Here is a 72,089-nt window from a genome sequence, read left to right as displayed (position 1 = left end):
TTATAATATTCACATACATTTATATACTACATATAAATACTTATATAATGTATAAATACACACAGACACTAGAAAACACCCATGCTCATCACACAAATATTTTCCAGTTGTGGGAATCGAACCTACGACCGTGAATGCAGAAAGCAGGGTCACTACCCACTGCGCCACGCGGCCGTCAAGAATCGATATTAAATAATGACAATTTATCCATCTATTATCCATTCATCCATCCATTTTGTGACGTCACAATTTATTGTTGACTTATTGTTAACTAATACGAGTAGGTATTTTTGTTAAACGGTCTGTTTGTATAATATTTGTTAATGTGACGTCATGAAACAGTTGAAATATAAACCATCATGGTCGACAGGCGCTTTCAAAAAACTATTTAATTGTGCTGTCAAAAATATATTTAAAAATTAAATTACTCAAAAAATTATGATAATTTTCTTTCAATTTTAAAACGATAATGAATTATTTAAGACCATTAAAAAAGTGTCAACTAACCTATTAGAGGAATAAAGTAAAGAAGAATACGAATCGAAGTAAGTGTTATTTAACAGATCTCAATCTGTACTGAAGAGTACCTATAGTATAGTTGATGAAACTTTACTTGAAGTGTGCAAGCCTTGCAAAATGTAATAGCTATAGAGTATTAGGAATATGGAATATGGAGTATGGAGTTTTGAATATGGAATATGGAATATGGATCGTGGAACGTGGAACGTGGAACGTGGAACGTGGAACGTGGAATGAGGAATGTGGAAGGTGGAATATGGAGTATTAAATATGGAATAGTCTAGGCCATGGTAGGAAGAAGTCTGCTTCTACAGTGAACTTGTTACTACTATAATATTATTACTTAAAAAAATGTTAGTGGTTAACTAAACAGGTAATGAATTAAAAAAAAATGCTTGAAAATTAAAAAAAACTGTCTTCATTTCTTAGTTGATAAGGATTGATATTCTCACCACCTTTCACCTTCACCTTCTTTAACCATTAATCTAAACTTGACAAAATAAGTTAGTAGGTCTCGATTTGAGACCACTGCCATAATTTCGGACAAAACTTTGTAGACATATCCTTAGGGATAGCACCAGGGGTATGGTAACTTCTGTTCCACTAAGTTCTTCTCACTGAGGATTTGGTCTCTCGGACCGACATAATGATTCTAAATAACTTTAAATTCGTTGATATTTCATTTGGTTGGAATCGTGTTTAATACTAAATCCCTAGTTTCACCTGGGTAGATCTTGTGGAATTATTTAAATTAAATATACATATATGAGTAACTACATATAGTTGGGAGGTTTCGGCCGTGGCTAGTTACCACCCTTCCGGCAAAGGCGTACCTACCGTCTACCGATTTAGCGTTCCGGTACGATGTCGTGTAGAAACCGAAAGATGATTTTCATCCTCCTCCTAACAAGGTAACCCGCTTCCATCTTAGGGAAGGGCTAACTTATGTAAGGAATAAAAAAGCTATGGTAAGTAATTCTGTAAGACTATTTTCTATTTATGTGCTGATTTTGAAAATTCTTCTACCACAAGAAAGCCATGTTATTTGTGAGTGACATAGGCTATATTTTATCCCCGTATTCTCATAGAAACGGGAACTACGCGGGTTAAACCGCGGGGCATCGATTAGTTTTATAAAATGTATTAAAAAAAGTTTGGTTGATCCGTATAACACAAGTGAGGGTATGGCTTTAAATTTCGAGTTCATTGGGGTAATTAATTATTTATAATAGGATTTGCAAACGGGACTTCAGGCGATTATTGGCTTAGTTGCATAATCGATTACTGATTTGGGTATTCCCAACTTGTAGGAGTACATAAATTAAATACGTTGTTAAATAATTAAAAAGAGATAAAGGAAAGAAGCTATTACAAAAGCTTAAACCCACTAAAGACGATTTTTTTTTGTTGTAATTTTTTTAATTGACCACTTATACATACTTTTGACTGCGATCTATTCTAATGATAAGTAATTCAGACTGAAATGGAAGGTTGAGGAAAATTTAACAATTTCCCAAATTATTTTATACTTAGTAAAAAGAAATGTTAAATCGCTTAGTAGTACATATTAAATTAAATAAAAACTATACATGTAAAAAATACAATACATTTAAAAAACTTCCTCTCAATTAACTTTTTTAACATAGACTCTTTAGAAACTCAAAGGAAAAAGCTAGACCTTATATTTCTGTATAAAATATTAAATCATAAAATAGACTGTACCTCTCTCTTAAATTCTTTTAACTTGAGAATTTCTAAAAAACGAAGACGGAATGCTTTCCTGGCTTTTCCACATCGATTTACAGGGGGCTAACTCACCAATCCCAAGGTTGTGCAAATTATATAATCAGCTGAGTGTCACTGATATTTATATTGGCTCTTTAGCCAAATTCCGTAAATCAGTAAATTTAGAATTAAGTAATAAGTAATCTGATTTCTGTTGTATAGTTTAAATAATCTATATATTTTTTTTAACCGCTCTGTATTTTAGCTTAAGTATTATAATAGTTTAGTATAGTTGTTTAAGGTATAGAAATTATTATAGTAAATTGTGTATTCACATCACAGCACCAGTCATGATTGTAAATAAATTTTAAACTATAGTTTTAGACAGTTGCATGCGGTGTTTACCTATAAATAGATTTGCATTTTATCTTTCTGCTTCTTGCATTTATGTTTAATAATTGTATTATTTGTATGTCTGTTGGTAGACCAAATAAAGAGAAAGAGAAAAAAAAATTAGAAAGCAAGGCGTACCTGTCCGCGTCAAAGAGGTCAATTAATGATTTTTATAAAATTGTTGATATTTGTGAAATATAAGAGATTTATAAATGTATATACTTACATATACATTTAAATAAAAAATTTAAACATAAAAAAAAATATTTATTTAACATTAAATTTCACATTGCATTGGAAGAAGTTAGCCGTACGTAAACCGTACGAATTATATATAATTATTCATACGGATATAATGAGTGACATTTATTTTTTTAATATTTTTTAAATTTATTTTCATTTTGTTTTTACGTACGACTAGCTGTACGAATTAAAATAAGCAAAATCGTACGGTTTACATGTAATTAGTCACTTCTTAATGACAGCAATTTATTTTTAATGTGCAAAATTTGATTTTAATAAAAAAAATATGCAATAATATATCAATATAAGAATTCACATTATTCTTGGAGTAGGTTTATGGCACTAATCTAATTAATGATCATGATCAATGTAAGTAATATAAAAACTATTCCTAGGCTGGTAATAATAGGTAAGAACGGTACTGTGAGGCTATACGGCCTACCGTTTGGTTATTTTGGAAACACGCCAAAGCATTTTTATGTGCTCTTTTCTAGGAAATAAAAGAGGACATCAAACTAGGAAAGTATTTAGACTTTACTTCGAATAAAATTTGATTATACTTTTTTATGATTTGGTCGCCTAGCTCAGACACTCTTTTGTAATAGAGAACCGTAAAATGGTACGAGTATGAAATATTTTTTATATACATAGTTATTATTTGTTTACTAGTAATACGAGGATAATATATAGCCTATAGCCTTTCTCGATAAATGGGCTATCTAACACTGAAATAATTTTTCAAATCAGACCAGTAGTTCCAGAGATTAGCGCGTTCAATCATAAAAACAAACACTTCAGCTTTATAATATTAGTATAGATTTACTTACTTTAAGTCTTTTTAATAATGTTGATATAAAATCAGTAAAATTAAAAATAATCCGCTTTTCCGTTTGCGTAGCGTTTGAGCATTCGCATATTTCCCGTTTCGGTGGAAACACGGGAACAAAATATTGCCTATGTTCGTCATGCAATATAGGATTTTAAATATGAAAGATTTTTTAAATCGGTTTAGTAGTTTCAGAGCCTATTCAATATAAGCAAACAATCGAAATTTTCCTCTTTATTATATCAATGTAGATTGTGGCTGAGCTGCATTTACGCCGTATTCTATGACATTTATGAAATGACGTCATATACTGTAAGGTATATGACGAAAAGTACGAGTACGAGGTACAAGTACGAGGAAGGTAGGTAAGCACCTTCTATAATATGCTTATAGAAGGTGCTTACCTACCTTCATTGTATGTGTTGGAGAAATTGAAAGCTTTCCATTACTCTGTGCATCAAAGTTACGGTTCGTTTGCCTATGACTGGACAAAAGCCATTAAAGGAATATGCCGCGTATGCAGCTTATGTTAGTACATGAGCTGCATTACGCATATGAACGCTATAATAGCATGACAAAAGTCCCAACTTCTCCCTAATTATTGTATTTCACTGTATGCGTAGGTACCTACGTGTAATTTGTTGTACCTACGTGAAAGTTGTGAAAATCTTTTAATAGCTAAGCATTAACCTAATTTATCAATGTAATTAAATGTAAGCATGAATTTAATGTATTAGTGGTTGATTTTCCTTAATAAATAAATAAATAAATAATTTTTTTGAATAATTTCAGTTTTAGACTGGTTTTATTTATTGACTAGCGGACGCCCGCAACTTCGTCCGCCTGGAATTCAGTTTTTCACAAATCCCGCGGGTACCATGGTTTTTTCCGGGATGAATAGTAGCCTATGTGTTAATCCAGAGTAAAAACTGTTTCCTTTCCAAATTTCAGCTAAATCGCTTCAGTAGCCGCAACGTAAAAGAGGAACAAACATACTTACACAGAAAGTTTCGCCTTTATAATATTAGTGTGATTAGTGTGATGTGATAGTGTGATGTGATTGACAATTTTAAGTGAATTTGTCTTATTATAAAATAAATAATTTTTCGCCATTTACTTTTTAACCGATTTCGAAAAAAGGAAGAGCTTAACAATTTGACGCGTAAGTTTTTATTTTTATTTTTTAATGTTTGTTACCTCATAACTTTGTTATTTATTAACCAATTTTGAAAATTCTTCCTCTGTTTGAAAGAATATACAACCAGATGTCTTATTCCAGTTTATGGATTTGTTTATTATTCTTGAGTTCGCGTATACAAATTAAGGAGCGGCCCTACCGCCGTATCAGCCGTATGATGAATATGATATGATGCAGTATGACGTAACGAATCAACTTACGGAAAAAAGAAGCAAGTGCAAGTGTAGGTATATTGGAAAAAAGCAGGCGTTACTTTGCGGAAGTTCATCATGAATATATAATAACCGAAACCGGAGCATCCTCAGGAGATGTTGACACTACCAAGTGCAATTGCAAAGTATATACGCTGTAGAGTCAACATCTCCCGAGGAACCGGAGGCTCCGGTTTCGGGGTGAAACGTACGTAGAGAGTATTTTGTCAAACCTGGGTGACGTTGTGGCGTGGGTTCTTCGGCTTTTCGCGTATAATAGCAAAATAATTAAATTATTATATAAGTGTAGGTATATTTGATATTAATTTTGAGGCTAGCTCAATTTCTAGGAGGAAGTGATATTATATAGAGATATAGAGTGTATTTTTGGTACTGGGCCCCTCCTAGTCCTGCTATGCCACTGATACAAATACTTCGTTGATACATCGTACAGGCTGCGCGCAAATACACGTAGATTACGAATATTTGCTGTGAACTTTCAAATATGCGAGCATGCTCAACGGAGTACGGAACGCCGAAATGCTACTCATTTCCATACTAACTAAGCATGGCTCTGATGAACAAGGATTCAACGAAATAAGTGAATTGGTTAAAAACGCAGCTCAATAAAAGGATTATACAAGCTGAATCGCAGAAAAACGTTTATTTTATAACATATTGTAGACTAAATATTCTCTAAACAAAATATTTTAAAATAAATACCACAGAAAAATTGTACCTTTTGAAGTAATAAGTTTTAATTATTTACTATATAAATTAATACTTTTTTATAAAAAATAAAAAGTGCTGTTTTTATCACGTTTATTCGTATTGAAATGAAACTTACATTATAAATGGGTTACAATTTTTTTAAAAAGTTTTCTTTTAATTTTTGAATAAGTAAAATACTTAATTTAAAATATAGGTTAAAAATTGCGATACTCACAATTAACGAAGTCTGTCAAAATATATGGAAATTATCAAAGTCGTTGGCATTAGATGCAGCGTTAACAATTCCCTTCAACATACCTCGACCACAATAGAAAGGTTATTACGAAGCTTACAGATATTAGATAGTACATACTGCCCTATGGCAAGTTTTAATAGAAAATTAGCATATTGTCTTACGATCAAAGCCTACCTTTTGTTCTAACGTTCATATTAATTAATTCAGGCCCTGACAGGCTGGAATTACATTAAAATAATTAAAGTAACTTTATGCTTCATGTTCTAAATACAATCTATAAAAGTATTTTTAATTAAATTTAAATTGTATTAGACACCTGAGACGTTTAGAAGGTAAAATATTTTTGTAGGCTTAAATGGCAAAACCGCTTTGTATTTATAACATTATGTAACACAAATGGAAGTAATTTAAATATGAAATTTAAAAAAAATACTTTAAGTAAGTATGTCAGTAATTGACAGTGCTTTATGACGCTGAAAGACTAACCATTTTATTATGATGTCTCTTTTATTAAATAGACGTATTTTTAAAAGAGTCATTTTTGTTTTTTCGCATTATGATATTACTCTGCTTATGTTATGTTCGGACCGTTTCTACAAATTTCTTGTAAAAGAAACTCTACAATCCTTGGAGTTACTTAACGTTTGCTAACTTAGGTGATTTAATCATATAGCGTGATCAAAATCAAAGCTAAGCGCAAATTAGAAACTAAATAACTGACTATGTCGTTTTTTCCATGGAATATTGTTAAAAGAACGAATATCTTAGCAATCCATGGATTCATCGTGCGGGTGCCGAGTCCATCGCGTGGCAGAGAATAAAACTCCAAGCAAAGTCCAAGACTTGTGACCAATAGTAGGGTTAGGGAATTCCTTGACAATCGATTAACCCTTCCCTTCTCCGCTCATGCCTAGTTAAATTTTGTACGATCCCACTAGAGCAGTTTCGGATACTCATTCTTATATAGAACTTGCTGCAGTTCAGAGAGGCCAAGGTTTTTCTGCAAGGATCTATCCTAGGCAATTTTAAGTAAGTTAAATAATAGTTGTATTATTATTATTATGTTGTGCTAAAACACGTGTCACGATTCCCGGTCACGCACCTTCCGGTCCCAGTCCTATTGTCACAAAATTGTGACAAAAGTAGACATTCTAAGTTAGAGTTGTAACACCACACGAATTTTGATTGTGTATTTGGTAAAGTATTTTTCACTCTCTTAACCACTTACCTACCCCGCATTTATAATTCCGATTATAGTATTATATATAAAACTAGCGGACGCCCGCGACTTCGTCTGCGTGGATTTTAATTTTCACAAATCCCGCGAGCAACCATGGATTTTTCCGAAATGAAAAGTAGCCTATATGTTAATCCAGTGTAAAATCTATTTCCATTCCAAACAGCCAAATCGCTTCAGTAGCCGCAGCGTAAAAGAGAAACAAACATACTTACACACTTACACACAAACTTTCGCCTTTATAATATTAGTGTGATTAAATTTGAGAACAACGTCTGGCAAGTCAACTATTTGTATTACATGAAACACGGATAAACAAAATGAAATGCTTGTTGGATAAACAAATACAGAAATTGTAGTCATCCCTTAGATGTTTTATTTTCTGTCGTTGTGTGTAGAAACAAGTGTATAGAGCGGCTTACACAATTCATGTCCGTTCGCGACAATGGATTCTGTGTTTTTCGATCTGTGTTGGAATTGAACCTCATTTGTTCCAGATCTTTACACTCACTCTTTTCCTTGTATCAACGGATAAATTGAACATAATATTATAACGTGTTATGTTTACTACTGTTTTGTTAGTTTGAAACTTTGCACACCATTTTATACCTAGTATTAGTATATGTGAGCCGTGATAGCCCAGTGGATATGACCTCTGCTTTCGGGCGTAGGTTCGACTTCAAATCTGGCCCGGGGCATGCGACTCCAACGTTCCAATTATGTAAATTTTAAGAAATTAAATATCACGTGTCTCAAACGGTGAAGGAAAAACATCACGTGGAAACCTGTATATCTGACAATTTTCTTATTTCTCTACGTGTGTGAAGTCTGTCAATCCACATTGGGTCAGCGTGGTGGACTATTAGCCTAATCCCTCTCATTCTGAGAGGAGACTTGTGCTCATCAGTGAGCCGAATATGGGTTGAATTGATGATGAATGATGATTAGTAAATGAAGTGACATTAATTCATTTTAAAGTCTTTATTTAACGATATCGTTGTAAATCATCTTAATTATAAGTCTATTTCAACGACTCACTATACAAAGCCTGACCTTGATCTTATACGAGGAAATGGTAAAAGAAAGAAAAGCTCATTATCTCATAGCCCGAAGCAATCGAATCGTGATCGTGGCTTTTACTATATTTGACAACTAGCCGACGCCTCGCGATTTCACCCGCTTAGTTCCTGTTCCCGTGAGAATACGAGGAATATCTCATGACAATCACAAATAACAAAGCTTTCTAGTGTTAAAAGAATTTTCAAAATCGGTTTAGTAGATCCAGAGATTATCATCATCATCATCACGTGCCCTCTTCAAACTGAAGTTTGGCGATCAGACGGAGAAAACTTTTCCGATCACCTGAAATATTTGTCGCCCTGGTGCCCTTTTTCCGATTATCTTGCCTTCTAGGATCAACCTAGGAAACTCGTAGAGGACCCTATTTGCAGATGTCTGAAAAATGCAACCTTCCGTCTCATTATTGTCATCAGCTCTCTCCAGCACTTGAGCATTTGAGACAAAATTTCAAGCATTTTCCTTAATCCAGAGATTAATCTCTACAAAACCACAAACTTTACCTCTTTGTATTATTAGTAAGTACAGATAGATAGAAAATTTAGTGGTTCAAAAAAGAAAGGGAGATCAGTAAAGGAGTCCTCAAGAAGAAATTAAAGAAAGTTTTCACTGAATTTACTTGCTGTATATGATAGAAATTGTCTTTTCTTATAAATTTAAATTTCTTTCGTCTAATTTTTATAAGTTGCATCTTTTGTAAAATAAAAAAATATCTTAGTATAATATTTAGATTTAGCAATGTACAGTTTGGCGAGAGAACAGAATAAGATAAAAAATTGTTAACTTTTTTTCAATAAAAAAAAAGATAATTGAAGCAATTTAGACGATAGTGACAAGAAACAAATAACGTTACAATATTAGCTGTCACAGTTTTCTGTCACGTGTAGGCTTGAACTTGGTATGTTGTGAAATTACCCGCGGGTTGATGGATTACTCGCGTTACTCGTGACACGAATATAAGTTTTGTCGCTACTATATAATCATAATAATTAACAACGCAAGACGAACATGGGTATCTTTATTCTATACTAATATAATAAAGAGGTAAAGTTTGTGAGGTTGTAGGTAGCAATCTCTGGATCTACTGACCCGATTTTAACAATTCTTTTACCAATATACAGTCACGTTATTTGCAAATATCATAGGCTGTTACGCCCGTATTCTCACGAGAACAATGAAAGAAGGCAGGAGGTAATCCTGTAACCTTGAATTATCATTATTCTTAAATCAAATATAAGGTCTCATTATCATCCTTATCAATCCTTATTCGGCTCACTTCTGAGCTCGAGTATCCTCTTAGAAAGTGAGGGGTTAGGTCAATAATTCACCACGCTGGCCCTTTGCGGATTGGCAGACTTCACACACGCAGACAATTAAGAAAATTCTCTGGTATTCAGGTTTCCTCACGATGTTTTTCCTTGTATCTTTGTTCTACAGAATCTCAAGACTTTATCGTATTTACCACATCACTCTAATATGTATGTTTGTTCCACCTTTACGCTGCGGCTACAGAAGTGACTTGCCTGATATTTGGAATGGAAATAGAGTTTACCCAAGATTAATACATAGGCTACTTTCATCCCGGAAAATGTATGGTTCCCGCCTGATTTGTTAAAAACTGAATTCCACGCGGGCGAAGTCGCGGACGTCCGCTAGTTTTAATAAATATATGGAAGAGAATTTGTCTACATTTTTATAAAGGTGTTTTAATGATTAGACTAAAAACCACTTTACCCTCGTGTGCGTATATCACTAGCACACACACTACCTAAATGTGTACAGCTATATTAACTACTAATACGTATTGAACCAGTTATTTAAGGTGTTATCATCCCCAATTCAGAGAATAATTTACATCGGGGTTGTAGCTTCTGAGCAAAGTACGAATTCATCATATTGAAAATTCAATCGAAGCTGGCAGCTAACTTATCCCTAATCTACGCCATCTTAGTCACGAACAACGCTAAACCGATTACCTACAAATCCCCACTTGCCGTAATCGATCTAAATTTTCCACTGACTGGCGAAATTTCCAACTTTGACGGCCGATTGGCTTCACTAAAATTAGTTTTCACTGAAATTTTCATGAGTAAAAGAAACCATGGGCAAATTGTATTTGATTAGGTGTGTATTCTTAGACATTAACACTTCAGTAGGATTGTATTTATTCAAAACTAGCTGACGCCCCGCAGTTTCACCCGCGTGGTTATTCCCGTAGGAATACGGGGGTAATATATAGCCTATAGCCTTCTTCGATAAATGGGCTATCTAACACTGAAAGAATTTTTCAAATCGGACCAGTAGTTCCTGAGATTAGCGCGTTCAATCAAACAAACAAACAAACTCTTCAGCTTTATAATATTAGTATAGATTTATCATTAGCTTCTATAACCGGCCTGGATCCTTCTTATAGGAGAGGGAATTTAAAGCTTATAAACTCTACGCTAATCCAATGGGTTCAGTGGGCTAGTTAAGTATAGAAAGCTATTAAAAATATGTATCAATTACTACATTATCTTTTTTAGAATTATAAACTATCGTGAGTATTATTCATACCACAACGTCGGAGTATGCCCGACTAGTTTCGAACCCATACTGGGCCCTTAATCATTAGCTGGTTCCAGCAACGCGGTACGCTCCAAAAAGTTTGAGTACGAAACTAGCCACAGTTGATTACATTATCATCTATATTTTTAACGGTATATACGGTGTTGACCTTACTCTCTATAAATAGGAGTTTTGGAGCTTGGGACCATCATGCTGATTTAGTAAAAATTACCTTGATTTAGTAAAAATGACGTTCGGTGGATGAAGGTGGGTCAGTATCGTAATGTTTGGAAGTCCCTACAAAAGGCCTATGTCCTGCAGTGGACGTCCGTGATGATGATGACGATGATGATGACGTTGATCTGTGAAATTACAGTAAGTGTGTTTCGCACTTGGCTGATGATTTCATATTTGTCATATTCACGTATATATTTATCTAGTGGGTTTACACATGGACACATAATCCGAAGAGGAAAAGACTTATATTTATTTGCGGACCTCTCTTTAGCCCTTGTTCTAAAAATAATGATGTATGTGTTTGTTTATGACAACGACAGATCCTGTGAATTATTTCTCCATTTTATTATTCTAGATGCTTTCCCGTGGGACTAAAATGTTTCGCTGGGATACAAAGTATCCTTTGTTAATTCAGAACATGTCCTATTTCTGTAACGAATTTAATTCAAGTAACATTTTCATAAACCTCCAGGTTTATATTACTGGTTGAGACTGTTTATTGTAGTTTTTATATATATATTTGTTGCGCTTCTTTACCTTTTGATAATCCTTGTAATTTCTACACCTTTTTAGTTGTGTGCATTTTAAGAAATTAAATATCACGTGTCTCAAACGGTGAAGGAAAACATCGTGAGGAAACCTGTATGAAGTCTGCCAATCCGCATTGGGCCAGCGTGGTGGACTATTGGCTAACCCTTCTCTTCTTCTTCTTCTTCGAACTCAGCAGTGAGTCGAATATGAGTTGATAACGACGACGATATTAAATCTTCCTATCCGCATTGGGCTAGCTTGTTCGAGTAAGGCCTAATCCCACTCATTTTGAAAGGAGAGTCATGCTCATGCTCATTTTTCTTAATTATAAAACCAATTATAGTAAGTGATACGTCCTGTTGTAAATATACTTTACTTCTTGTTTAAAATGTTGGCAGCCCTAGAGCGAGGGAACGACGCATGACGTCATCTTTTTTCGAGTGTGCAGCCGGCTCCATCGAATTATAAGACGTTGTCACGTCAAAAATATACCGAACCTCCTAAATGAAAGTCGGTTACAAACATTGCTTTTCCGTTGACATGACCTTGTCATGTTTTCAGCGAAAACAGGTAGAGATATTACCAATTACCCGCGAAGAAATAACAAATTGTTGCGTTTTTTACGTGAGGAAAAATACAATTTGTCACTGTCGCTCGTCCGCCGCGGCAATTTGCGCTAATAAATTCTCACCTCTTATTAATCAATTCCTTTGATGAATTCACGATTGAATGAGCGTGTTTTCGTTTGACGTCGACTTTAACGGCAGTTGAAATATTTTATATAAGAGAAACGAAGAAAACACTCTTTATTTCTTTTATAAATAGATTTTAAATGTAGCTATATAAAACATTTCAATTGAAGTCTTTTTTGTAAAATTAGATGGCATTATGACAACTATTAGTAGTAGTAGAGTGTCTCTTTGTGACAAAAGGTGATTGGGAAAGTACTACCTCTAATCTTCATGTTTATTTGTGCCGTCAAGCACCGAGACAATGTTCCGATCTGAGGGTTATCAGGCATATGAGGTTTCCCTTGAATAAGGCTCAAAGCAGTGCTTTTTGAGCACTTCTTCATACTGGGGCTACTATATTATCGAGTACGACGATCTCATTGGCGCAGTGGTATGCGCGGTGGATTTACAAGTCGGAGGTCCTGGGTTCGATCCTCGATTGAGGTTTTTTTAATTGGTCCAGGTTTGGCTGGTAAGAGATTTCAGCCGTGGTTAGCTACCAGCGTACCGGCAAAGACGTACAACCAAGTGAGTTAGTGTTTCGTTACGATTTCGTGTAGAAACCGAAAGGGGTGTTAACAAGAAATAAATTAGCCCGCTACCACTTTAGACTGCATTATCACTTACCATCAGGTGAGGTTGTAGACAAGGGCTAACTTATAAAGAATAAAAATAAAAATAGAAGGTGCCACTTTGAGCTATGTTTTTGTTACGGACCTCAACTTCATACTTGTCAACTTAAACAACAATCGTTACTTGTATACCATCTTCTTATTTTTTTCCTTTTTAAATTTTTAATTTAGGCTCACGCTTGCCGTGATCACACCTGATGGTAAGTGGAACACGCTCGCCTAAAAGAGGCCTTTTCTTACTACATACTTAACAAAGCATCATGACGAAACCTATTATGTATCTATACCTACTATTTCAATAAAATTTCAAAGGACGACAGTTTTAAAAAGTACAGTCATTTTTGGTCACTAAGTAAATGTCGAACAAAGCTTTCATATATAGCTATCATAACTTATCCTAAATCCTAAGAAACACTATCTCTTTGAGACGATATTAATACTTTTTGTGTCACAAGACCTAAAGTCTCAAACAAAAGCACCGCGAAATATGAAAGAGTACTTACGCTTAAGAGTTTGAGCACCGACTGACACAATACAAAAAAGATTACATCCACCATACTGTGTTTTATTAAAGATATTATTCTAGACTCTGGTTTTAATAAAGGCGACTTATCCCAGTACAGTGCCTATTTGATACTGTCTTAACCTGCTGCGGTCATCTTGAGAGGTTTAATAATAGGTCCAATATTCTCTACTCTTGGAGCTTTACACTGTATTAATCTTGACTTTCTGACCTTTTCATGAACAAATTAAATTGTACAAGAAGAAAAATAGCAACCAGATCTTCGGTTACATTTACTACTAGTGGACCGCGGCTTCGTCCGCGTGGAAGTCAGTTTTTCACAAATCCCGCTGGAGCCATGGATTTTTCCGAGATGAAAAGTAGCCTATGTGTTAATCCAGAGTAAAATCTATTTTAGCGTAAAAGAGGAACAAATATACTTACACACTTTCAAATTTACACACTTTCACACTTACACACTTACACACAAACTTTCGCCTTTATAATATTAGTGTGATTACTACTTGAATAAATTTAAGAATTCATGTATTTTATAGTCGTAGTAGACAGACAAACGGATTATCATCATCATCATTATGAATAACTTACATTCGGCTCATTGTTGAGAACGAGCCTCCTTTCAGAATAAACGGGATTAGGTTGTGTTATCGATTTAGCGGTTCGGATGTGGCGTAGAAACCCTTATAGATATAGGAAGACAGGCAGTAGGCTCCCTTTGATCTTAGACTGCATAGTCACTTTACATTGGTTTTCATCACATTTTTGTTTATGCAATAATCTAACATCGTATTTTTAACGAAATGACATATCATCATTGTACGTTAAGTGACAGTAATATTGAAGTGGCAGTAGCAATTAATAAAATTATTTCAACGAAAAACCGTTACTTACGTATTTTCGTTGACATATTCTTACGTACGTTACGTACCGTTTCACTGCTATATAGTGTCTATGTACCTAGTTACGTAAAGATAAAACTCAGTGAATTTGCGCAGTAAACCCATTAACGATTCTTGTTACACTAAGAGCGATGGCGTGTTACATTTTGTTTACTTAACGTCTATTTCCCGTAAACCGGTAGGCGTACCTGACCTGAATGTAGTGATTTAAAATGATGAACTACCTTATAAACACTAACATAATATTATGGCAAATACGACCTTTGTAGCTATTATGAAGTGGTCCTTACATTAGGCAATCGATTTAGGTTTAACTAGAAATTGATGATTTACTCGATTTAGTTACGAGTAATATAGCCGCAGAGCCGTGATAGCCCTGTGGGTAGAGACCTCTTTTTCCGATTCCGAGGGTGTGGGTTGGTTGGTTATAAGGAATTAAATATCACGTGTTTCAAACGGTGAAGGAAAATCATCGTGAGGAAACCTGCATACCAGAGAATTTTCTTCTCTGCATGTGTGAAGTCTCCCAATCCGCATTGGGCCAGCGTGGTGAACTGTTGGCCTAACCTCTCTCATTCTGAGAGGAGGTCAGAAGTGAGCCGAATATAGGTTGATAATGATGATGATGATGATGATGATGATGATGATGATGATGATGATGATGATGATATACTCGCATGACAAAGCATACCTACTTTTCACGATGTATTGAGCTTTTCTTCCTTGTTGGAAGTTTTTTTAATAAAAATCAACCCAGCGTTGAGAAGTTGTTCGTCTGACACCTACGTTAGCATATTAAGCTGTCCGATCCTATCCTATCCTATGGTGGTGGCATGGCGACCCCGCCCTAAAGCGCAGTGTTGGTCGACCATCCATCAGGTGGACTGACGACATCAGCGAATCCCTGCGACTAGTTAGTCGCAGGGATTCGCTGAATGCAGGCGGCTCAGGATCGTGATGTTTGGAAGTTCCTACAAAAGGCATATGTCCTGCTGCAGTCCCATCGGCTGATAGGAAATAGGAGGATAACGATGTCTCATGTAAGCAAGTTTATATAGTTTTTACACTTCCTAAACACACAACTCGAAATTGTAGACAATATTTAAATATGAGTTATGTGTTTGAATACCAATTTGTTGTTTAATAAAATACTAAATGAAATTAAGACAATTATACACATTTGCCCGCATCAGTTTTGATGCGCTAGTGCCCTATCTCTAGTATAAAATATCGTTGGCCGTACGCACAGGTCGTAACTCGTATTTCGTAGGTATTGAAAAGATTAATTTAACGAACCAATCTGTTGACGTAACATCGGGCTGAAAGAACCAATTTGCGTTATTTGAATAAATGATCGGGAGCTGAAAATGGTTTCACGAGGAGAAAGGATTCAGCTCTTTTTGTGGTTTATTCTCGCGGAATCGGGGTCGGTTTAAATTCTGTAATAAAGTATATAAAAGCATACTATTTTATTCTCCGATTCCAAAGTGCATACACATAAAAAACTGTCATGAAAATTAAATGAAGGCTACTAGGCCTACTATAGCTATTTAAAAAACAAAAATAGAGTAGACGATTTAAATCAAATTACATAATAATATATCTAGGTTATATATTGATATAGTGCTAGTCGATCGATCGGTACGCCGTGCAATAATTTTTGATATTACTGTTCCACATGACGATAATCTGGTTAAAGCCGAAGTATCAAAATACTTGGACGACGAGATTGCCGCGATGTGGAATGTTGAGTCAACTATTATTGTCCCGATAGTTGTTACAGTCAATGGTCTTACAACGAAAACCACAACCAACCACGACGAATACCATAAGAAGCTTTCATTTAACTTTTGGATCAAGAGTCAGATATAGAAAGAAGGCGGTGATTTTTGAGACGGTGCGTATTATGAGGACCTCCTCACTCTAGAGCCCTGACCGCCGGTTGCTTTGGCACTCAAATATCCTGCAGCGGGAGGGTTTATTTTTTTATAATTTTTTTAATAGTGTAGTTTGTATTATATTTCTTTTTAACATTGCTAAAAATTAAAAAAGACATAAATAAATGAGCGGAAAATGTACCTATATTTATTTTTTAAATTAAACTTTCTACATCTTTATTATTTATTAATATTTATTACAAATTCAGACGCCATCTTGTATTTTTAGGTCACAATAATTGAAAAGATACAGTTTTATGTTACAAGCTCAGACAATGGAAAATCATTGGTTGTCTGAATTGGTAAACATGGAAAATTATAATAATTATTATGGAGCGGACAAAGGGTTACTCGATTATATTGAATTTTCTGGGGCTTTTACACAACTTTTAATAATTAAAATTTATAATTAACATAGAAATTAATTAATTCCTCTTTAACGGTCAGGCCTTCGTCCGTATAGAAGGGGCATATCCCTCTGCTAATATAGAATCATCCAAAGACAATGAAATAGTAGAACAATAGTAATACTAAAGTTAGGACAATATTTTTATTTACATAATACGTAAATATTGTTAAGAAATTAAATATCACGTGTCTCAAACGGTGAAGGAAAACGTCGTGAGGAAACCTGCATACCAGAGAGTTATCTAAATTCGTGTGTGAAGTCTCCCAATCCGCATTGGGCCACCGTGGTGGAGCTCAGTAGTGAGCCGAATATGGGTTGATAACGAAAAATTTTTGTGAGAATTAATACATCTCTAAAAAGGATTACAAAGAAAAGTATCTGATCTTAACTCTGAAACAAATGCATATTCCCTATTGTATTCTATGGCTAAGTTGTCAACAGAACAGATGTGTAGTTCTTGTCCGTACGTTGATAAGTTGTGAACACTTTAGTAGGTCACATCTCGAATGGAGGCATTTGCAAGCTGGATACAGTTGGCTCTGCGACTCAGAGATAAGCCTTAGAACTGAGTGCACAGTACGCTCAAACAATGTAATGACTTTCCGAACTTCATGCACCATTCTTTAACAGAAATGTTTTAGAATTGCAATGCTTTCCAAAGGATTTCTACTGAATTTTCTTGTTGTTTCTACATTACGTAGAGGACGTAGAGATTTTCGTATTACTTTTTTGGTATAAAGTTCGTCTGGGGAAATGCCTTGTTTAACGGTCTCCGAGGCGTAGTGGTATACGCGGTGGATTTACAAGACGGAGGTCCTGGGTTCCATCCCGGCTGGGCCGATTGAAATTTCTTAATTAGTCCAGGTCTGGAGGGTGGGAGACTTCGGACGTGGCTAGTTACCGACAAAGACGTACCGCCAAGTGACTTATCGTTCCGGTACGATGTCGTGTAGAAACCGAAAGGACTGTCATTTCATCCTACTCTTAGCAAGTTAGCCCGCTTCCATCTTGGATTGCATCATCACTTAACAATAGTAAAGGGCTAATTTGTAAAGAATTTAAAAAAAAATCTGTTTTTTTGGTCAGAGAGGGTCAAATTGTAGTACGTATTTTAGAAGTAATAACTTCTTATGGAAGGGTGGTAAACCACTTCGTAACGTAACATCCCGAATCACATACTTTCTTTTTTACATGTCCTTTGAAGTGTTTGCACAGAAATCATTATTGTTACTCTTTTTAAAGGCGGTATATTAAAGAGAATATTTTAAAGACTTTTTAAATTGTTGCAGTTTTACGAATACCTTCAAATACAGTGGATTATGCTTAAGTGCTATTCTGTATGTTTTATGATTAATCAATAGTCCTGAATTCGTCTATATAGGTAATACTCTTTGTCTAACATAGTACTATAGATAGAGAGAGATAGAGACGAAATCGAAACTCACATGGTCGAGTTATAAAAACATCGATACAGAACACTAGGTACTGATTTGGTCAGCATCCAATCCGGCTTTAATCACTCAACTTTTTTCAAAACCTCCTCACCTGGATAGCTTTCTACATAATTATTTACTAATGAAACATTTATATCACTTAAACTGAAATAAATCGGTGTTGGATTTTGGATTTAGCGCTTGAGAGAGAGTAAATATTTTATAAGCTTTGGAGTACCTTTAAGTGAGTCGAGTGTAACCTAAATTGAAGGTAAATAATTGTATTTAGTATTATACACTTAGTGTGGTTACTGTATGCGATACAAATAATATGTTAGGATTTATTACAAAGTCACATTTCACATTATAGTGTCGTGATGCATCAAAACAGAATCGGTATCAGACCGGTACCAGTACCAGTACCGGTGCGGTAGACATTGCTTCGAGGTCTGGCTTCCATGAAAAATATTGTCGGCACTTGATATTGGTTCTGGATGCAAATAAATCGATTTGTGATGTCCAAAAGCCAGATAGAAGAAAGAAATAATATGAATAAAAATGATTCAAATTACAAGTTGAGCGACTGAATGAAGATTTGAATAAATTACTTTCAATACTTGCAGTTTAAACCTGAAACTTACTGTGCTGATCCAATGCAGAGTTGGTAATTAAGGTAATACTAGTCGTAACTACCCAATGAACTGTGAATACAGTCAATATATTCTCATATCTTTGCGTGATCGAATCAGAAATGAGGAGATCCGCAGAAGAACCAAAGTCACCGACATAGCTCAACGAGTTGCGAAGCTGAAGTGGCAATGGGCGGGGCACATAGTTCGAAGAGCCGATGCACGTTGGGGTCCCAAAGTGCTGGAATGGCGACCTCCCACCAGGTGGACTGCCGACATCAAGCGAGTCGCAGGGATTCGCTGGATGCAGGTGGCTCAGTATCGTGATGTTTGGAAGTCCCTACAAAAGGCCTATGTCCTGCAGTGGACGTCCATCGGCTGATATGATGATGATGATGGTGATTCTCATAACCCCAATCAGAACTCGAATTCAGGACCGAAGAAATCGCATAGTCTGACCACTTCTATCAACGAAGCAAGTAAATACTATTAGGTACACATCACACACATTAACAAGCCATATTCGGCTCACTGTTGAGCATGAGTCTCCTCTCATAATGAGAGGGATGCCAATAGTCTACCACGCTGGCCCAATGCGGATTAGCAGAATTCACACACGCTTTTCTTTCGCCGTTAGAGATGCGTGATATTTAATTTCCTAAGATGCACATTACTGAAAAGTTAAAGGTGCATGTCCGGGATCCGATTCGAACCTACGTCCTCAGAATCGAAGGCAAAGGTCATAACCACGAGGCTAAAATAAATGTAAATCTGCAGAACTATGTAGTCGTAACTCACAACCGTTTACACTAGCCAATCAATCTTACCCCATTTTTGTCAGTTATGTATGATAATAAGTGGAAGGTCATAAGAGGAGAGGAAGGCCAAAGAAGAGATGGTTGGATTGTGTGAAAGAGGACATATGTGTTAAATGAGTGGATGATGAGTTGACGAGTAATAGAAACGAATGGAAAAGATTGACATATTTTTCCGACCCCACTTAAGTGGGATAAGGGTAAGGAGATGATGTATGATAATAAAATGCATGCATTTCAATTGTTGATACTGCCCGGAAGGCACGTATACCTTTTAGCTTACAATCACTAGCTTTGCTTCATATTCATGAAGTGGCAACATACAAACGGCTTCAGGCTGCAGTACACTTCAATATGTATGTAACACAAACGCAGTTGTGTTTCATTCAGTTAACATCACTTTGTTATTTTTAAAGAAAATAAACCTGCCTTCTCAGTACAGTCTCCCTCAATAAAAGAGAACGGCTCAGACTAATTACATAAGGACTAGTACATCCAAATTCTTTGTCATTTTTCGAGGAAAACGTGCTTAGGTCAAGTAAGGTTTTACATTCATTTTAAATTTGACATTCTAATATACATTTATTGACATTTAAATTTGTTTGTTTTGTTGCTTTTGACTTATTTCTGTAGATATATTCAATTTCATATATATTTTTTTGTATTTTTATTATATTTTGTTTAATTTTATAATTTATTAGTATAGATTTTTATTTTTCATTGTAATTATTTAACAATTTAATCAATAGGACAATTGACGTAAATGTAATTTGTAGATTTAAGTGTAGTTTAATTTTTAAAATTTAACCAGACAACAGACAACAATGCTTTAAAAGATGGCTTCGTTTAGCACTAGAACTTTAAGTTTACCTATGTATAAATTATTAATATTTTATGTTGTAATTGTTGATATATTAATAAATAAACAACATAAATTAAGTATATATCTTGTACTAAACTAGAAATTGTTGATGGTATTTGCACCAGTCAATTAAGTTAATAAAAAGTAATTTTTACGGAGCTCTTTAACCGACAAACACTATTATAACTATGAGATATTGAATCTATAAGGACAGTTTTTATCATCGCATTATATCGGTGATCATATAGTTAGAAAGAAAAGTAACGTCTAGCGAGGCAGTTCCTTATATAATTAGTCTGAGGATATGCCGTGATATTAGATTAATCGGTTCCGTAGGTGTAACTGATGATGATTCAAACTCCGGGTCTCGTGATCCGATTCCATATAGTCAAATTAGACATGTCTATAGCAATGATTACTGAGAAGAGCCGTTATAAAACTTTTTTGCTAAAAAACAAAAAAAAACTTAGAATAAAAAGAACCTGCTATATTTCTAAAAACTATACTTAACAAAGAACAATTTTAATTTATTTATACAAGAAAAAATATACCGTAAAGTTCATTTTATTTTTAGTACAAAAAGACTTTATGAAATCTGAACTCCGAAATTCCTTTGAATAGATAGAATAATAGATAATGTAGTAGATATTTAGTTTACTTATGAGCAAACCTATCAAAGCTAACATTAGAATTGAAATAAAACCACTTTTGGGAATAAAAAAAATAAATATCAAGACAAACTAAAAAAAATACAATAAGAAACTTAATCAAACATACTCGATCCTAATAATCTATACTTCTATACTAATATTATAAAGCTGAAGGGTTTGTTTGTTTGAACGCACTAATCTCAGGAACTACTGGTCCGATTTAAAAAATTCTTTCAGTGTATCTAACACTGAAAGAATTTTTTAAATCGGACCAGTAGTACCAGTAGGGCCCATTTATCGAGGAAGGCTATATATTATTTCCGTATTCTTACTGTAATGGGAACCACGCGGGTGAAACCGTGCGGCGTCAGCTAGTTACGAGTATATAAATCATGCCCACAATGGGCTGGGCATATAGCCAGACTCAAAGACAAAGGATCGACAAAAACCCATCATAGGTCCATAGGAAAGGTCCAGCGGGCAAACGCTAAAGAGGTAGACCATACTCTAGATGGGACGATGATATTAAAAAAATTGCAGGCCCACAAGACAAACAAGACCGGGAAAAATGGAAATCTTTGGAGGAGGCCTTTACCTGAGGGAGGTTCCAGCAATATATAGATTTTTTAAATAAATACCATAAAAATATTTACTTAGATACTAATCTTTAAAAAGTAGGTAATTCTCACAAAATTGTATATTAGTAATGGAAATAAAAGACTTTTTTTTATATATTTATTTTATAAATCATGCCCACGTGAAATGGTGGCAAGTATACTGGCTACGGCTAAGAGCCGTGATAGCCCAGTGGATATGACCTCTGCCTCCGATTTCGGAGGGTGTGGGTTCGAATCCGGTCCGGGGCACTCCAACTTTTCAGTTGTGTGCATTTTAAGAAATTAAATATCACGTGTCTCAATCGGTGAAGGAAAACATCGTGAGGAAACCTGCATACCAGAGAATTTTTAATTCTCTGCGTGTGAAGTCTGCCAATCCGCGTTGGGCCAGCGTGGTGGACTATTGGCCTAACCCCTCTCGAGTCCCCTCTCATTCTGAGAGGAGACTCGAGCTCAGCAGTGAGCCGTGTATGGGTTGATAACGACGATACTAGCTGCATTTCCACATTGGACAACCAGTCTTCTTGCATACTTGTATACAGTTTTTTACTAAAACTGAACTATTAAATATTCCAGAGAGGAATGGAGCTAGTACATTTTACATAATTTTTAGATAATACCCGGTCAAGCTTCGCTTTGACTCATTTCCTGCCTACCTATTCTACTCCCACCCTACAACTACCCTATCCTACCCCTATTTTTGCTCCCTAATTTTTTTGAAATATATATATATTTTTTATTCTTTACAAGTTAGCCCTTGACTACAATCTCACCTGATGGCAAGTGATGATGCAATCTAAGATTGAAGCGGTCTAACTTGCTAGGAGTAGGATAAAAATCCACCCCTTTCGGTTTCTGCACGACATCATACCGGAACGCTAAATCGCTTGGTGGTACGTCTTTATAACTAGCCACGGCCGAAACCTCCCACCAGCCAGATCTGAACCTATTAAGAAAACCTCAATCGGCCCAGCCGCAGATCAAACCCAGGACCTCCGTCTTATAAATCCACCACGCATACCACAGTGCCACGGAGGCCGTCAAAAATATAGCACTCGGGGATAGTGCAACTTCCAAAAAGTAAAATAATTTTTCAAATCAGTTTAGTAGTTTCGAAGCCTATTAATTAGATAAAAAACAAGCAAACAATCAAAGCTTTCCTCATTATAATATTAGTATACACCAATATTCCAATTCCCCTCCAATTAGTCTGAAAAGACTATTGAGTGGGTACCTCAATATCACAGCGATGATCGAACCACGACCTCTTGGTGATGGGTTCCGCACCGTTTAGCTATTGAGACTTCAATACATCGTCTGATATACGAGTATCTACAGCATACAATTTTAACAATAACCTCTCTCCACATTACCTAGTACAAGAAGCTCGACACGTCAAGGGCACTTGACCCTTTTGCCCCTTACCTACAGAATTGGCTTCGCCCTACGGCACTCATCCTATCGAAACTGAAGTGATGGCTTCGATATCGCTCATAAAATAAACATCCATAATATAAAAGAGTGTTTTATTCATACGAGTATGTCAGGTGAACATGTAATTTATTGTATGCAGGTTGTCATCATTATCAGACCATTTTGAAGGACTCGTAGGGCCAGGTCTGCCTTCTTATAAGTGAGGGGATACGGAACTTTGACTTCGCTGCTTCAATGAGCGTTGGCAAGCATTGTATGTAATATTACTTCTAAACTGGTACAAATGATGTTTGTTCCTACGTTTTCCCGCGAGAAACAACTAAACCTAATGTCTGAAAGCGCTAAACTCAGGAACTAATACACTTGGACTCTGAGTACCTCTGCGTGATCGAATTAGAAATGAGGAAATACGCAGAAGGACAAGTCATCGACATATCTCAATGACTCGCGAAGCTGAAGTGGCAATGGGCGGGGTACATATAGAAGATTCGATGGAAAACCGATGAGCCAAAATGATCCACCTCTTATTGGATAGACCAATGACATCAAGCGACTAACAAGGAGTCCTCATAAATGTACTTGTACAGAGTACTGAACATAGGTCCAGCAGTGGATTGGTTGAAAAATGATGATGAATAAATTAGGACATAAAAAGACATACTCGTCGTATAACAATTACAATAACATTCGCATAACTTAAGACAAACAAAGTTAATAACAATAAAATTTACTCAACGACCCATTACAAACTCACCCACCCCTATCCGTTGTCGCAGAGAACATTGCCTTTAAATTTTAATACATAACATGAACGTAGACGATTACGCCATTTCGCGTGATTAGATGCCTACGTACGGGCTGCGAGACGTGCGAACGTGATGCAAACGCGTCTATAGAATACTGAGATGGCAATAATAGTCTGCGTAATGAGCGTTAGGGTAACATAGGCACGTAGTACCGCCAATATCGCCGTAACTGAGCTGCTGTGAGGTCCTACCGTTGCCATTCACGGTAATAGGGACTACGTCTTCTTTGTGGAATTGGTATTCTTTTATTACAATTCTATATTGCTTAAATGTCGAGTCGTGTTCTAGAAGTTGTATGTATACATACCATAGACCTATAGAGCAATTCGAAACAATGTTGCCAAAACATTTGCCGAATTTTATGCATATTGCTCCAATAATTGGTATAGTTCCACGTTGTCGAGAAATAATTGCTTGTTCAAAAATTTCCTGGGCATCGTAATAAGCTTTTGGGTAACATAGGCACGTAGTAACTGAGGCGTTGTGACATTCTACCGTTGCCATTCATGGTAATAGGGACTACGTCTTCTTTGTGGAATTGGAATTATTTTATTACAATTTTACAGAGCTTTAATGTCGAGTCGTGTTCTAGAAGTGCTACATACAGCGTCACATAAGTATAGATAGACTTACAGATCCATTTGAGACAATATTGCCAAAACAATTGGCGAATTTAATTGAAATTGCTCTAGATTGCACTACTAATTGGTACAGATTGATGTTGTCGGGCAATAATTGCTCCAAAAATTGCCTGTGCATCGTAATGAGCATTATGGCAACATAGGCAGACAGTACCGTAGTAGTACAATTTTATGTTGGTAAGACGAGAATCTATGTATATCAGCAATTATCATCAGCCTGTTTTAATGGTCCGCAGCAGAGACTTCTGTCTTGATGGTCCATAGATTAGCCTTTAAGGCTGTGTATCACAAAGTCTTGTGTTGGGCTATGTAATATTGAATATTTCTTTCAGCCAAGGAAATTTCAACAAAAATGAGCTCAGAATTGATTATTTGGTATTCTCTGCTCCGTGTATCAAAGAGTACATTAAACAGTCGATTCCAGTCCAATACCATTATTATTCTGACATAAATCGTTAAATAATTTGTTTAAAACATCCTGTGACATCGCAGTCAAGAAGGAACTTTTCAAAACATAAAAGACCTAGACAATAAATATTTTACCCCGCTTAGCATTTCGTGTTCTACGTTTTTACCTTTCGTAATTAGGTTATTGAGTACTCTAAAATAAGCTCCAGTTTATTTAAAATTTAAGTACTTTAAAGAAGAAAGGAAAAACAAATTCGTGGAACAGGAAAAGCGAACGGAATAACGAATTATAAGCCCCGAAATGGTTCTAAAAGTACTCACATTCTAAATAAAGAAATATTTTCGCGGCATTTATTTTTTACTTTGAAAGATATAATAGCGGGATGAGACTCTTTAAGTATAATTAATTATGAACAAATGTAATTGAATAAACCGGAAATAAAACACAAAATCTTCATTTCAAAGTGTAACCATTCAGTATTACTTCGTTTGAAGCTGTAAACAGTCCATTAATTTGATCATTATTTTTACTCAACGAAATTTTCTTTAGGGTTTTCAAATGTCTCTAAATAAAATAAAAGTTGATGGTAAAAATATGGAGACAAGATGAAAGCTTCCTTTTTTTAGAAAAGAGCTTTACTAATACTGAATACAGGCGGCTCGGGACTTCATTCCCGGAATTAAAATTATAGTCTATGTGTTATTAATATGAGTATGCGGATTCAGACTTTAATGGGTTCGAGTTTCGATCACTCCAGAAAAAAACAATGAAAGGTGTTATATCCCATGCCCCGGATCTCCTACATTGAGCCACCGACCTGGTTATTGTCATCAACATAGCCTAAGTCTCCCAAAGTAAAGCCTGCAAAAGCCCAGTAAAATTTTGACGGCCTCCGTGGCGCAGTGGTATGCGCGGTGGATTTACATGACGGAGGTCCTGGGTTCGATCCCCGGCTGGGCAGATTGAGATTTTCTTAATTTGTCCAGGTCTGGCTGATGGGAGGCTTCGGTCGTGGCTAGTTACCACCCTACCGGCAAAGACGTACCGCCAAGCGATTTAGCGTTCCGGTACGATGCCGTGTAGAAATCGAAAGGGGTGTGGATTTTCATCCTCCTCCTAATAAGTTAGCCCGCTTCCATCTTAGACTGCATCATCACTTACCATCAGGTGAGATTGTAGTCAAGGGCTAACTAAAGAATAAAAAAAATAGGCTGATGATAATAATATAAAGCCTTTACTAAACAATCACAAATATCTTTAAAATATTTACAAAATTTCATTGACACCGGCGTGTTGAGATTGTCGTGCTTTTCAGCATAGGCCTCTCCTAGAGCCCGCCACACTAAACAGTTATTTGCATGTCTATTCCAAGTGACACCTGCTATTTTTCTGACATTGTCCTCCCATCTACGACGCTGTCTTCATTTGTTTCTTTTGTGGTGCCTTGGGTACCAAGCTATTATGTCTCTTGACCATTTATCCTTTCTACTTCGAATCATATGTCCTACCACTTCCATTTTAGCTTTTAATGCAGCATGTGACATCAGTTATTTTAGTTTCGTTTCTTATAGTAAAGAGTTTAATTTTATCACTTAATTTTATATTAAGTATGCTGCGTTCCATGCTATGCTTTTTTTTATTTTGGTAGTGCCGGACTCTTACCGGCTAAAAACCCCTCCTGCCTTCTAGACGTTTACGTTAGTATGCTGCGTTCCATGCTATGCTGACAGACTTCAAGTTTGCGTATGTTTTGTTTTGTTAGGCTCCATGTTTGGCATTCATACGTCAAAACTGGTAGAATACACGAATCAAAGAGTAAAATAGGCTAATAGTGATGAATATTTATATAGTTTAGTAAGTTTGACCTAACCCCACTCATTCTCGTTCTATACAGTTGACCGTCTTTGTTTTGTCTAGCGAGTATTAAATTGTACGCAAATTATAATTAATACAAGCTGCTTGTCCAACTTATCTTTTTGTCTAGACTTTGATTATATTTGGCTCAACAAACTGTCGGCCTGCTTATAGCCTGTCACCGTAACAGAAAAGGGTTAAGACGATTACTCGTTGTTATTTGTCAAATAAATAGATTTATCATTTCACTGAACCAGTACGGAAATTATTTAATAGAGGTATTACTTCTTCTTCATGCCGAGATAGCCCAGTGGGTATAACCGCTGCCTCCGATTCCGGAGGGTGTAGGTTTGAATTCTGTCCGGGGCTTGCACCTCCCATTTTTCAGTCGTGTGCATTTTAAGAAAATAAATATCACGTATCTCAAATGGTGAAGGAAAACATCGTGAGGAAACTTTTCTCGTTAATTTTGGTAACTTTGAATTAGTGTGTAATTCAAAGTTAACAAAAATAACGATTCATAAAACTAAAAGAAACTAAATAAAAATAAAAACATATGAATCGTTAATTTTGTTAACTTCGAATTTGTGTGTAATTAAAAGTTAACAAAATTAACGATTCATAAAACTAAAAGAAACTAAGTAAAAATAAAAACATATGAATCGTTAATTTTGTTAACTTTGAATTAGTGTATAATTCAAAGTTAACAAAATTAACGATTCATAGCTTTTTCTATACCTACGTCTCTCATCCTTTGCGTCATAAAATAAAATTAAGCAATTGATCTTTGTATGTACACACAATTTGAAACGTTTGTGGTACAGAACCCACACAATTTGTCCATTCTCTTCTACGTTACAAGCATTCGTACGTTGAGAAAAGTTGTAGTCCGAAGAATAACAACGTTTGTTGTTTTTTAGTCCCGAGTAAACCTTAAAACATCGGTAATTGTTGTACGCTTATTACAAGCCCCGTGGCTTGATGTAACACAAACAACTTGTAATAACTGTAATTTGTGTAACAAAAACAAATTTAAATTTATTCCATTCCCGTTAATGACTTTTTGATGAAGAAATCAACGTCCGTTAATAATGTTATAATCGTTAATATTATTAATCCCCGAAATTGGACTGTAACTTTTTAATTAATATTTGTGCGTATTAAGGTAATATAAAATTACCTTTGTTTATTTAATTAATACGAATATTTTATCATTATTTTCAAGTAATGTCTAAAGTATTCTCTAAAAAATATAAATTTTCATGTAGATTGTAGATTTGTATGCGTTCTCGTAAACTAATAGAAGTTAGGATATAAAGTACATAAAAATAAAAATAGTTTCAAGATCTGGATCAGATATTTTCCTTTTTTCCTCCAAACAAACTAAGCATATAATACTTGTTGAGCTTACTGTGCCGTGGGAGACTAACATTCCGAAGGACCACAATATAAAAGTGAATAAATATTATGACCTAACAAATGAACTAACTCTAAAGGGCTATGTAGTTAGTCTGTACTCCGTAGAAGTAGGTGCGAGAGGATTACCAGCAAAATCTCTCTATAACTTGCTTAAAGACCTTAGCCGGTTTCCTTAACGGCAAAGACATACCGCCAAGCGATTTAGTGTTCCGGTACGATGCCGTGTAGAAACCGAAAGGGGTGTGGAATTTCATTTCCTCCTAATAAGTTAGCCCGCTTCCATCTCAGACTGCATCATCACTTACCATCAGGTGAGATTGTAGTCAAGGGCTAACTTGTAAAGCATAAAAAAAGCCTCTCTAGAACTGCAGCAAGTGAACGGGTATCCAAAGCTGCTCTAATAGAATCTTACCAAATTTGGCTAGGCAGGGAAAACAACACGAGCGGAAGAGAGGAGTGTTCATTGATCGTCAAGAAATTCCTTAACCCTACATCCTGTAGTCACAAGTCCAGGACTCTGCTCGGAGTCCCTCTACAACGCGAACTGGACCCGGCACGTGCACGGTGAATTCATGCAATGCAAAGTTATTCGTCTCTCTGGTAACAACTTTTATGGCTTCTTTGCCTTTTGCAACAGTTAGACGTCTTCGCTCTTCCATAACAAGTCAGAACATAGACGAAAACCTTGGTAGGAGCAACATAATAACGTGTTTGGACCTAGGGAAGCTCTTAAAAAACCCATTATTATCTAGATTTAATATTTAAAAATGTAAGTAAGTCATCATCACCGTCATTAACAACCCATATGCGATTCACCACTGAGCACATGTGTCCTCTCAAAATTAGAGGGATAGGCTAATAGTCCACCGCTTAATTATAGAAACGGACTAATTAATATTCAGACAGGACTAAAACCTAGGTATGGTTTTTGTCGAGTCTGAATTGTTCTATGGTATCCTACTTAAAAACATCATAGTCAAAAACTTAATTATTAGACGTAGCCTACTACAACGTGGAGGGTAGCAGCGATAGTGATTGTGCCACCATTTTGTGGTAGAGGAAACACCTCGATCAGGTCGCAGGACTTGTGACCTTGGGTGTAGGTTTAAAGGATCCTTGCATTAACATTTATCTGCCCCAGTCCGACATGTTCTCCATGTCTACACTAAACAATTTTTGATCAATAATTACAATACTACCTCCCATTTTAATAAATAGTAACTTTTTATAAGGTAACATCGAAAGTCTGCTTATCACCGGATTTAGAAATGCGTGGCAGCGTTAATGGATTATGGGTTATATTATTATAACTTCCAAATACACAAATGAGAAAATGAAATAGCTCACAAACACAGAAACACATCTCAAGTAGGTAGAGCTTGTAAGCTCATAAATATATCAATAATAATTTACTGTCACAGAAGTTTATTGGGTAAATTATTACGAGTATCTGTATGTTTAATGAAAAAGTTTCAAAATTCATGATATGTAACATAAATTATTTATTATTGGATTTTTGTGAAACTTATTAGTCTAGACAAGATGTCAGTTTTTGGAGAAAAATCGTCAAATCGGAAAGAAATTTGTGACAACTCTTTCGATGTTGACATTCGATTGGAATGTTATTCTACGCCAAATTAACTATCGTTCAGAATTTTCCTTCGACTATACTGATTTGGCTCAAAAAACTAACTGTTTGAGTAGAGTATGTTAAAATTGACGGCTGACAAAAACAACTTATCTAAATGGGGTGCTACAACGGTCTCTAAGAGCGGGGGCACACGATGCGTTGCAGCGGCGGTGCGGCGCCAGAGCGGTGCGTCGTTTTGCATAGAAATATTATGTGGTATGTCACGCCGGCGCCGCACCGGACTTGCAACCACCGAGACGAGGCGGGGAGGGCTAAATGCGTTGCGATGTCGGACCGGCACCGCTCAGTGTGCCTAGTGGGAGTTTTCAATATTTTCATACTGTTACTATCACGTTGACGTTTTCGCAATTTTTATATGGAATTGAAACAGTTGTGCAGTAGTGCCACTAGATGGCGCTGTTTCAATTCCTTAGAAATTCGCGTTTACGTTACGTGAGGTTAACAGTATCAAACTGCGCCTAGGCCCCCAGTTGTTTATGCGTCACAACATTAATTTATTAACGACGCAACGTTGCTGCAACATAACAACGTTGCGGCGCCGCACCGCTCGTGTGCACCTGCTCTAAAACATTGTACAAATGTCATATTGCTTCTCGTATTCCCGACATTATACCACATACACATTACGATAAAGGTACGTGACAAAAAGGATAAAAGAAAGCGTTAGGCGAAAACTAAGCTTACATTACAAAATTTATGGAGGTTACGGTATTTGCAAAATATATGTTACATTTCTGTTTGAAATATTAGTATCACAAATATAACATTTTGCGCCCTCGAAATTGAAATAATCTCTTCTTCTCGAAATCTACATAATATTATGGATAATATATCCTTCTCTCTTATTAAACACTGATTACGGAGCAAAATAGTTACACAATAAAAAATTATAAGAACCTACTTACACGGCACAAGCACCTATTTAAAACGTTGTTTCGTTGTATTTTAAATACCTACTTAAACTTCAGAATTTATGATGAAGATAGTTTTATGATATGATTTTACTGGGAGATCCCCCGCGGTTTTCACTACGCGTACTTCCCTTTCCAATGAAAATACATAATATAATTTCCAATGAGGGGATGAAATGTGGTCTATGTTGTTCGTTGATGATGTAGCTTTCCATTGGTGAAAAATTATCAGTTTGAAGTCTCCTCTCAGAATGAGAGGGGTTAGGCCAAATAGTCCACCACGCTGGCCCAATGCAAATTGGCAGACTTCACACACACAGATAATTAAGAAAATTCTCAGGTTTCCTCACGACATTTTTCTTCACTTTTTTTGGACACCTGATTTTTAATTTCCAAAAATGCACGCCTATAAAGTTAGAGGCTGTGTTAACGCCATACACACACATTACAGATATATACTTGTCTCCCTTCTTCTCCTACCTTTTCCATTTCCTTATTCTCGTGAGAGGGAGACAATTGCAACCCGCAACGCCAGACGCTTCGATCAAATTAGTCAATCAATGTTCGCCGCCTGATAACTACGCATAAATTGGCTCGCGCGCTTTCTAAATCAGTGATTTTTAAAAACTATAATATGTGTTGTGTGTGCATTGGTGGGCTTCTATGAGCTGTCGAAGGCGCTTAGCAGCCCTGTGAGATTTGCTGCTTCACAAGGTCAGTTCACGAGATCCTTTGTCTCCAAAGTTCACCTATTTCCACACCATATTTTTTGGTCCTTCTCCCTGGATATACTTTCTATTCCCGCTATTTATTTATTCCTTTCATTTCTACGCCTAATCCGCTATATTTACATACTTTTACATACATTTACACGCTACACACACGCCACACGCCGCTATCGCCACGACGCCATTTGCTTTTAAATTCTAACAATGGCCGAGAAAGAAGATTTGCAGTTAGAAATACGCTTGCTTCAAGCGAAGCAACAAAGCTTTTATAAGCATATACAAACCCTGTACGATTTGTCGCAAAATTTAAAAGATGACATAACCATCAAAAACTTTTTAATTAGACTTAAATGTTTAGATAATTTAAGAAATGATTACGTGTCGGTTACAGACCAACTGAATATATCTAACTTAAAAGCCAACCCCAAATCGCTTATTAATTTTGATACTTTAACTTCTTTTGACGAACTATTCTGTCACATTAAAAGTGTTGAATCAGATATATTAGCCAAATTGGCACGAAATAAAACGCACAATTTAGATCTCCTCAAAAAACTGCCTGCTTTGGAGTTAAGGGGTTTTGACGGAAATCCAACGCATTGGTCTGCTTTTTATGAAAACTTTAAAACGCTTATACACAACAACGAAAACTTATGTAACGCCGAAAAAATACAATATTTATTAGGCAAATTATCAGGAAAAGCATTGTTAGTTTGTTCTGGGATACAGCCGGTAGCCAGTAACTATGAATTAATTTGGAATTCGCTTATCGAAAAATATGAAGACAAAAGAACGCTAGGATCAATGTATTTAGAACAGATATTGAATTTTAAAGCTACTCATACGCTAACGCAAACCTCATTAGAATTATTTATTGAGCAATTTTGTTCTGCACAAGCCGCATTATCATTATTAGGTATTTCTGACTTAACGGACTTTATATTTTTACATATAGGTTTGAATAAGTTAGACAAGGAAACTGTAATGCTATTTGAGCAAACGCATCGTAGTGAGAAAATACCATCTTTCGCGTCTTTAGTAGAATTTGTCAAAGAACAAAACAAAATATACACATTACGCAACTCATCGCCGCAGACTTCGAAACAAAATTGGAAGGTAAACGCAAAACAAATAAACCGAACGCCGCACGCTAGCTCGCTTCACGTAGATTATAATAAACATAGTACGTCTGATCATAATAGGCAATTTCAAACTCAAAGATGTCCTGATTGCGAACAGGATCATCATCTTTTCAGATGTAATAAATTCAATGAACGCGATCCAAAATCTAAGATACAATTTGTTCGGTCTAACAAATTATGTATTAATTGTTTAAGTGGATTTCATGTACTAGAAAATTGCAGAAGTAAGATAAGATGCTTCTGTGGGGCTGCACACCATTCGAAATTGCATTCGGGAATCGAACCCGTGAAACATAGCCACGCGCAAGTGTCAACGCTCCTCTGTAAAAATGTTGCCCCCCCGCAGCCCGCGCACGCGCAACCGCTGACCGAGTGCGATAGCACTCGACGTGACGTGGGATCGACCGAATCGCCGGCGCTCGCGCGGAATATGCCTACCAACTTCAGTCGCCCGCCGGCCGCCGCCGGGAGCGACGCGTCACTTCATTCTTTAAAAATACAGACGAAAGATACGACAGTGTTACTTCCGACTGCAGTAGTATATGTTTATAACAATGCTGGTGAACGTTTTAAGATGCGAGTGCTGTTAGACACCGGTAGTTCGTGTCATATAGTAACTAAATCGCTTTGTAATCGATTAAACTTAAAAATTAATAAGTCTAATACGACACTACACGCTTTAGGTGACAATCGAGTGAACGCACAGGGACACGCATTTTTAACGTTTGAATCTCGCTTACAAAATAGATGTAAATATTCTATAAAAGCTTGCGTTATGGATTCAATTTCGCGAAATATTCCAAATGATATTATTGATTTAAATAATTTACATCATATAAAAGGATTACCTCTCGCTGATGAGGAATTTTATTCGCCCGCTGATATTGATTGCCTTATCGGAAATGAATTATTTCCATTTCTTTTAGAAAATAATAAGGTAGCACACCCTGATTCGTCCGTGGCCGCTATTCAAACTACACTCGGCTACATTTTAATGGGAAAAGCAAGCTACTTAACGCCCTCGCATTCAAAAGAAAAATCTTTTCATATTTTCTCTGAAAATACTGAATCGAATTTAGATAAATTAACGCAACGCTTTTGGGAACTGGACTCAGTACCTACTAAGATACATATAAGTCAGGATGATTCCGCTTGCGAACGCATTTTTTCAGATAATATTTCGCGCGATATATCATCAGGTCGTTATATTGTTTCCCTTCCTTTCAAATATGATACCAAATTACTTGGTGATTCATTCGCAATTGCTAAACGCTGTTTATTACGCTTAGAAAAACAATTTAATAATAATCCATCGCTACGCTCCGATTACAACGCGACCCTTAAATCTTACATAGATGAAGGTTATCTTAATAAAGTTAGCCAATCCTCACGCAATATTAATTCTTATTATATTCCGCATCGTGCTGTCTGTCGGCCTGACAAGCAAACCTCAAAAACGCGTATTGTTTTGAACGCCTCATGTAAAACCACTTCAGGAAAATCGCTTAACGATTTGTTATATACAGGTCCAAATCTACAAAGCAATATTTTTGATCTACTACTTAATCTACGCCTGTATTCTGTCGCTTTAAGTGCTGACGTGGAAAAAATGTATTTTAGAATTAAACTTAAACCAGAAGATCATCGTTATCAGCGTATTCTGTATAGGTTCGATTCAAATGATCCTATTGATACGTATGAATTTAATTATGTATCTTTCGGTCTGTCAGCGTCACCATACCTCGCGATGCGTGTGATTAAAGAACTAGCTAATGATGAACGCTCACGATATCCAGCAGGCGCTTGGGCAGCTGGACGGCATTTCTATATGGACGATTTCGTCTCCTCCGTCCCTTCTTTAGAAGATGCTACGAACCTTTACTATGAGCTCGTTAATCTGTTCAACGCTGGTGGTTTTAAATTAACAAAATGGATATCAAATAATACTCGCTTACTTCAAGAAATTCCGCCTGAATTACGCTCGCCTAACATCGTTCAGTTTGATGAACACTCAATAACCGCTAGTACAAAAATAGTTGGCTTACAATGGGAGCCTAACGATGATGTTTTTACGTTTAAAGTAAATGTACCTACAGAATATAAGTGCACCAAACGCATTATTCTGTCCGTCACCGCCCGCCTTTTCGATCCGCTTTCTTTATTGGGTCCTGTAACCGCCTTATTAAAATTATTAGTGCAAGAATGCTGGAAACAAAATCTACACTGGGACGAAGAAGTTTCTTCTAGTATAAGTGACCAATGGTTTCAGTTACAACGCGAGCTACATTTGTTAGAAAGGTTGCAGATTCCGCGACATATAGGTATTTTTCAAACCACAAACAATATTTCGCTTATAGGGTTTGCAGATGCTAGTGAAAAGTGTTACGGAGCTGTAATTTACCTGCGCGTAAGCTCTAGTGAATCAGGTGACGGTCAAATCACATTACTCTGTTCGCGGTCTAGAGTAGCTTCCCCTAAAGGCAATGTGTCTTTACCGCGACTCGAACTTTGCGCTAATCTTTTATTATCAAATTTAATTGTCGCTGTAAAAGACTCAATAAGTGAACGCGTAACAATAAATAAAATATACGCTTTTTCTGACTCCACGATCGCACTTTCGTGGGTCCGCTCGCCTGCACATAGGTTTCAAACCTTTGTTGCAAATAGAATCGCCGCTATAAACGCTAATCTTCCAGCTGAAAACTGGTTCCATATTTCTGGTAAAGAAAATCCCGCCGATATAATATCACGCCCTATTTTACCCGCTAAGTTTATAAATAATACGCTTTGGTTTCACGGACCTCCGTGGGCCACGCTTCCTTTCAAAGAATGGCCAATCAATGAATGTCATTCTCACGCTATCGATGAACTACCTGAACATAAAACGCTTATTTCTTTAACCGCTAAAGTCTGTACAGATAATGAAAGTACCGATTTATATTATAACTCCGCGATGCGCATGTCAAATTGGAATAAATTCATACACTCTTGGGTGTATGTGCTTCGCTTTACTAAAACTTTAAAATCGCAAGGCAATATTACTGTCGCTGATTTAGAAATTGCTGAAAATTACATTTTACGAGCTATACAAAAAAGGCATTGTTTAAATATTAATAGCCCAGCTTTGCGAAAGCTCAATGCGTTCCTAGATTCAAATAAAATTATACGTGTTGGAGGCCGACTGTCTCAGTCACAATTGGGATATTCGCAGATGCACCCAGTCGTCCTTCCGTCTAAAGATCGCATAGTGCACTTGCTCGTAGATTATTTTCATAGGCAGAATACACACGCAGGGCCTGCTCTATTGCTTGCTCTATTACGCCAAAATTATTGGGTTATCGCCGCTCGTAACATGGTACGCCAACGAGTACAAAGCTGTAATCGTTGTTTCAAGCTTAAGCCAAAAAATACCTTCCCTGTAATGGGCGATCTGCCCCCCTATCGCGTAAGCGAAGTAAAGAGCTTCGTTTTCTCGGGCGTTGATTTCGCAGGGCCCCTCTACATAACGCCTTATCGCCGCCGCGGTGTAAAAAGCATAAAAGCTTACCTGTGCCTATTTGTTTGCTTAACTACAAAAGCTCTACATCTAGAGCTAGTGAGCGATTTAAGTACAGAGTCATTTTTAAACGCTTTTAAAAGATTTATTTCTAGAAAAGGCCCTATTTCTTTAATAAGAAGCGACTCGGGAGGCGCTTTTGTTAAAGCGGATAGATGTCTGAAGGAAATTCACGAGCTTTTGTCAAAGAATAAATTTTTAGACCAACATTTAGCAGATTTACGCATACAATTCCAAAGAAACCCACCTTACGCTCCGCATTTCGGTGGAATATGGGAGAGTAACATTAAATCTGTTAAAACCCATCTATTTAGGGTCATTGGAAATCAAATTTTGACATACGAAGAGCTTAACACTGTCCTTATTCAAATTGAAGGAATAATGAACAGTCGCCCGCTCTGTGTATTAAGTTCAGATCCTTCCGATCTCACTGCTCTAACACCATCGCATTTTTTGAATATAACACCACTTAAATACTTACCGGCTGAGGACCTTACGGACGTACCTCAGAACAGGCTTACTCGCTATCAGTTGTTGTCAAAACTGGTCCAATCATATTGGGACAGATGGAACCGTGAATACCTAACTTCGCTTCAAAGTAGACAAAAATGGAACACTCCATCAAATCCGATTAAAGTAGGATGTATTGTCATTATTCGAGACGATAACTCACCGCCTCTTAGTTGGCCTCTAGCCATAGTAGAGGAGCTCTATCCCGGTAGAGACGGTATCGTACGAGCCGCTAGAGTTAAGACCAGAATTGGTTACTATACGAGAGCTGTAGTAAGGCTTTGCCCTCTACCTCTTCAATAATATTCGCACTTTAATATTAACGCTTTAACCTAATTAATTAATGTTTATTTTTAATTTATAGTTAGTCTTTTCTTACAACTTTATTATATTATTTATACGCTATCGCATCATCGCAAACTTTTATTTTCCTGAAGGCTTTGCCTCAGCCCGGGGGATAAATGTTAACGCCATACACACACATTACAGATATATACTTGTCTCCCTTCTTCTCCTACCTTTTCCATTTCCTTATTCTCGTGAGAGGGAGACAATTGCAACCCGCAACGCCAGACGCTTCGATCAAATTAGTCAATCAATGTTCGCCGCCTGATAACTACGCATAAATTGGCTCGCGCGCTTTCTAAATCAGTGATTTTTAAAAACTATAATATGTGTTGTGTGTGCATTGGTGGGCTTCTATGAGCTGTCGAAGGCGCTTAGCAGCCCTGTGAGATTTGCTGCTTCACAAGGTCAGTTCACGAGATCCTTTGTCTCCAAAGTTCACCTATTTCCACACCAGGCTGCACAGTTATTTAGATAATATTGTTATTTAAATGTTATTGGAAGATAGAACAAAAAGCTTAACACGACACGTAATTATTTGTATTTGACAAATATTTGTTGGGATTACAACTTCAAAACAAAACTTAAGTTATTATCAACTTACTCGGGGCTTTGTTGACACAATATATAACTCGATTTTAACAACCTGGCTTCCCACAGACAATTATAAACTTACATTTTAGTGACAATATGACGTATGTCCCTATTTATAGGGAGTTATTTGTACTTGAGAATTTTAAACGAAATACAATAACGGCCTTCAGAGTGCCTTACATGCTAATTGAATTGTGGATTGTAGAACGTTAAAACTAATGGAATTTGAATATAATAAAATATTCTTGTATATAATCTTTTTAAAATACAAATGGAACCGACTTCAAAGACGTATTTCAGTTATTTTGATTATAACACAAAATTACTAAACCGATTATAATAAAAATGAAATAGAACTAATCTTTCAAACAAAAAAGAAATTTCAAATTTGGTTAATAAATGACGAAGTTATGCGGGTAACAAACATAACAAAAAAAAACATACGCGTCGAATTGGGAATCTTTTTTGAAGTCGGTTAAAATTTCAAACAAAATCGACGTGTATTATTTTCATTATTCATTATTCCTTCTATTTTTTTTTTTTTTCGTTTGATTGTCTGGAAGAGATCGCTCATTAGCGATAAGGTCGCCAATTGTTTATTAGTTTTTAAGTTAATTTCTTGCTTGTTATTTTTCTTTTTGGTGTACAATAAGGTATATTTCATTCATTCATTATTTTAGTATTCTGTTAAAAATACACAATATATTCCATTATCCATTTCAATAAAGTCGTTTTTTTCTACCAGAAGCCTATTTTTTTCTATTATTAAAAAAAAAGAATAAAATAGGCAACAGAAATAGACAAATGTATATCCAAATAGACAAATGACAGCGGAAAAGCGGATAATTCTTTTTTGTCTGATTTGTAAGCAGGTACGACATTAAGGGCCATCCAATTAGAGCAGAGGAATCACGTCTTTCCTATGTCAATGATAAATCTCTGAAGCTTTTCGCTGCGAAACTTTGATTGTGTGACGCGGCAGATTTCTAATTAAATCGGTTTTGTTGAACTTCGCCTTAAATTACTTTTTGGGAGATCGGTGACGTACTTCCCCACCTAGTTACGAAGTTGGTGACTTTAGTGCTTGTTCAACACGAATATATTACCTGTGGTAAAGTTTTATACAGTTTGTTTTACGCCTCTACGCCGTTTGCTGGCACGTATAATGGTTTAATATCTGGGTAAATGAACTACGCAAGGTAAGCGACTTTTTTACTTTTTATTAAATAAATAATAAGTTTAGATGCAATTACGCTTGATGGTAAGTGATGATGCAGTCTATGGTGGAACGCGCTATCTTAGAAGATGCCAATTAATTCTTGACATTTTTGTTTTAATTCTTTACAAGTTAGCCCTTGACTACAATCTCGCCTGATGGTAAGTGATGATGCAATTAAAGATGAAAGTGGGCTAACACGGTATCGTACCAGAACGCTAAATCGCCTGGCGGTACGTCTTTGCCGGTAGGGTGGTAACTAGCTACGGCCGAAGCCTACCAAAAGCGAGACCTGGACCAATTAAGAAAATCTCAATCTGCCCAGCCGGGGGTCGAACCCAGGACCTCCGTTTTGTAAATCCACCGCGCATACTACTGCGCCACGGAGGTCGTCAAAATAGTACAACATGCTCTACAGGGTGATAGCTAACATCAAAGCATACTAAAATAACGCAATATTTGTTAAAAATCAATATAACATAATTATAAACCGTAAAATTTCGGCTAAATTGCGTTATTTTAGTAGGACTCGATGTCGGCTATCACCTGGTAAAGTATGTCGTAATATTTACGGGACACCCTGTATATGACTAGAAAAGTGAAGAGAAAAGACAATTAAAGTACAAAAGTTTAATGCAGAAGTGGTCAAACCGGAATAATAAGGCTGAATATCTTTGAATTAAAATTGCTTTTCTCTTGGAAGCCTCTTACGTTGTAATAAGCCCTTATTATGCCACTGAATTGAAATGGATTTGAAACATTTCTTGGGGGAATTAAGAACCTACTTACACGGCACAAGCACCTATTTAAACGTTGTTTCGTTGTATTTTAAATACCTACTTTAATTCACAATTTATGATTAAAATAGTTTTATGATATGATTTTACTCGGAGATCCCCCGCGGTTTTCCCTACGCGTACTTCCCTTTCCAATGAGAATATATAATATAATTTCCCATGAGGTGATGAAATGTGGTCTATGTTGCCGTTGATGATGTCGCTCGCTTTCCATTGGTGAAAAAATTATCAGATTGCTGGTTTAGCAAAAGGGTAACAAACATTCGCGTTTATAATATGACTTTGAATTGTTAAATGGCCTAAGAAGCAATAATATGCTTCTTAGACGCCTTGAGTGAAGTCACGCACTTGTGAACGATGTGTGTAGGGTTAAAGGCGCCTTTGACAGATATCTAACACTCCCCTTTTCCACTCAAATCACTCTCCCCGCCTATCCCAAATAACCCACAAAAAATTACACAACAAGAGATGTGGACGGCTCGAACGCCACGAGCACACTGAAGCCGTTCGTACCGCAAGTCGTTGCAACACGGCGATAACAGAATAAATGTTAAATATTTTGTTTTATTCCTGACTATTATGATTGATAAATAAGATTCTGTGTAACTTTGCCAAACTTAATTGAACCAGAGGTATTGAAGCAAATTGTAAACTATGCCTGTACAAAAAAGCCACTGGAGTTTTCCAAAAAGTGTAAACTTTCAAACTACATACACTTCTAAACAATTTTTTTCACGCAAACTCTCTGCAACAGCCAATATATAACACGTACACATTTTTACGGTTATTTTTTAAAAATGGCACTTTTAGTGCTACAGCGAAGATTTTTCCGATAAAGTTTTACTTTTATTTCTAGAGCGGGCGAAGGTTTGTGCTAACGGCGACAGGTGTCGGCTGTGTAACCCTAAATACCCCTTTTTCAACTGAAAATCTTTTATACATATCAAAAATTTATTGCAAAAACACTTCGAGGGAACTAGGTTTGGTTCTTTATTCTATGTTTAATAGTGTATTTTATGAATCTATGTATCTACAATAATCTTATAACATAAAAATACTAAGCCGATTTTCATGAAAATAAAATGGGACCAATATAGAAGTATACTCTTTCAAATCAAAAAGAATTTTTCGAAATTGTTTGGTAAATGACGAAGTTATGGGGTAACAAATTAAAAAAAAAAAACATGAGCGCCGAATTTTAAATTTTAAATTTAATTTTTTATTATTTTAAATTTTAAATTTAATTAGAATTTTAAATTTAGACCCTCCTTATTTTAAGTCGGTTCAATCTTACGTTTAAGCTCAAAATGATGACACCTTTAAACTTCAAGTACAATGAACCTCATCAAAGAACATAGCTACAGGTCCTAAGCTAGCTTTGATTTTTTTGATAATTAATCGGTGTATTTTGCTTAATAAATATTGAAGTAATTTTGAAGTCGATCTTTTAATAATTTTATTGTTATGTGAAAGTTGATATTCATTATCTCATGGATAATTTTAATGACTGAAATTAATGAGCCATTATATATCGTTATAACTAATATTATATAATTTATTGTGGTACAAAACGTAACTTTTGCTCATTAAATTATTTCGTTGCTCCGCTAGTTCAATATTCACTTATAAACGCGAACCACAAATTGATATAATATTGTATGGGCCCCAGAATTGGAGCGTAATTTTTTTAATTAATATTCCTACGGTTTTCGGTATATTAAATTAAGGCGAAATTTTAATGGATATTGACATAGCGCCAGTGGAAAAGAGGAAATTTTATATTTTAATTTAACCTGAGCCGCGTTTCGATTATTATGATAATTCTTTTTTTGGATATCGTTTGTTTTAATTATAACAAGCAGCATGATGGTCAATTAAGGTGCATTTTTATATCTCTTATATATCTCTTTTTTAATTTCCTTTAATATATATGCAAAAGGAAATCTCGAAAACCGTTTGACGTACCAAGATGAAATTTGGCAGGGAGGTAGCTTATAATCAGTAGGTGTCTGCTAAGAACGGATTTTGCGATAGGAATAATAAGGCTGTATATCTTTGAATTAAAAATGCTTTTCTCTTGAAAGCCTCTTACCTTGTAATAAGCCCTTATTATGCCACTGAATTGAAATGGATTTGAAACATTTCTTGGGGGAATTAAGAACCTACTTACACGGCACAAGCACCTATTTAAAACGTTGTTTCGTTGTATTTTAAATACCTACTTAAACTTCACAATTTATGATGAAGACAGTCTTATGATATGATTTTTTTCGGTTTTCACTACGCGTACTTTCCTTTCCAATGAGAATACATAATATAATTTCCAATGATGAGATGAAATGTGGTCTATGTTGCTCGTTGATGATGTAGCTTTCCATTGGTGAAAAAATTATCAGTTTGCTGGTTTAGCAAAAGCGTAACAAACATTGGCGTTTATAATATGACTAAGGATCTTAGGAAGCAATAATATGCTTCTTAGACGCCTTGAGTGAATTCACAAACTTGTGAACAATGTGTGTAGGGTTAAAGGCGCCTTTGACAGATATCAAACACTCCCCTTTTCCACTCAAGTCACTCTCCCCGCCTATCCCAAGTAACCCACAAAGAATTACACAACAAGAGATGTGGACGGCTCAAACGCCACGAGCACACTGAAGCCGTTCGTACCGCAAGTCGTTGCAACACGGCGATAACAGAATAAATGTTAAATATTTTGTTTTATTCCTGACTATTATGATTGATAAATAAGATTCTGTGTAACTTTGCCAAACTTATTAAACCAGAGTTATTGAAGCAAATAGTAAACTATGCCTGTACAAAATAAGTCACTGGAGTTTTCCAAAAAGTGTCAACTTCCAAACTACATACACTTCTAAACAATTTTTTTCACGCAAACTCTCTGCAACAGCCAATATATAACACGTACACATTTTTACGCTTATTTTTAAAAAATGGCACTTTTAGTGCTACAGCGAAGATTTTTCCGATAAAGTTTTACTTTTATTTCTAGAGCGGGCGAAGGTTTGTGCTAACGGCGACAGGTGTCGGCTGCGTAACCCTAAATACCCCTTTTTCAACTGAAAATCTTTTATACATATCAAAAATTTATTGCAAAAACTTGCCGCTTACTCGATCAAATCCACTTCGAGGGAACTAGGTTTCATTCTTTATTCTATGTTTAATAGTGTACTTTGTGAATCTATGTCCCTAATACAAAAAGAGAAAACTTTAATAAATCAATATTGCGTTGAATCTTACAAAGATGACACCTATAAACTTAAAGTAGCCCTCATTCGCACGAGAGTTTTTCTAACGGACGTTAAAAACGCGTTCAAATATATTATGAAGTTGAATTAAGGTCTATTTCCAATGCCCAAAATCGAAAATGCAACACTGCTCGTGTTTTAAATAAGCGTCGAGTAAACATATACTACTTGGGAATACATTTGTTTTATTTGAACGCTTTTTTAACGTCCGTTAAAAAAACTCTCGTGTGAACGACGTCGACGTTTTGACGGCCTCCGTGGCGCAGTGGTATGCGCGGTGGATTTACAAGACGGAGGTCTCGGGTTCGATCCCGGCTGGGCAGATTGAGATTTTCTTAATTTGTCCAGGTCTGGCTGGTGAGAGGCTTCGGCCGTGGCTAATTACCACCCTACCGGCAAAGACGTACCGCCAAGCGATTTACAAGTTAGCCCGCTTCCATCTTAGACTGCATCATCACTTACCAACAGGTGAGATTGTAGTCAAGGGCTAACTTGTAAAGATTAAAAAAAAAAAAGGACGAGGGCTTTGATTTTTTTGACAAATCGCTGTATTTTGCTTGATAAATATTGAAGTAATTTTGAAGTCGATCTTTTAATAATTTTATTGTTATGTGAAAGTTGATATTCATTATCTCATGGATAGCATTTTAATGACTGAAATTAATGAGCCATTATATATCATTATAACTAATATTATATTATTTATTGTGGCACAAAACGTAACTTTTGCTCATTAAATTATTTCGTTGCTCCGCTAGTTCAATATTCACTTATAAACGCGAACCACAAATTGATATAATATTGTATGGGCCCCAGAATTGGAGCGTAAATTTTTTAATTAATATTCCTACGGTTTTCGGTATATTAAATTAAGGCGAAATTTTAATGGATATTGACATAGCGCCAGTGGAAAAGAGGAAATTTTATATTTTAATTTAACCTGAGCCGCGTTTCGATTATTATGATAATTCTTTTGGATATCGTTTGTTTTAATTATAACAAGCAGCATGATGGTCAATTAAGGTGCATTTTTATATCTCTTATATATCTCTTTTTTAATTTCCTTTAATATATATGCAAAAGGAAATCTCGAAAACCGTTTGACGTACAAAGATGAAATTTGGCAGGGAGGTAGCTTATAATCAGTAGGTGTCTGCTAGGAACGGATTTTGCGATAGGGCCGGATTAAGGAGGTGAAAGGGCGGACGAAGACGCGGGCGTCTGCTAGTTCAATATATTTGCTTATTGCCGTTATTTGATTACAGGTATAGTTGGGTTGTAGTGAGAAATAAAAGCTGTATCATACATAGTTTGATCTATATTAGATGTTCAAACAAAACAATGGTAAAGATAATGTTGTTATAGATCGAGCTTTGATCCCCGCCTGTTTCCACAACAGCCTACTTATCGAAAAAAAAATGACACCCAGAACTGAATCGGCAAGTATTTATATTTATTACTAGCCGATACTTGAAACTTTGTTCGCGTGAATTTGACAAATTTTATAGAAAAATTTCAAATCTACCTGGGTAGTAGACATTAGTTAAAAACCGGTTTTTCCACGTTAGTCGCGATCCTATACACATTTCGAGTTAAAAAATATATTTGCTCAATTTTATAAACATTTTATATACAGCGATTTTTTGAGTATTTCTGACACATTGCCAGAAAAGACGGATATAATTTCGACAAAACTGATCGTCACTGGCATGGAAGGAAAGAGGCCGCAGGGTCGCAGCCCGATGCGTTGTTCTGATCAGATCAGAAAACTCAACAACGGTCTACAATACTTTCTGGAAGACCGAAGACAGGACAAGATGGCATGACTCAGTGAATCTCAAAATAGAAGAATGGAGGAGGTCACGACCCTAATATGATTGTGAGAAACATGACTTACTACATGATGACTCTCCCAGGGCTGAAGAGCAATACTGACTGACTGACCATACCGCTTCTCAATAACAACTACCAGTTCCAAGGACAGTCATTGCTATTTCAAGTACCAGGCCCAGAGCCCCGCTGATCCTCACTCACCATCAGAAAGTTTTTTTATTTCTCTCTTTTAGCTCATAAATTTTCGTCATTTTGTTTAAATTTTTGCTAAAATTTTTATTGTGATGCATATACGAGTACCTACTTAAGTATACCGACTTGTCCGTTCTTATCTATACTAATATTATAAAGCTGAATAGTTTGTTTGTTTGTTTGATTGAACGCGCTAATCTCAGGAACTACTGGTCCGGTTTGAAAAATTCTTTCAGTGTATGATAGCCCATTTATCCAATAAGGCTATAAGGCTATGTAATGTTATCCTTGTATTCTTACGGGAACGGGAACCATGCGGGTAATACCGCGCGGCGTCAGCTAGTTAATTAATAAGGAGGTGGATTAATACTAATCGAAGTATTCTTTTCGTTGTTGCAGTGTCGTCGAGGATGTAACAGCGATGTGCGCGCCGGCTGCTGCGGCGCTCCTACTAGCCGCGCTCTCCGCCCTGCCGTGCAAAGGTTAGTATGCTTATGCCCTTATAATGATAGCATACTGTTTTGTAGGAGAAGTTGCCTATGTGGCTAAGACAAACCTTCAGCTTATCATCACACAAATATTTCAATGCATAAAGGCATAATTTGTTTGTAAGTGTGTGTATGTTCCTCCTTTGCGCTGCGGATACTGAAGCGATTTGGCTGAAATTTGAAATGGAAATAAATTTGACTCGGGATAAGGATACTTTCATCCCGGAAAAATCTATGGTTCCTGCGGGATTTTTGAAAAACCGAACTCCACACGGCGCGGCGAAATCGTGTCTGCGTGAGTGAGGCATTTGATAGGTCGGCTCGTCGTCGAGATAGTACGAAATATTTCGTGAGTTACGTGGAGAGTTCGGTTTTTCACAAATCCCGCAGAAACCATAGATTTTTCCGGGATGAAAGTACCGCTATACCGCTCGGGCGGCCTAGCTCATCCTTGTCGTGACTTGAATTTCGATCCGTCCACACGTTTAGTTGGATAATCCTCCGTAGATTATTTTTTTATAGCCAGGGAGAAATAACTTGATTGGAGAAGGGGAGTGTTAATTAGTTTTAAAAGACGTCTTTAACCCTACACCCTTCGGTCACAAGTCCGGGACTTCACTAGAGGTTATTCTCTGCCAATCGAGGGTTTATTGGTAAAATTCTTGGTGGGAATTGTTAGAACTGACAGATCTTATTCTATAATAGAGTTTTGCCCTTTAAATCCGTTTCCGACACTGGCGTCCGCTAGTATGATAATAAAATGATAACACAGAGAGTCACAGACTCGTAGTCCATTACGTATAACTTAGTTGACGGTCAACGTAGCCTTAAGTATAAAAAAAATCAAATACGTTTTACGAAAATAAACCTAGAGCAACGAACTCCGTCGTAATTAAATCTGAAGCACTCAATATCAAAGAAAACTTTTCTAAAACGTCGGAACTCTGTCCTGAGTGTACCTGATACGCTTTAGACCGATTTTCTAGCTTAAAATTAAATTTGGATTATATTTGTAAATCGGCTTTGTAGTACGATAACACTTAAAATGTTTACATGTAACTTAATTGCATGTAGCACGAGATGAAGAAATATATATCCCTCATCTAATTTACTTAATCTTTTTTCCTCATTTCTTAAAGTCTAGTTAATTACACGTACCCAGAAGAATTGAAAATGTAAAGGTTGCTTATTTTTTTCTACAACTGAGGGGTTGCCAGTTAAACACAGATGACTCTGAAGGTTATATTCTCAATAGTTATTTAGTTGTAATATGTTAAATGACACCTTAATTTATGCTTAATTTAAGTGTACCTATTAGGTTGCCTTTGATCTATTTCATGGTTTCTTAGATTTTTAATAAAAATTGATTTGGCCACAGTTTAACTAGGCAACCTCTTTGCATTGTGTTACTGTGAATATTATGTATTATTTATTTCGTATCACTAATAAATAACAGATGTGGGTACATGACGATAATCTGATTAAAGCCGAAAAGGAAAAAGTATCAAAATACTTGGACCTTGCTCACGAGATTACCGCCATGTGGAATGTTGAGTCAACTATTATTGTTCCGATAGTTGTTTCAGTCAATGGTCTTATAGCGAAAAGCTTCGACCAACATCTTAAGAAGCTTTCGCTTAACTGTTGGATCAAGAGTCGGATACAAAAGGCAGTGATTCTTGAGACGGCGCGTATTGTGAGGAGGTTCCTCACTCTGGAGCCCTGACCACCGGTTGCTAGGACACTCAAATGTCCCGCAGCGGGAGGGTGAATTTTTTTTTATAAATTTTTAATAATGTTTTGTATTTTATTATACTTATATTGTTAAAAATTTAAAAAAAAGAAGTAATAAATAAATGAGAGAAAAAAACAGATGTGGGTATATATTTCTAATGCCGGATCGTAGACTAGTAGACCTATTTTTAGTAAATTATAAATTTTAGTAGCCCACTACAGGGTCAGGCTTCACTCTTCATAGGAGAGGGGATGTGGAGCTTAAACCCACCACGCTTTCTGTCAAATCTTTATGATAACGACCAGGACTGCCTTACCGTGCTCTCTGAGGCACAGGGTTTTACCACTACCAACTTACCAAACGCCTAAACTGAATTCAATGAAATTTTTACTGGAAGGTAGAAGGATTTTGTTGAGAAACACAATTATAAGCTGCTTTTTATAGTACCTATAAGACATATTGTCAGATTATATAATGATTTATTTACAACTTTGCAATTGCACGTTGTAGAGTCAACATCTCCTGAGGATGCTCCGGTTTCGGGGTGAAACGTAAGTACGTAGAGAGTATTTTGTCGGACCTGGATGACGTTGTCGCATGGGTTCGTCGACTTTTTGCGGATGATAGCAAAATAAATAAATCATTATATAATCATGATGAACTTCCGCAAAGTAACGCCTGTTTCTATCCAATACATATTGTCAGGTTTTAATGCAGACAAAGTCTCTATAAATAATATAGTTATTTAACATTAGGTGCATCCGTTTTTAAGAGCACTAAATATTTAAATAAGAAAACTTTACTAAGTAAAGTAAGCACTTTATAAAAAGGCTTTCCTGAAACTTTTCTCTTCAAGATATGTTTCTAGCGTGGAAGTTTTAAACGTGTTAAAACTTTAAAGAGAATGCGCCGAAATACTGAACATTGAAAGAAAACAGACCACATCTTGTTTGTTTAAGGACTTTGGGAATTTCTTTCTACGAAATATATAAATACTTTTTTGCGGAGTTTAAGCGCGGAGCATTGCAGTATGTTGAAAGTTTAATAGATAAAGATTTTGTTTGTTTTACATATTTTACTTAGTACGCATTTAATTTTCGCGTATTTGCGTATTTTACTTGTTATAACATATTGTTATATTACAATAAATCTTACACTATAGGACAGGTATAGGCCAATATACTGATATAGTGTAGTTGGCTGGTGGGAGGCTTCGGCCGTGGCTAGTTACCACTCTACCGACAAAGACGAACTGCCAAGCGATTTAGCGTTCCGGTATGATGTCGTGTAGAAACCGAAAGGGGTGTGGATTTTCATCCTCCTCCTAACAAGTTAGCCCGCTTTCATCTTAGATTGCATTATCACTTACCATCAGGTGAGATTGTAGGGTTAATTTGTAAAGAATAAAAAAAAGTCTATCAGTGTACCGTGTAGTAATTATTTTATTAATTATTGACATTACTATTCCACATAACGTTAATCTAGTGGGTCTTAAAGCTAAAAAGAAAAGAAAAAAGTATCAAAATACTTGGACCATGCTCACATGATTACCGCTATCTTAAATATTGAGTCAACTATTATTGTTCCGATAGTCGTTTCAGTATAAGTTTCGACCAACTGAAGCTTTCGCTTAAATGCTGGATCAAGGGTCTAAGGCCAACCCGCACCGAAACGGCGTGGTAGGTCTAAGGCCCTCTCTCCGGGAAGGAGGGAGTGAAATCTGGCATGTAGTGGGCCAATCAGTTGCGTAGCGTACCTTGGATGGGCCCTGTATCAAAATTAGTTGGGGGGCCCAATATGAAAAGTAAATATTTCCTAAAAAAGAAAGATGTTTGAAGAACCTATGAATATACGGGAATTCATAGGTTCACCAAACCAAAAGAGATTGTGGATTACATTTTACTACTTTTAGCTTTCACATGTAAGAGGTCCTTGCAGTATGGGGGCCCCGTATTATTGTTACGGCAGATATGGCGGTAGCAACGCCTCTGGGGACAACTTAAAATAAGCTTTCCACTTTGACGTAACTAGGATGTTTTCTTCCACACTTACTTATGATTATGAACCCTGACCACTGCTTAAAAGGTAAAATTGATATGAAATTCCTAAATGCTTTTAACAAAACATAATGTGCCAAGTGTTCTAAATAAAAAAAACAGAAACATTGAAATTCAAAAGCTTCTATTCGTATAAAGCGTTGAAAGAAAACGTTTCTTGAATTTTAAAATCTTGTCAAACGTTTATCACTTAGACGATAAACATCAAGGGCGAACCGAATCAAATAAACTTCCATTTGCCCTTGAACGTTTACAATATCAAAGATAAAGGAAAATAATGTAATATTTTTGAAAGAACACAAAACCTTTGAAGTCCCATTTAAAAATATATTTCGCGAAGGTCAAAAACGTTTACAGAATATAAATTTATGTTGAGTCATTGTTGAGTCAACTTATTGTTCCAATAGTCTTTTTTATCAATTGTTTTATAACGGAAAAGCTTAATAAACCAACCAACAACCAACCGACCAACACCTTAAGAAGCTTTCTTTTAACTTTTGGATCAAGGGTTGGATACAGAATGCTTAATAAATGAAAGTAATCTTTGGGGTGGCGCATATTATGACGAGGTTCCTCACTCGTAAGTCTTGCTTAAGCAAACCGAACCGAACCGAAATAAAAATTTGTTTATTTATTTAATAATTTAAGCCCTGCAACCATCAATTTTATATCTTATTTTGTTTTATAAGTATTGTTAGGAGACACCGATGGTTTTTTTAATTATATAAAAATAAAGAGTATGCTAATAGTAAAGCAATTTTGTAAAAATAACAGGGTATCTGCGATCATTACTTTCGGAGCTACAGGGATTAAAAGGGTTGTATTTGCGGCGCTGCCACGTATCGCTCAAAAACGCTCCATACTAAATAGCACGAAAGAATGACGTCGTCGTGAATCTTCTTAATTTTCTGCGTGTGTGTAGTCTGCCATTCCGCATTGGGCCAGCGTGGTGGACTATTGGCCTAACCCCTCTCATTCTGAGAAGAGATTCGAGATCAGCAGTTAGCCGAATATAAGATAAGGATATTAGACCTTATTTACCCGAACGCCTTTTAAAAATCAATATATTTAAACCCATTTAAACAGTATTTTTCTTCCAACAGGAACGGACGCCGATAGCTCAACAATTGTGAACGAAGCCAATGAAACAACTTTACCAACGATAAACAAAGTCTATCAAATGCTGTTCGCTACCAACTCGCATAATGAAACCAACCCCAAGTTTAATTACTCCCTCAATGTTCTACATAGTTTCGAACCTAACCATTTCTCCAGTACCGAGAAGATAGATAAATCAAAAGCAATGTGCTGTAACAACACAGATGTGTTAACTTTACATAATATGGGAGATGTTTTAGATAAGGACAGGGTGAATAGAAAGCGGCGGGTTGTGAATGTATTGAGGGACATTACACTGGAAGATAATGTGACGTTGAACAGTTATGTGGATCACACCGTCACGCTGCCCAATCTTCAGCCAATGGCTATGGAGAGGAGACGCAAGCCGGGAGAATCAGGCTCCAGCGCCCCACTGCTCAATTACATATTTGATACTTATTCAAATACACATCAACACAGAAATGAGAGGTAAGAATTTATTTTACGTTTACTTTAGTAAAAATTCTCTTATAAACTGAATGAATCCATGTTTAATCTTTACCATCGTAAACGATCGATATACAAAAAGTATGAAATGTAAGAGAATTACGTTTTGAATTTGATGTCACAAATGTTTTTTTTTTTATATATAAAATGACGGACAAACATAGGAGCATAGAGATATTATTATAATTCTTATTTAGAATATAATAATAACGAGTATGATATAAGTTACTTACTAGAGTCACTATAATTGCCAGCTCTAGCAAATTTCTTAAAAAGAAGGCCTGCTTTCGAGAGATGTTTGTTAACAGGATATTTTTTAATTTCTACCTAATCCCCATACATTTCTTAATTTTCTTTCTTGTTTAAGACTATAGAAGGTACGAGTATGGCTAGACAGGCATATTTTAAGGAACCGCTCGTTTACCTAGATCTATTTTTTTGTGACACCACTCACAAAACGAATATTTCTTTTCCTTAATAAATTTATATTAACTACTTAAAGAGGTAAAGTTGTGGTATTGTGTGTATTTTTAGGTAAACGCTGTATTTACTAAAACGATTTACAAATCTTTTGCTCTCTTTTAATATAAAAATCTTTTACTCTTTTTTAATATAAAGCCACGTTATTTGTGAGTGTCATAGTATCATCCCCGTTTTCACACGGGAACGGGAACTACACGGGTTAAGCCGTTGGCTAGTATGAAATACAGTCAAATAAAAATAATAGTTTAAAAAAGACTACGTAGCTAACTTAAGTTTGTATAAAAGCGCATTTATTACTACTTTTATCTGACTTTATTTATTTAGAAGCAAGTAGAAACAAGACTTTAGCGGTAAAACATTATAACTGTATAATTTTCTCCGTATTCGGATTATTTATATTTATTTCCCGCATGTGTTTTCGTTTATAGAATGGTTTCCGTTTAAGGAGAGCTTATTTGAGCTACAAATTATGTTAACCGCATGCAAATCCTACGTCTGTCGGCTCTTTTAGGAAATTGTATAATTTATCATAATTTTTCCAAACATAACAAACATATCGTTATAATAAATTATATTACAAATACCAGTAGAATTCAATGCATTTCTAAGGCCTTTCTTTATAACCGACTTCAAAAAAAGGAGAAGGTTCTCAATTCGGTTCGTATGTTTTTTTTAATGTTTGACGCATAACTTCGTCATTTCTTAACCAATTTAAAAAAATCTTTTTATATTGCTATACTTTATAACCGACTTCAAAAAAAGGAGAAGGTTCTCAATTCGGTTCGTATGTTTTTTTAATGTTTGACGCATAACTTCGTCATTTCTTAACCAATTTAAAAAAATCTTTTTATGTTTGAGAAAGTATTCTTCCAGATTAGTCCCATTTAATTTTTATGAAAATCAGTTCAGTAATTTTTGTTAAAATTAAAGTAACGAAATTGCCCGTACGTAAATGCTAGGACACACTAAAAACAGAAAAATAAAATCTTTTTAACAAAAAAATTTAACAGACTTGAAAAAAATCACAAAAATAAACTAAAAAGCGAAAAATAACATCGTATGTCCTACCTTCTGATCACTTTGAAGGCGGTGCCAACACATTGCTTTAACTAAAGCCGATTAAATAATAAACTTTTAGGATTTAAAGACAGTTCTTTCCCGAGGTTCTTTCAGAAACGGCTTAATACGTCACTGGCTTGGCACCGCCTTTAAAGTGATCAGAAGGTGGTACATACGATGTTATTTTTCACTTTTTAGTAAATTTTTGTGGTTTTGAAGTTGGTTAAATTTTTTTGTTAAAACGATTTTTTGTTGGTAGTTTTGTGTGAAATGTATTTCGCTCGAAAAAATGGAGTGATGGAACTGATAGAGTAAATATGTATTATTTAACCGACTTAAATAGGAAGAGATTTAACATTCGAACGAATTGATCACGTCTTTGTCGAAGTGAAATCGCTTGGATTCGTGTGACATTGGCGTAAATAAAACCTTAAAAAAAATTCAGCCAACTGAATTCATTGTTGAAAGGGTTGCAGATGTATTAAATACTATTTTATCAGAAATTGGTAGCTTGGTTTAAAAACCAAATAAACTGAAAAAAGTCCATCCAAGTGCGTACTGTGAAGCAAGTGACTATTTACGATATTTTACGATTTAGTACGAATTGGTTTATTTTAATTCGTATGGCTAGTCGTACAACTAGCTTACTATTGTGAAGTGTTTACAAACTCTATAATAGCCCTAAGTAAAACCAAACTACAATACTGATTGACAAAAAGTTTTAAACCAACATGGAAGTTTACCCTTTCAAACAAACTAGGTTAATAAATGACGTAGTTATGATGTATCTACTATGAAACAAAAAATACGCGTTGAATTTAGGACCTCCTGTTTTTTATGAAGTCGTTCAAAATTTGCTACATAATAAATGTCACTTTTCTATGTGACATAGGCTATATTTTATCCCTGTATTTCCAGGTAATTAATATGCAGAATAAGAATTTATGTTATAATATATATAAATAACTGGTTGTATGGATAAAATAATATTTAATTGTAAGAGAAAATTTGCATACTATAATATCAACATTTTAAGTTCAAAACATGTAGGTACCACATTATAGCAAATAAATAATTCCATGAGATTTGATAATGTAGGTACAGTTCTTTTGAGTTTATTCGTTACATACAAAAGTAGAAATCTTCCCTCTTTATATTATAAGTGTAGACAAACCACGAAATTCAAAAATAAACTTCCAAGTTGAGTTCCACGAACAGCCACACCAGTGTGAAGGGGCTGTTATACTAAAACTTTACTCTAGTGAGTCGTAATTCCCCTCTCAAGTAATACCATCCAGTGTAACACAATATTTGTATGAACTTCGTTCGCTTACAATTGCTGAATACAAATAGTGAAGGTAATTTGATTTGCGCCGCTCAAGTAATACTGGTTCTAAGTTGTTCGGAATTTGCATTAAATATCCCGTTAATTTACGGTTGGTTCATTGTTTACGGATCCCGAACTTGATGTTTTGGGTTCCAATGGAATCAATAAATCCTTTGGTCTCAATTTGCTCGGTTGTATAATTTATAAACTAGAATGGAATAAAGCTAAATTTGTGTTTTGTCTGAAACTGTAAGGAATTTTTGTCATAAATTGAAGCCTCAATAGCTAAACGATAAATTGGCTAAACCGAGAGGTGGTGGTTCAATCTATTCTTATCTCAGACTAATTACATAGGGACCTGCCTCGCTAGACGTTACTTTTCTATCAAAGTATATGATCAGCGATCTAATGCGGTTATAAAAACTGTCTCTATAGTATCGATGTTTCACAGTTGTAATAGTGTTCATCAGTTAATGAGATCCGTAAAAATACCATTTTGTGTAGTTGAATAGTGTAAAAACAGTCGAAAATTTCTAGTTTAGTATAAGTTATATTATACCTAAACCTATAAATTAAATATGACCAATAGATTAGATTTTAAATGTTCAACTATTTCATACCCACTTCCAACAAAGTTGGAGGGGAACGGTAATATTTTTTATAAATATTATTTTCTGTTTACTCAAACCTATCTTAGGAACTATCGTTAGAAAAGGCATCCTTTCCTTATCTTAGATTATTATAAATGATGACTAGGTTTGAATATATTGAGTTTTATGATACATTCGGGTAAATAAGGTCAATGTTAACTAATTTAAACATAAAAAACAAAGATTGTCTGGATATTTGCAAAATAAATAAGATTATAAAAATTCTAAATCTAATAATTTTTTTTGTAGTTAGATGAAAATTCATACAGTTTAGCTTCCTTACATTAAATGTGACATTTTTCAATAGATGAACTATAAACATAAACGCACAAATAACAAAGATATATATAATTTTGTTTGAACGCCCATACAAACCTAACGATCTACCCTCATCTTGATAGGCTAGAAAAGTCGTCGCAATATTTATAATGATGATGTTGATGATAATGATAATGATGATGATGATGATGAACGTCTTCATAATGTAGATTTCTTACTCAACGTCTTTTTTTGTAGAGTTGGTACCGGGAACAGTATATACGTGGCAGTTGGGCCGGAGATCGAAGCACTGGTCGGCTCCACAGCGCTTCTGGACTGCAAGGTGGACGCCCTACACGATAAACTGGTAATAAGTATGTTCCATCATCATTACATACATTTTGCTTCACTATCACTTCTTCATTTTTAGATAATATGTTGTAGAATATTATATGACATCCAGACTTTTGTTATTTTATAAAAGCTTTACGTTTTTTTATTCAATGGCAAGTTAGCCCTTGAATGGGAATCGAACCCAGGACCTCTCTGTTGAGAACCACGGCACTACCAGTTAGTAGTATCAGAGAGGTCGTCATAAAGGTGAAACTACCGTCACCGCAGACTTCTACCATAGCTTACACCATACTGTATAAAAGTTTTTAGTTTTTAGTGTGGTAGGCAAGTTAGGAGTTTAGGAGGCTTTAGCCATGTGGCACGTCGATTCTCTTTCTACGAACGCTAAGGTTTCGAAATTAACAAAATGTATGGGTATTTTTTTTTATTCTTTTTACAAGTTAGCCCTTGACTACAATCTCACCTGATGGTAAGTGATGATGCAGTCTAAGATGGAAGAGGGCTAACTTATTAGGAGGAGGATGAAAATCCACACCCCTTTCGGTTTCTACACCGTACCGGAACGTACCGGAACGCTAAATCGCTTGGCGGTACGTCTTTACCGGTAGGGTGGTAACCAGCCAGACCTAGACATATTAAGAAAATCTCAATCTGCCCAGCCGGGTATCGAACCCAGGACCTCCGTCTTGTAAATCCACCGCGCATACTACTGCGCCACGGAGGCCGTCAAAACATTACACATTAGTATGACATTTATTATCGGCAGGTCACGTGATCAAGATGTCAATTGTATCTGTCATTCCCATAAATTTACATATTAGTGTGAGACACGTGATATTTATTTTTTTTAAATGCACAAATTGAAAAGTTTTAGGTGCATGCCCCGGATCGGTTTCTAACCTGCGCCCTACGAATCGAAGGCAGAGGTCATATCCTCTGGGCTATCACGTCTCTCAATTACACATTATATATACATATTATATTATATATATTATGTACATATTATTTATACATTGTATACGCTTAATGTTGTATCAAGTAGTGATATTGTGTATTGTGTAAGTACCTATATATTTTTTATATTATTTATTTATCCCTGTCTATAGTAAGCATAGTTTCTGTTATGGGTACTATACTTCATGCGCTGTAGGATGGTGCGAGTGACAGTTCGTTTCACTCTTGAATATTTATCGCGATTCACGATAATAGTACGTATTATGAACGTCATAAGGCAACTGTCACCCGCATCTTGCTATACGCACGAGGTATAATTGTATCTTTAGCAGGTTTTCACAGTATTTTCAGAATCACTTCAATGTCATGCCAGTATCTGCATTACGTTAGGAATAATTGATAAAATCATAGATTAGGCAATTTAGTTTTTTGTTTGCCTCCAGTACACTTCAATGCAAAAATTAGGTCAGCCGATTGCGAAAATCTGCCTTGCGTTTCAATTACAACAGTCCTTTGCAATCGTTCTAGGATTTTTAATCCGTTTTACTGTAGTACGACAAATGTACGCTGATGAACGAGTAGCGAGTCGATCGGTCCGGCCAATTGGAAAACTAGGTCTCGCCAACGATTTGGAAAGTCGAAGGTTTTTCATTCAAAGTTTTGTTTTCTATTACGATCCTCTTGAAGTTTTATTTTTTGCCATAAAACGTAGCCCATTTTTTAAGTCCCATTTTTATGATAATTATTGATGGACCAAGCGCATAGTCCACTTGACTGGAAAACCATGGCCTATAAACAGAGCAACCTCAATAGCTCACCAGTAATGGTTCGATTTCCGCCTAATGGACTATTATCCACGCTTAACACAATGTTTCTGACTAGAGGTGGAGATAGTCTTTAAACTTGATTGCCAGGACGGATTTGTACAAAAACTTTCAAATATGTGTTAGCTACTCTGTACACACCTACAAAGAGGAATAGCCACCGGCCCATACAACGTCGGCCCAGAGAATTCAGATATATCCCCTGTAGCGGCATAAGGCTATGTTGTAGCAAGCCTTATTAAGACGCACAACGCCGGTAAGGAAGTTTATATTCCACGTCCGCCATCGACGTCTTACTTGTCGTTGTTCAATATTTACGGTCGTATCCGCAGTCTGCTTTATTCATAACTAGCTGACGCCGCGCGGTTTCACCCGCGTGGCTCCAGTTCCCGTTAGAATATGGGGATAATATATAGCCTATACCCTTCCTCGATAAATGGGCTACCTAACACTGAAAGAATATTTCAAATCGGACTAGTAGTTCCTGAGATTAGCGCGTTCAACCAAACAAACAAACAAACTCTTCAGCTTTATAACATTATTATTCATAATTAATCGTAACTATATAACAAAAAACATTGACTATATTTCTCATTTGTATCTTATCAAATTCAACTTAAATTCAATAAATAGTGCTTTGAGATTCTTGATTTTATTTCATTAAGTTCCCTGACAGAAGACACGCAAAAATTCATTTAATTTAATTTCAATCAAACAACACAACCTACACCCCCGTATAAAAGATTTATGAAGATGATAATATGATGTTTAATTAAGGATCTGGTTAAATAATTAGCTCAATAAAAGTATGTTTCTTGAAGAAAAATACATTTTTTTATAACTCTTCTAGGACAAAATGTTCGCTGGTGTACCAAACCGCCGAATATTTTTTGTTACCAACAAGCTTAACGAACAAGATAACAAATATAAATACCAATCCTAAGTCTTTAAAATATAATGAACATATTAAAGATAATATAAAAATGTCGTAAAAAGTTGTAGCAAACTTTTTTTGATAAAGTAATGATTTTATTATTTTTTTATTAAAGTAGCATCATCAAGATTTTTTTAGATATAAGTAAATTGCCGGCTGGTTAGGGTAGGCCTGGGCCGGAGATGGCCAATTCCCTTTATGCAAGTATGCACAATTTATTGCAAAATGTACATACATGTTTAATTTTTAACACTAACAAGAGTGTATAAACATTCGGTTTCTACTTTTTTATACTCGTAAATACCAGTAGGTACAATTTAGATTAATAACTAGTACCTAGAGCCGTGATAGCCCAGTGGATATGACTTCTGCCTCCGATTCCGGACGGTGTGGGTTCGAATCCGATCCGGGGCATGCAACTCCAAATTTTCAGTTGTGTGCATTTTAAGAAATTAAATATCACGTGTCTCAATCGGTGAAGGAAAACATCGTGAGGAAACCTGCATACCAGAAAATTATCCTAATTCTACCAATCCGCATTGGGCCAGCGTGGTGGACTATTGGCCTTACACCTCTCATTCTGAGAGGAGACTCGAGTTCAGCAGTGAGCCGAATATGGGTTGATGACGACGAAATAGTACCTACCTACTCGTAGTAAAACATAATAAGATCAAAAAATATTTTGTAATTACCTGAATTTTTCATATACCTTTTGGCAACGTTATATAACTATGTAACAGAATCTCATGCATAATTCAACGGTCGCGATCGTCTTACATATTAATTGGTGTATTTACATAATCATTGAATGTTATATCAGTGTATTAATTACGCAGTGATTAATCATAATGGTGTTATCACAGATTGTATATTACGAGAATTGGTGTGGGAATGTAAATTGTTTTGTTAATCGATGTTGTTTTATTTGATCCCAGTTGACTAAATTGACTGTGGACCACATAAAGTATCTAACTATATTACCTGCTTAGATTTTTCGATTTATGCTATGCTTGTTTAGAGCAAACAAACAATCTGTCGAGCCATTTCAAAATTCAGCGAGAGTGACGTAATATTAGTAAAGTAAAGTACTTGTAGTAGAGAACATCCAACATAACATCAAAATTGCCAATTGGTTTTTTTCTGTTTAAGTTAATAACTGTATAAGAACAAAATAATGAAATCTGCCAAACTAGTTTTGTTATTTTTGCAAGCCTGAATAAATATTTATTTTTATTTGTAAAATAAAATAAAAAATGTTCAGTTACTAATACTTTGCTTTAATAATACATAAAATAATCTTTAATACTCGTTCCTATAAGAAAGTAAATAGCTACACACAGTACTCTAATAGCACCTATAATACATATAGTAATTATAGTACTCATATGGTGTACTATACAAATTGGAATTAAGTGCAAACTTTAGTGAACAAGTTTACTCAATTATCTACTTACAACAGACGCTGTGAACAAGATTAGCATTTAATTGCTTTTTACTAATCAAAATACTTGGATAAGATATTTGAATTAGACAGAAAGAAAAATATATTATATACTAATTTTTGCTACCATGGTTCAAAATACCAACTATAATAATTGACAATGACTGAATTAATGAATCGGTTATCATTGCAAAATACATACCATTTTATTTTTTCAAAATATATTTGATTTAAAGAATTGACTTTGTTATAAAGTAGTTCTTTATTATATAATGTATAGATTCATGTAATTATTAATAGGTAATTAATTAATTCTAATTTATAATGATTGATAGGTACTAATTCAAATCGTGGAATAGCCAATTAGCATTTACACTAATCCTATAGACATTCTAATTGAAGTAGATGCTATCCTGTTTGACAACTGATTAGATCACGAGTGCAAGATAATATAATTATATTATAATTTACATAACTTATATATTTATTAATACTATTAATTATTATTAATACACTAAATAAAGATGGTTTTCATATTGTTTGTTCCTCCTTTACGCTGCGACGACTGAAGTGATATGGCTAAAATTTAGAATGGAAATAAACGTTACTCTGGATTATCACATAGGCTATTTTTCATCCCGGAAAATTCAAGGTTCCCGCGGGAAAAAAAACGGAAAAGCACGCGGACGAAGTTATGGGCGTCCGCTAATCAAAAATTAAAACGCATATTGTCTGGAAATAATTAAAGGGGACAGTAAAATAGTACGTTTGCATCAAAGCTAATCTTTTTAAATAACTGTTAGATAATTGTATTGTACCTAATAATACTATATAGGAACCTAAATAATTGAATTCCTTGCATTAATTTTAAACTATTTATAAAACGAGATGTTGTTTTAAATGGAAGTCCATTTCATACCTCAGCTTTCGAATCCAGAAGTCCATGAATCGTTTCTAAAGTCCTTTCAACGAGAAGACGTATTTGCTCGTAGCGACGAAGGAACAACCAAAATCTGCCTATTATTCATTATAATAATTTAGTAGATACATAATATACCAACGAAAATATAAATATAGTATGTTAGATACAGCAACGTCGCTTCGATCAGAGCTCGACGAGCCACCCCTAGGGAAATTCAGTCATATTTCATCGCACTAGAGGCAATAAACCTAATCAGAAGTAGAGTAACTGACACGTTTGGTATATTATGTACATGTTGTAGGGACGATGTTCTTTTATACGGCTTGAAGAGTGAACTGGCAGAAATCGTCACGTAACTCAAAAGCGGAAAATAAAGTTCTAACGTAACAGAGTACCAGAGAACGTAACAGTAACCAGGCTCTGTAGCCATTTGGTACAGAGTGGTTGGTTGATTCTCTTTCTACAATCGCAAATGCTTCGATAATTATATAATGTATGAGGATGATATTAAGTATCGACAGATCATGTGATCAAGGTTTCGATTTGATTTGTCATTCACGTACATTTTTTTAGCTTTTGAAGCATTAGCGTTTGTAGAAAGAGAATCGACTTGCCACATGGCTACAGACTCATAACCATTAGATGATTGATTCAAAAAATCAATTAAAAAAAAAAACAATTCTTTTTTTATTTTTACGAAATATCGTTATGTATTTAACTTTGACACAATGTCAAAGTTTAAAATTAAGTATTTGAATATAACAAAAATCAAACACCAGTACGTATAGCTTTTACCGGTACAAATGTGTTATAAATATTACCTCTTCAGACTAATTCCGAAGATCAGTAGTAGATTAATCAATAATCATTTTGTATTTTAGACCTCTATTCATCATGGTTCTATATAATTATCATGGTAATGTAAATCTTGTCCTAGGTCTCATGGGTACGTCGAAAAAACGACGAGCAGCCGATGGAATTGCTGACAACCGGGACACAGCAGTATACGGCTGATGACAGGTGAGTATTATATAAAAAAATGGATAACAAATGACGAAGTTATGAGGTAACAAACATTTAAAAAAAAGATGTACGCGTCTAATTGAGAACCTCCTTCTTTTTTTAAAGTCGGTTAAAATTTAAAAATTAAATAAAAGGCGATCAGTAAAAAATTGGTTGCCTGTAAAGTCGGTATACCGGCGAAAGTTTTACGTGACAACGACTTTGAGTGGTAAAATAATTTTAATGTGAATATTCATTCGTATAGTAGGAAGAAGGATGAAATATATATAATAGTAACAATTTATATGATAATTAACTTATATGATAATAGTAACAATTTAAAACATTTATTTATACAAAGAATTATATTTAAAACATTAATTTATACAAAGAATCTCGCACTGAATTTCATATTAACAAAATTTTATTCACTCGCTCTCATTGTGAGCGCATAACGTGAGAGGAGCGTAACGCAGTTTCTTGAAGTGTCACCCGGCAAACCAATTTATAAGACGTTGTCACGTCAAAAATAATACCGTACCTACCGTATTCCAAGAATTTCAAAAACAAATTCAAAAATACCTCTATCTCAAAGTCACTAATGGTTGAAACATTGCCACTGAACATCTATTTGTAGAAATATGATAGTGGATCTGTTGCGAACACGTTCCAATCAGTAGAATTATAATTAAGTCGGGCCGATCGATCAACAGAACCGCCTTGGTGACAGGTTTAGTAGAAGCAAAATAATTAATTTTGTCCAGACTATTGTAGTTAAAATAAATTAACGGTACGTCTATAACATTGTTACTAACGAATTTAACTTCTTAGTTTGTTTATTTTGCGTACTTTCACAGCGTAATGTCTTACGGTATTTTATTGTGGGGCAAGGCTGCCGATATACAATCTATATTTGTACTTCAAAAAAGAGCAATTCGAGCAATATATCAAAACTCACGCGAGTCCCTTCGTCAAAAGTTTAAAAAAATAGGTATACTAACAGTAGCCTGTCAATGTATATATAACAGTATAGTATATGTAAGACAAAATATTAATTTGTACAAACAAAAAGGAGATTTAAACCCACGTTTTACTAGACACGGGCAAAAGTTAGTTATTTCTGCATATTCCAAAGAGTAAAAAAATCTTTTGTAGGTTTGGGTGTACTCTTCTATAATAAGATCCCCAAGACTGTGATGGACCTGCCAATGCATAGCTTTAAGCAATGTGTTAAAAAACATTTACTTAGTCGAGGGTACTACAACTTTGATGAGTTCCTTAATGATAAAGATGCTTGGAGGCCGTTGAATCAGCTTCCACCTTCACACAGGAAGTAAAACTATAAGAAATGTAAACAGTAATTGTTATTAATTGTAAATTAATTTTTAAAAAATACTGTATGACTTTTTCAAAAGAGCAACTGTTGAGTTTCTTGCCGGTATTTTCTTAGCAGAACCTGCCTACCGAACCGGTGGTAGAATCTTTACAAATAGTCAACTGACGTGTCAAAAGTGCTTGTAAACTGAGCCTACTTGAAATAAATGTTTTTTTTTTTTTTTTGATTTTTAATAAAATGACCTTTTTGAGGTAAAATGCTAAATCGTAGTTACTTATATGAGTAGGTATAGGTGCTTACTTAAAGATATCTGACACAAACAATGTATCTACATTATGCAGTGGCGTACATGGGAACTCATTACGAAGGAGTATTGGAGAAAGAATTTTCCATTTAGTACAACTTGTACCAACGTTTAGTGCATACCAGGGGCGATGGTTCCTAACAACCCGATTCCTATCGGGTTACCTTAAAAACCAAACGGACGTGAATAATTTAACGTACTCAGAAAAAATACATTGAGACTAAAAAAACCACATGTACGGGCTACCTAGGAAAAAAATTTAGTCTTCGCTACTGGTGCCCTATCCTTATTACATTATGATTATCATGCAGATGAGGATTCGCTAATCAAAAAGAACCTGATTACAAAATTGGTTGTCTATATGTTTTAGAATGTTTTTTGGTATTATTCACTCACGCATCAATTTAAAGTATTTATTTATCTATGCTGGTTCATGAATCTAATAATGTTCTAAAAAAAATATTGTTTAGATATTCAGCCCGCTTCATACCACCGGACATATGGAGGCTGCAGATAAAGGAAGTGAGGCCATCTGACGCTGCGTTCTACGATTGCCAACTGTCTGCACACCCTCCTAGAACTGCGCGTGTTACTTTGAGGGTACCTGGTACGTCTATCAACACGTTTTCTAATTTTTTTTTTTTATTGTTTACCGATATACAATATACATACATGCATAGCTACCTAGTACCTACCCGCCTTATTTATGATTAAGGTTTCTCAATTACTAGCAGTTGTAGTGCTGTTGAATCAATTTAGAACTAAATCATACAATACCTTTTAAGTACGAATAATATTATTGTCATTGAGTTGCATAGTTGTTAGGTATATAAAGTGAAAGTGAAAATTCATCATCATTTGGTTTGTATCGCATTCAAACTCACCAACAAAATTGTATGTCGTTTTTTGAGGGGACGAGGTAAATTCACACATCGAAAATATTTAACACCAATAATAGTAGATTGTTAACCGAGGGTGGAAAGAATCAATTCCCGAGGTATTTAAACGCACGAGCGTAGCGAGGGTGGCTATAGTCCGAGTAGGAATTGATTCTTTTACCCGTGTTAAACACTCTACTTTTCATTTCGAATATGAGGAAATTTCATTTCGATTACGAGGATATTATAATTATTGTCTATTGTAGAGTTGTGGCTACACCCCGCTAGGCGGCTCTCTACAAGGTGAATGACTTACGTTAAAATCTCGTTTCATCCTACTTGACTTTTTTTACATCCGAGTTCACTTTTTCTTTGGTAGAATACCTAGATTGCTTATTGCAAGATAAAATTACTGGTTCACATTTATATGGTTTTTTAGAAGCTTCAGAAACTCTGCACCTTAAAATCGTCTTGTTTAATCCACCGTCTTGAGGAAAGAGAAAGAGAGAAAGCGCGAGAAAAATGAGATGGCAAATGGTCGTTCGGAAACAAATATAACTTTATACAAAATTCAGTTTAGAATTTTTTTTAATATTAAATACTATTTAAATAATTTATAGTATTTAAAATTAATTGTCATTATATTTTTTTAAACATTACCTATTTTTTTTAATTCCGTCACTATTATGTAACAGATTATTATTTAGACCCACCAATTTATGTAGACTTTTCAAATTTTATTTAGAAAATTCAATACATTATTGTTGCGACTTATTCCGATTAACTCACATAGCCGTAGCATTTTTTTTTATAATTATTTTATTTTTTACATAAAAATTTTCCTCAAGAACTTCATTGACGTCTGAACAGGCTGTATGGTCAATGATCTTTGCCTGTCCCCGAATTTAGTTGAGGACGAATTAAAAAAAAACATAAAATTCTTCACAGCTGATGACAGCAGTTCTAATTTTAAACTTCATTCCGGCCCTTAGGTGGGAAGTAATTTGTATGAATTATTCCCTCCCTGTACAGGGAAACAGCATTTTCCACCCAATACTCAGATCAAAACAACACTACTTTCCGAGTATGAGAAATGAAAAATATATTCTGTGTCCGTACACTATAAATAACTATATTTTTTAACTCGACAAACATACACGTGTAATTTGAACATAATGAAACATCGATTCATGACCAAATAGTTTTTTTTTAAAGAATATTTGCCCTCCAACTAGTCGGGGAATACTGTGTTAGGAGTGGGTACGACAACAGACCAACGGGTCGGGGATCGAACCACCACCACTCGGTGATGAGTCCGACCGCTCTTACCGTTGAGCAATTGAGGCTTCTAGCAGTTTAGTTTTGACAGAAGGGTAACCTTTAGCGAGGCAGGTCCTATAGTTTAATTGGTCTGAGACTAGTTCAGAACTTAAGTTACACATCTTACACTTATTATTTATCACTTTGAGTCGTAGCTCTACGGTAGACGTAGTGGTGCATCATCATCATCATATCAGCCGATGGACGTCCACTGCAGGATATAGGCTTTTTGTAGGTAGGGACTTCTAAACATCACAATACTGAGCCGCCTGCATCCAGCGAATCCCTGCGACTCGCTTGATGTCGTCAGTCTACCTGGTGGGTGGTCGACCAACACTGCGCTTTCTAATGCGGGGTCGCCATTCCAGCACTTTGGGACCCCAACGTCCATCGGCTCTTCAAACTATGTGCCCCGCCCATATTCCCACTTCAACTTCGCGACGCAATGGTGCATGTACAGACTGAAAGATAGAACCAGTTCAGAACTTTGGTTCAAAGTCACATAATATTGGAATTCGATTGAACCTTACGAGCCTAGCAATAGGGTGCAATGTAATATTGTAATATCTTGCGTAGCACGCGTAGGTATCTACATCAAATGGTGGCAACAAAAAACAGATGTCGAAGTTTTTACAAGTATGTCCGAGACTAGGGTTCCCATATAACGGGTCGTTTGGGCGAATGGCTAAAGGGCATGAAGAGTACAAACGAGTAACTTACTTTGCTATCGGTAATGTGCGGGTCGCAATCTGGCACGTGTCTGGAATGGGACTTGTTTAGATTCGGTCCAACTTTCCGAACCGTTAAAACCAATACTGTGGATTGTTTGGAATGTAGATTAAAAAGAACATTACGCTTTCTGCTTAGTACCAAGACTTTTGTTATGTTGATGTTCTCCTTTCTTTGGCATAATGTAATTTTTATTCTTTAGATGTTTGATGACTGTTGCCTGTTAGGCCAGTGGTTAACTTATGTGACCTAGGATCAAGAGGTCCTGGTTTCCAGTCTTAAATTAAAATGAATATTCAAGTCAAAAATAATGGAAAATCGCAGATATATACTAAGAACTATCTTGATCACAAGTCCCAACTTTTAAACTATTGAAACGCATCATAATCTGTTCATTCATTTTAGAAGATACTATGTCACACAGAGACATACAAACACACTGTCATACACGTCAAACTCATAACACCCCTCTTTACTCGGGGTTAAAAAAATCCGCGAAACCGTTGAAGGTTAAAAGAATGTATCGTTTGGAAGTCTTTTTCTAAGTTCATTTTAGATATAGTGATAAGGTGTACCTAATTACAAGCGATTAATAGCAGACAGTTGACAGACAACATTGGTGTTTAAATCTGAAGACATTTATTATTTACTGGCGGAAGTCATGACTTCGTTCGCGACAAATCCCGCGGAAACCATCGATTTTTCCGATATGAAAGGTATTTTGTGTTAATCCAGAATAAAATCTATTTCCATTCAATATTTCAGCCAAATCGTAAATAAAAGTAGCCGCAGAGTAAAGGAGGAACAAACATACACACTTACTTACAAAAACTTTCGCCTTTATAATATTAGTGTGATTTATTATAATATATACATTTCATTTACATTTCTCAGTGTACCTAACCTAACCTAACCTAACCTAACGGTGTGACATAAACTCGATTGAAATTTTCCATACAAACGTACCTGGTCTACAATCTTACCTCTATATCCAGACGGACTTCCTGAAGTAGATTGACTATTACACGTAAAGCGAAAACTTGGTCCATCTTTTTAAAAGAAAATTGCGCGAACGGATGAACGTGAAATTTGACATAGTTAAAGTTTTTATGGCGGAGAAGTGCATGAAGGTACAAAATTTATAACCCCTTCTATGAAATTTACGCAGGAGGCAAAGTAAATGTTTTATGGAGGAGTGCATAAAATATAGAGCATAGTATTAATACGTGAAACAAAATTTTTATATCCCCTTTTACAAAATTTACACAGATGCAGGAGCACAGCATAAGTGCTCTAGTCGTAAACTCTGTGTGTAGGAGTATGTAGTTTAGCAAAGTAAATGTTTTTATGAAGAAGAATGCAAGCATACTTGTATTATCTACTAGTAGACGCCTCCGCGGTTTCAACCGCGTTGTTCCCGTTCCCGTAAGAATACGGGGATAATATATAGCCTATAGCCTTCCTCGATAAATAGGCTATCTAGCACTGAAATAATTAAATCGAACCAGTAGTTCCTGAGATTAGCGCGTTCAAACAAACAAACTCTTCAGCTTTATAATATTATTAGTATAGATGACAATAAAATCAGTCCTGGATCATCCTATAAGCTGCTTTAGCAATTGCTTAGAGCATCCCGTCCAGGAGGGCACTAGAGATGACCGAAAAACAACGGGCACACGAAAGTCAAAGTAATGTCAAAATCCACGCGTTTGTTGACTTTGGTTTATACTTGCACATATTGTATGACTCCCATTAACACTTTTTTACATTAATTCTTTGCAGTTTACTCAAGGATAAAGGGGCCCACAGGAGAACAATGCTTAGGGCACACAATACGATACGACACAAGGTCTTTCTTTTTCTTCTTCTTCTTTCCTGGGCGTTTTCCGCACTTGGCCACGATTGATTTGAGTATTTTGTGGAGTTTATTGTATGTAGTAGTGTGGTGAGTATACTAGCGAATGTATTTTGATGGGGCGTAACGTAGAGAGGATTGGGTTATGTTTCGGTTTGGGTTCTATATTATAGGATCATGGGATTGGGTTGTGGGAACCTTACCAGGGTTTGGTGGGTCCACTGGCCCGATCGTTTTTGGATCAGTCTTTTAAAGGTGATTTAGACCTTACGATCACTGGTTACCGCCTCATGGTCATGGAGTGGCCATGGTGTTGTCAGGTTATTTACCGCCGCCTGAGGTTTGGCGTTGACCTTTTACAGCAGGTTGGTCTCTCCTGCTTTCCCTCCTCCTTTTGCATCCGGGCTTGGGACCGGCATCGGCGGAGTTAAACAAGGTATGCGACACTGAATAAAACGTTCGTAAAAATTACATGATGCCTCATTTCGGATTCTTGTATAACGAACATCATACTGAAAGTCTGGTCGTAAAGGGAGGTTTTACATATTTTGTTATCATACGCACGGGTCAGTGGGACGTGGCACGCATTCCGTGCGTGCTCAGAATGATACCGCTTTACATGCTGATTATATTTATATACTATATATTTGTATTCTTGCGAAATCGTTACACATCAAACAGAAAATAATTGAGTCTGAGAACAAGATACAAACCACCTGGAATATAATTAATAGAGAATCAGGAAAAATCAAACCGCGGGATATCAGTTTTGAATTAATTGTCAATGACAAAAAGGTAAACACTGATATCGAGGTTGTTAATGCCTTTGAAGATTTTTTCCAGAATGTTCCTATCTTGTTAACTGATTCACTAGATTCGTCTGCTACGGAAGCCCAGAGACTATTAAGAGGCAATGTTAAAGAGTGCAACGTTCTTTTTGAATTTCACCACATAACTGTATCAGACATTAAAAAATCTTTCAATTTGTTAAAATTAAAAAGAACCGGAGATCTGTGGGGCATGACAGTGAAAGTAATATCTAATATAATTGATGTCATTGCTCCCCACTTAGCCATTATTTTTAATGAATGTGTGGACTTAGGTATTTTTCCGAACCTAATGAAGCATGGCAAATTGATACCACTTTTTAAATCAGGAGACAAGTCAGATCTTAATAATTATAGACCGATTACAATATTGCCAACACTTAGCAAGGTCTTTGAAAAAATCATATTAAATCAACTTTTATGTCATTTTAATTTAAATAACTTGTTTCATCCTGAACAGTATGGTTTTACAAAAGGTCGCAATACAACTGATGCAGGGGCTAAACTTTTAAAACATATTTATGAAGCATGGGAAGGTTCTAAGAATGCTATTGGTGTGTTCTGTGATCTGTCCAAGGCGTTCGATTGTGTTGACCATAACACCCTTCTACTCAAGTTAAGCCACTATGGCATCAAAAGTGTTGCACTCGATCTCATTGCCTCTTATCTCAGTGATAGAACGCAGAAGGTATGCATAAATGATATAAAGTCGCACGGTTCCACTACCATAATGGGCGTCCCACAGGGTTCAATTCTGGGTCCTTTTCTATTTTTAGTGTACATAAACGATTTACCATACCATGTCAGCGGCATATGTGAGATTGTACTGTTTGCTGATGACACATCCTTAATTTTTAAGTCCGACAGAAATAAAGATAACTCTGACGACGTAAACCGTGCCATATCGCATGTGTCGCATTGGTTCACTGCAAATAATCTACTTTTGAATGCCAAGAAAACTAAATGTATTGAGTTTTCATTGCCAAATGTTAAAAAATTAGATAAGTCTATAATGATCGATGGTGAAACACTGGAAATGGAGAGTTCCACAGTTTTCCTGGGAGTGACCTTGGATTGTAAACTTCAGTGGGGTGCTCATATAGAAAAACTGTCTGGTAAACTTAGCTCAGCGGCATTTGCCGTGAGAAAAATAAGACAGTTTACTGATGTTGATACAGCTAGGCTTGTTTATTTTGCGTACTTTCACAGCGTAATGTCTTACGGTATTTTATTGTGGGGCAAGGCTGCCGATATACAATCTATATTTGTACTTCAAAAAAGAGCAATTCGAGCAATATATCAATTAAAATCACGCGAATCCCTTCGTCAAAAGTTTAAAGAAATAGGTATACTAACAGTAGCCTGTCAATCTATACTAATCTATACTAATATTATAAAGAGGAAAAGTTTGTAAGTTTGTAAGTTTGTCACATTTTTTAAATGGGGTAATCTTCGGAACTACTGGTCCGATTTCAAAAATTCTTTCACCAGTAGAATGCTACATTATCGGGGAGTGCTATAGGCTATATTTTATATAGGTATCATATATATTAGCCGAGTTATCACAGTTTTTGTCATACAGGTCGGACCGAAATTCATCATAAACAGACTTATGCGCATGCGCTGCCTTATCCATTGTGTAAAATTGAAATCAATGTATGGAGGCTTTATGTACCTTTAAAAGTTCTACAAAAAAGTCCGCGACACCATATATCTATCTTCTATATTTTAGCACATATAGCACATTTAGTGTTTTAAAAAATATTTATTTTATATACTTAGGTTTACGTAATTTTTTCTACTACTAAACTTAAATCCTTATCAAAATAAATTATTTAATAATCACAAGGATATTATAGGGATAAGATTTGTCCTTTACAGTATGTTAATTAGTTAAATAGTTTCGGAGATAATACAAAATTTCTAAATTCACGCAGAAATTCCTCTATATGACGCCCCGCGCTTTCATTTACGTAGTTTCCGTTCCCGTGTGAATATTGTGATCAAACATAGCCTATGACACTCGCAAATAACGTAGCTCTCTATTAGTAAAACAATTTTCCAAATCGGTCCAGTAGATCCAAAGATTATAATTTTAGCATAGAAGTCTCTATTTTCCTTTGTCATCGCACCACGCTCATAGGGCTGGACCGATTTTGCTAAGGGTAAGGGTAAGGTAGGGAAGGTATAGGGTAGGGCAGGGTAGGGTACAGGTAGGGTAGGGGTTGTGTAAGGGTAGGGTAGGGCTAAAGGTAGGGTAGGGGTAGGGTGGGGTAGGGCAGAGTAGGGGAGTGTATGCCTAGGTTAGGGGTAGGGTAGGGGTAGGGTAGGGTTAGGGTAGGGGTAGGGTAGGGGTAGGGAAAGGGAAGATTACGGGTAGGGTAGGGTATGGGTAGGGTAGGGGTAAGAGATCGATACTGAAGCCTATTTTCTATTATTTGTCTGTCTGTTTGCCTTTTTTTTTGACCGGGCATCACGCTGAAACTACAGAATGAATTCAAATGATACTTAAGACGATTTGAGACCATAATACGTAGAAGGATAATAGGATACTTTTTGTCGCGAAAACAAAATCAGAAATGGGTGAAGTAGGGGTAGAAAGTTTGTACGGAAAGTCCTTAACTTTTCTAGGTACATTTGTAAATGTAAAATGATAAGTTATAGTCAACTTATTATTAGGAATAAGTTATAAAACTTGCAAAATAGACTGCATCATCACTTACCATCAGGTGAGATTGTAGTCAAGGGCTAACTTATACGGAATAAAAAAAGTGTGTGTCAGCTCCGACGCACGGATGGAGTTTACTCTTTTCAATAGCAACGCCTGAAAAGTGAAAGGTGCGCAAGCGAGGTGCAGCGCTGCGTGCGCGCCCACCAACAGCGTGCACGTGCGTGCGGACGCGCTAGGCATGTGAACGCTGTTGGCGGCAGCGCACGGTGAAAGGTGCGCAGAATAGGTTGCGCACAAAAAAGGTAACGCTATGCGTTCATCGAATTTTACTGCCCATATTTTTTTCATAACGGAGGCTATATATGAAAAATCTATTCTTAAGGAGTGAACTCCAATAAGTTATGAAATGACATTTATTCTATAAAACTAAATTTATAGAATTGTAAAATAACTAATAGACTTTATAAAATACTTCACATTATATATTTTACTCTTACAATGATATAATCATTAAAATAAATTAGAAAGTTGCGCACTAAAGGTGCGCACCAAAAACGTGACACTTTTTCGTTAGTTCAGTTGGTTTTACCCCTCGGATTTTTCTCATACCGGGCGCCTTATATATAAAAAGTCGATTATTAAGGAGTAAACTCCAAAAAAAAATAGAATGTGAAATAGGGGTTGAAAGTTGACTCGATTTTTACGCGGACGAAGTCGCGGGCGTCCGCTAGTATATATATAACAGTATAGTATATGTAAGACAAAATATTAATTTGTACAAACGAAAAGGAGATTTAAACCCACGTCTTACTAGACACTGGCATAAGTTAGTTATTTCTGCATATCGTCTCCAAAGAGTAAAAAAATCTTTTGTAGGTTTGGGTGTACTCTTCTATAATAAGATCCCCAAGACTGTGATGGACCTGCCAATGCATAGCTTTAAG

The 72,089-nt window shown here is 35.7% G+C and overlaps 1 protein-coding gene across 1 annotated transcript; it reads left to right on the top strand.

The window, feature by feature from the left end:
• Positions 1–37,507: 37,507 nt before the first annotated feature.
• On the top strand, positions 37,508–64,235 carry LOC112044139 (uncharacterized). The gene is made up of 7 exons (XM_052881879.1): positions 37,508–37,641; positions 45,532–45,614; positions 50,516–50,999; positions 55,053–55,161; positions 61,161–61,243; positions 63,336–63,472; positions 64,183–64,235. The coding sequence occupies exons 2-7, from the start codon at positions 45,554–45,556 to the stop codon at positions 64,233–64,235; spliced, it is 927 nt and encodes a 308-aa protein (XP_052737839.1). The 5' UTR covers positions 37,508–37,641; positions 45,532–45,553.
• The last annotated feature ends 7,854 nt before the right edge of the window (positions 64,236–72,089 follow it).

This window comes from Bicyclus anynana, chromosome 5 (genome assembly GCF_947172395.1).
Source record: "Bicyclus anynana chromosome 5, ilBicAnyn1.1, whole genome shotgun sequence".
NCBI lineage: Eukaryota > Metazoa > Arthropoda > Insecta > Lepidoptera > Nymphalidae > Bicyclus > Bicyclus anynana.
Note: the sequence above shows the minus strand (reverse complement) of the source record. Positions and strands in the feature narration are given on the sequence as shown.

Coding starts and splice junctions, on each gene's coding strand:
- LOC112044139 (XM_052881879.1), top strand. CDS start 45,554: ATGTGCGCGCCGGCTGCTGCGGCGCTCCTACTAGCCGCGCTCTCCGCC. Junction 51,000..55,052: donor CATCAACACAGAAATGAGAG/GTAAGAATTTAT, acceptor CTTTTTTTGTAG/AGTTGGTACCGGGAACAGTA. Junction 55,162..61,160: donor ACGCCCTACACGATAAACTG/GTAATAAGTATG, acceptor ATCTTGTCCTAG/GTCTCATGGGTACGTCGAAA.